Raw genomic sequence first — 72089 nt, 5'->3', positions numbered from 1 at the left:
CCATAGGTATCAGCTCATTACAAAACTACTGGAACAACAAAGAGCACAAACACAAGAGAAGAAGACACAAGAAACATGGCAACAAACCAAGCAAGACACAAGAAACATGGCAACAAGTCATGCAAGACATAAGAAATATAAGAAAGTAAAAAGGCCACAGAACAAGCAAAAGGGGCAAAAAGCACCACACAACAGACAAAAGAGAACCACAGAAACAGGGCAAAAAGGCAAAAAACAGCCACAGAAACAGGGCAAAAAGGCAAAAAAAAAACCCCACAAAAAGCAAGGCAAAAAACAGCCATAAAAAAGCAAGGCAAAAAAAGGCCACAAGAAACCAAAAGAGCGAAAAGGCAAGCCACACAAGAAGCAAAAAAGGGCAAAAAGGAAAGCCACACAAGAAAAACACTGGAAAAAGCAAAAAGCCAAAAGAGCACAAAGAGGCAACAAGAGGCAACAAACAAGAAACACAGAGAACGCTGGAACATCAGAGAGTGCTGGAAACATCAGAGAGCGCTCCAAAGACCTGGGAGGGAATCCAAGGGTGGGATCAGCTTGCATCAGAAAAGATGGAACATAATAGAGTCAGGGTTGGGCGCAGGCACCTTCTGCAGGTCGTGTGTTGGGTTCCACGGTCGTGGCACCCCACGACCGCGGCCCCCTACCTTAGCCGCGGTGTTCCTGCTCCGCGGGAGCCCCGGGGGAGGGCTCCGATCCTGGCCGTTGCCACCACACGGCCTCCCGAGCTACCCGCTGCAGGGGGAGCCATCCTGCTCCCCCCTCGCAGCATCCAGCAGAGTCTCTTCTCCGCGGGACAAAATCAAAGATGGCCACCGCCATCTTTAGGCTCGAGGCCGCGCCTCCTCATTAGCCTTAAAGGGACATGATCCCTTTAACCAGGCTCAGCTGTTCCCTATGAGCTGGAATAGAGGAAGTATAAAGGGAGACTTCCTCTGCTCATTCCTCGACTTGGCAACGTCCCCTAGCGCTGTCTAGTCTGCTTGCTTCGGTGAGTCTTCAAGCTTTGGATCTCGTTCCTGTTCTGTCTTGGTGTTCCTGGTTCCTGACTTCGGATTGGCTTACGGTGATTCTCTGGTTCCTGACTTCAGATTGGCAAGCGGTCATTCCCTGGTACATGACTGGACTGGTGAGCGATGACCCTCTGGCACTCGACCTAGGACTCCAAGGGCCCACCTAAGTCCCAGCGGCCCGGGTCCCTACGGGCTCCTCCTGGGGGGACCGTGGGCTTCCAGGGCGAAGCTCCAGTTGGCCTTTGCACCGTTACCTTGACCTCCCTAGGTCCACCTAAGTCCCAGCGGTCGGGTCCCTACGGTCTCCTCCCGGGGGGACCGCAGACCACCAGTGGTGAAGACACAGCGCCTCATCTCATCTCTTTATCGCCTCCGTGTTTGCCTCAGTCTCCAGTGCCAAGGGTCAGCTGGTCCTGCCTCCTGTTCTGCCTCGCCACCCGACAAGAGAGCCTATTGACCCTCCGAAAGGTATACCATCCTCTCATCGGCCAAGGGTCCACAAGCCTGAGCATAACAGATTGCCAAGTCCATGGACCCGGCAGAGGCATCCGCCCGCCAGGTTATTCCGGGAATGGCCGAGCACCTGCTGGATCAGCAGAAAACCCTGGACGCCCTGGTTTCCTCAGTGCAGAGCCTGAACCAGCGTTTTGACACGTTGGCTCCTATGTACCCTATGCTGCCTTCACCGATGGGTTCTGGGGGTCGGCCGATAGTTCGCATACCGGCACGCCACGGTTCTCCGGGGAACCTCGGGCCTGCAGGGGTTTTATGAACCAATGCAATATGCACTTCCGCCTGTAGGCCGCTCTCTTCCCAGATGACGCCACCAGGACGACCTTTATCCTGGCTCTTCTGGAAGGCCCTAGAATGGGCTTCCCCCCTATGGGAACAGGACGATCCCGTTCTAAGGAACCTCAGAGAGTTTTGAGAGTTGTTCCGAATAAACTTCGGGGATCCGGCTCAAGAAGTTTCCACAGGGCCGAGACTACTGCAGTTACGTCAAGGCTCCAGGACATTGGCGGAATACGCCATCAACTTTTGGCCCCTCTCCTCGGAGCTTGGCTGGGACTCCGACTGCCTCCACACCATTTTCTATCAGGGACTGAGCCCCCGAATTAAAGATGAGCTCGCAGGACGTGAGATACCGAGCTCCTTAAATGCCTTGATCGATTTGGCCGGTCGCATAGATCGACGCCACCAGGAGCGCCGCCAAGAGGCCCAGACAACATCTAAAGCTGCAACTCCGTCCAGACGTCCGCGACATTCGCCCTCAACCAAGGGGTAGGTCAGAAACCCCCAGGTCGCTACCCGACGAACCCATGGATGTGGGACGGGGGAAGCTGTCCTCCCGCGAACATCATCGGCGAATAAGGAAGGACCTCTGTTTTTATTGCGGTGCAGCGGGCCACCAGATAGCCACCTGCCCTGCACGTTCAGAAAACTCCCGTGCCTAGGACCAGGAGGAGGCCTCGTCCTAGGCTCAACTTCGTCTACACCTCCACTAACTGTTCCAGTGGCGCTAACGTCACCCGCGGGTGAGTTTCATACGTTAGCCCTGGTCGACTCAGGCGCTGGCGGCAATTTCATAATGCGGAAATTGGTGGAGCACCTAAAAATTCCACTGGCTCGCATCCCTGCTCCTCTGGTCATCTTCTCCATCCAAGGGAGACCCCTCCCAGGTCGCATGACCCACATGACAGTTCCTATCAAGTTAAGGGTAGGGCTCCTTCATCGGGAAGAGATGTCATTCCACGTCCTGGAGCACTCAATGCACCTGGTAGTCTTGGGCTTCCCGTGGCTCCAAGAACACGGTCCCCAGTTCGAGTGGAAGAGTTTACAGATGACCCGTTGGGGCCCGAGCTGTCATGGTAGATGCCTCCAACCTATAATCCCAGTCTCCTACTCTGTGGCCTCCACCAGGCTTCCAGGATTGCCAGAGCCTTATGCTTCATATGCGGATGTGTTTTCGAAGCAAAAGGCCGAGATTCTGCCCCTCATCGATCCTTTGACTGCACCATCAATCTACTTCCTGGCACTGAGCCTCCTCGTGGGCGCACTTATGCCCTCTCACCTGCGGAAACACAGGCCATGAATGAATATATCCAGGAAAACCTGGAGAAGGGCTTTATCCGGAAGTCAAAGTCCCCCGCAGGGGCTGGATTCTTCTTCGTCGAGAAGAAGGATGGAACACTGTGCCCCTGCATAGACTACCGGGGCCTGAATGCTATAACGGTAAAGGATCACTACCCCTTGCCTCTTATCTCAGAACTCTTTGACCGCCTGCAAGAGGCAAGAATCTTTTCCAAATTGGATCTTCGAGGGGCTTACAACCTCATTCGAATTAAGGAGGGTGATAAGTGGAAGACCGCCTTCAATACCCGGGACGGCCACTATGAGTATTTGGTGATGCCATTCGGGCTTTGCAATGCCCCCGCAGTTTTCCAGAATACCATGAATGAAATATTCCGCGACCTTCTGTACCAATGTGTGGTAATATATTTGGACGACATCCTGATTTTCTCCGATTCCTTGACTGCCCACCGCCGGCACGTCGTCCAAGTCTTGCAATGTCTCAGGGAACATAAGCTGTATGTGAAGCTTGAAAAGTGCCTGTTTGAGCAGGAGTCTCTCCCCTTCCTGGGATACATAGTCTCCAGTCAGGGATTCCGTATGGATCCGCAGAAGCTAAGTGCCATTCGGGGATGGCCACAGCCATCCAGGCTCAAGGCACTCCAAAGGTTCCTGGGTTTCGCAAACTATTATCGGTCTTTTATTCCCCACTATGCATCCATTGTGGCACCGATGACAGCCCTGACACGTAAAGGAGCGGACCCCAAAAAGTGGCCTCCAGCAGCGGAGGCCGCCTTCCGTCGCCTCAAGGAGGCGTTCATGCTGCAACCCTGCCTTCAACATCCCGATCCGCAACGCCCGTTCTTTGTCGAAGTGGATGCATCTTCAGAAGGAGTAGGGGCCATCCTGAGTCAGGCCTCTGAGGGCCACAAGCTACGTCCGTGTGCCTTCCTCTCCCACCAGTTCACGCCAGCGGAGCGGAACTACGCCATTGGCGACAAGGAGCTCTTGGCCATCAAAGTGGCCTTAGAAGAGTGGCGCCCATGGCTGGAGGGGGCACAGCACCAGTTCACGGTCTTCACATACAAAAACTTAGAGTACTTACACCGGGCACAACGGCTCAATACCCGACAAGCTCGGTGGGCCCTGTTCTTCACCCGTTTTAACTTCATTCTGCGATACAGACCGACAGAAAAGAATACTAAGGCTGACGCCCTATCACGGGTATTTGATTCCACGGAGGGTTCTGAGGAACCACAGTACATCATTGAGCCATCTCGGATCCACCTGGCAGCTACCACTACCATCCCGCCTGGAAAAAACCCTAGTTCCTGCCGCACTTGTGGAGACAAGTGCTGATGTGGGCCCACGATTCTCGATGTTCCGGCCACCCAGGGCAATCCCGCACGTTGCAGCACCTGCGCCGGTACTACTGGTGGCCCAAGGTGAATAAGGATGTCCGGGCATACGTGGAGTCCTGCCAGACCTGCGCTCGCCACAAGAAGATCTCCGGTTCAACCCCTGAGTTACTCCAACCATTACCTGCCCCTGCGGAACTGTGGACTCATGTGGCTACGGACTTTTTGGTGGATCTGCCACCCTCCAATGGCAACACAGTAATATGGGTGGTTGTCGACCGTTTTAGCAAGATGGCGCATTTCGTGCCTTTACCAGGGATGCCATCTGCACCACAGCTGGCTCAGTTATTCATCTAGCACATCTTCCGGCTTCATGGTCTGGCTAAAGGCATCCTGTCCGATCGAGGGCCTCAGTTTACTGCTAAATTCTGGAAGGCCCTCTGCCAGAAGTTCGACATCACCCTAGATTACACGTCCGCTTATCATCCACAATCCAACGGTCTTGCAGAGAGGACGAACCAGACCCTAAAGCAATTTCTCCGTCTCTATGTTAATGAAAAACAGGACGACTGGGCCAGCCTGCTGCCCTGGGCTGAATTTGCACTGAATTCCCATATCTCAGCCGTTTCAGATAGTGTATGGGAAGCAGCCACGCCCGCCACTGCCTGTTCCCATCACGGTTGCATCTCCGACAGCTCAACTCTCCGCCGATGAGTTGCATCGCCTGTGGATTTCCACGCAACACGCCCTGATCAGGGCTGGTCAGGCAGCTAAGAGATACGCAGACCAGCACAGAAGGCCGTACCCGCCTCTCAAGCCAAGCCAAAAGGTTTGGTTGAGCACACAGTTCATCCGGTTGAAACTGCCCTCATCACGACTGGCCCCGTGGTTCATTGGACTGTTTCCCATCATCCGGCAAGTAAGTGCTGTCTCGTATCAACTTCGTCTCCCTCCGTCCCTCAAGATTCACAACACGTTCCACGTCTCCCTACTGAAGCCTCTAGTTTTGTCTTGGCCTTCCAGCACACCTCCAACCCCGCAACCTGTGGCCTCTGAAGATGACCTCACCTATCAAGTCTGAGAGGTTCTAGATGTAAGGAAACACAGGAAGAAATGGGAGTACCTGATAGCGTGGGAAGGCTTCGGTCCCGAGGAGAACTCCTAGGAACCACTGGCTAATATCCTGGACTGGAATTTGCTGGAATTTGCTGGAGCAGTTCCACAAGGACCATCCAGCTAAACCCAGGCCTCCGGGGAGACGCCCTAAAGAGGGGGGTACTGTTGTGTTCCGCGGTTGTGGCACCCCACGACCACAGCCCCCTATCTTAGCTGCGGCGTTCCTACGCCGCGGGAACCCTGGGGGAGGGCTCCGATCCTGGCCGTCACCCCTGCCTGGCCTCCCGAGCTGCCCGTTGCAGGGGGAGCCGTCCTGCTCCCCCCTCGCAGTGTCCAGCGGCGTCTCTCCTCCGCGGGACAAAATCAAATATGGCCGTCGCCATCTTTAGGCTCGAGGCCGCGCCTCCTCATTAGCCTTAAAGGGACATGATCCCTTTAACCAGGTTCAGCTGTTCCCTATGAGCTGGAGTAGAGGAAGTATAAAGGGAGACTTCCTCTGCTCATTCCTTGACTTGGCAATGTCCCCTAGCGCTGTCTAGTCTGCTTGCTTCACTGAGTCTTCAAGCTTTGGATCTCGTTCCTGTTCTGTCTTGGTGTTCCTGGTTCCTGACTTCGGATTGGCAAGCGGTGATTCCCTGGTACACAACTTCGGACTGGTGAGCGATGACCCTCTGGCACTCGACCTAGGACTCCTTCAAGACTCCGTCTCCAAGGGCCCACCTAAGTCCCAGCGGCCCGGTTACCTACGGGCTCCTCCTGGGGGGATTGCGGGCTTCCAGGGCGAAGCTCCAGTTGGCCTTTGCACCGTTACTCTGACCTCCCTAGGTCCACCTAAGTCCCAGCAGTCGGGTCCCTACGGGCTCCTCCAGGGGGGACCGCAGACCACCAGTGGTGAAGACACAGCACCTCATCTCGTCTCTTTATCGCCTCCGTGTTTGCCTCAGTCTCCGTGCCAAGGGTCAGCTGGTCCTGCCTCCTGTTCTGCCTCGCCACCCGACAGGAGAGCCTACGGACCCTCCGAAAGGTATACCATCCTCTCGTCGGCCAAGGATCCACAAGCCTGAACATAACATCGTGGAACCCAACCAGGCAACTTGATAAGATGAAAGTCCAGATGCAAGCACCTTCTACGGGTTATAGAGTCCAGACAGCTGGTCAAGAAGATTCTCCGAGAATTCTGGTGCCTCCAGCAGGTCATAGGCAAAACAAGAAGTTCCCAAAAAAAAATGTTTTTTTTTGGTACAGGAAACAGCCCAGAAAGAAAAACCCACGACAGGGACAGGTCCACCGGACACATGGCCTTCACAATCTGTTGGGGAAGATGGAGACCTTGAGCATGGGAAGCTCAGAGGCCTTCGCAATCTGTTGGGGAAAATGGAGACCTTGAGCATGGGAAAGCTCAAAGGCCTTCGCAATCTGTTAGGGAGCACTAGGAGAGTGGTCCCATTTCCGAGGAGATTGTGTGCCCTTGGACCTCGGCACAACCCCAGAAAACTCCAAGGCAGAACCGAAGCTCTTGAGACATGTCTGAGCCTGGGCTGAGACCAGGAAGCCAAGCCCCTGCCGACCTGCACAGACTAAGTGAGACCAACCACGCAAGGTTGGTCTCTGAGTGGTCCTCCAACTTCTCCAAGCCCTTTTGGACCTGCTGCTGGGAATGGCAAAGGCAGCAGACCAGACAGGAGATGAGGGCAGATGAAGGCTCTGGAACATGAAGACTCGAGACGAGGAACTTGGAATCGTGAAGACACAGACGTGAAGTTTGAGTCGTGAAGACTCAGACGAGAGGCTTGAACTCGAAGACTCAGGATCCAGGTTCAGGAACAAAGTCTAGTACTGGGTTGAGACTGCAATGCAGCGTGCCCTGCATAGCCCACCACAGGGCGGACCCACGGGACTGGTCACGGACCACGCTTGAGTGCGAGGCAGACTCCAGATGAATATGTAGAAGATGAAGCCGAAACATTTATTGTAACTGCAATGTTTTTGTTCCGCACCTGTTAATGTTCTTATTCTATCTTACACCCCTTTGTTATTTGTAAACTGGCATGATGTGATACCTATCACGAATGCCGGTATAGAAAAACACAAAATAAATAAATAAATAAATAAATAAATAAATAAATGGCAAAGATTCAGTAGAAGCCTGCACCGAGAAGCGCCCTATACAGCCGCTCATGGCTGGTCATGGACTATGCTGGAATGGAGCAGGTTCAGTCAGAGTCTTAGGCATGGAAGGAGCAGCCACAAGAACATCCGAGGGCCGAGACGAGATTCAGGGTAAGGGACCAAGACGAGACTTGGCTTCAGGCATGAGACAGGGGACCAAGACGAGACTTGGCTTCAGGCATGAGACAAGGGACCAAGACAAGACTTGGCTTCAGGAGAGGATTACCCTCCGGAGGCTTGCGCTGCAGACCAGAAGAGAGGCTCATGCCACGAGGTGATGAGACATGACATGGCATGCCAGAAGAGATAGCAATGTGGAACCACGGGTCCAGGATGCAGAAGCGGAGACGAGGCATCAGGAAAGAACATCAGGAAGACCACAAAACATCAGGAAGACGAGGGATATCCAGAAGAGACCAGGAACATGAAGAACGATGAGGGATCCCACAAAGAACAGGAAATAACAGCAGGAGCGAAGACGAGAAGCCCTTGAGAGGAACTAACTCCTTGCGAGGGTAACTAAGGACTGGAAGCTGGGCCCTATATAGGGATGAAGATCAGGTAACACCCAGGGAGGAGTCCAGGTGGGGCCCGGGGCATATCCGACCGCGGGCTCTTTAAATCTGTGAAGGAGGCACGGCCCGCGCCTTAGGAAACAGGAAGCAGGAAGTTCAGCACCGTGGAGAGCGGCCATGCTGCTGCTGTTTGTGCAAGAGCCGGAGCAGGCCACGACCAGGCCCGACTTTAGAGCAGCGGCATCTAGGCTGCAAGGCACAGCTGGGAGTGGCTCCTGGCCGCAAGTGAGGTCGGGGACTGCGGCCTCTGGGCCGCAAGGCTGAAGAGGGCGTCGGTGGCACTCCCTGCCACAAGAGGGTCCCGATGAGAACGGCTCCGTGCTGCGCTGAGAAGTGAAAGAAGTTGGAGGCCTCCGGGCCGCATCAGAAGCAGCAAGAGAGAAGAGAGATCTCCCGTGGCTCCGACCGCGAAGGTAAATGCCTGCTCGTGGCTGGCCCGCGAGCAGAAATGTAACAATAACAGTTCTTTGTCTTTGCAAGTTACTTCTTGGTTATCATAATTAGATAAAAATGATAATTATAACAGTTAAGGAAGTATGAAACTGAAAGGCCTACATATTGCCCAGTTTTAACATGTGTCAGTTACTGCGATATTCAGTAACTGAAGAAATTGAGTACCACAGTTTAGTCAATACTGTAGTATGCGGGGGGCGCTCTTGCGCAGAGTCTAAGATGGCTGCCTGAACTCTTAGCTCCTCCAGACTGTGAATATCTGGTCGATTAAACTCACTTATTTTCGGACTGATCTCGCTCCGGAGCCGCGGACTCTTCATATAACGATGGCCACCGCTAAATCGAACAAGATTGAAGCGGCGTTTGCGGCTGCTGCTGGCTCTAAACGGGCAAAGCAGGATCCACCGACACCAGAAAAGGCCGCGGCTGCAAAAAATATGGCGTTGGCGGACCTTGTATTAATAGAATTAAAACAGCTAAAGCATCTTATACAGCATAATATTGACGCTACGACGGCGATCCGAACTGAGCTACAATCCATCGCACAACAAAATGTGGTCTTTCAACGGCGGTTAGAAGATGTGGAATCTCAGACGTCATCACTTTTACTTACCACAATGGCCATTCCTAAATTACATGAAGATATGGCGCAGTTACACAAGGAAATCGAAGATCTTTGAAATCGGAATAGAAGAAATAATATATGCATCCTAGGAGTCCCAGAGGGGGCTGAAGGTGCTGATATGATTTCCTTCCTAACGAAGATGATTCCGAGTTGTCTCCAGGTGAAATTTGCTTCTCTCTTCGAAACCGAGAGGGCGCATCGAATGCCTGCTAGGCCTCCACAGAACTCTAAATACCCGAGACCCATCATCCTTAAAATATTAAGATACGCCCAGGTTGTGGAGATTCTCACGTTGGCGAAATCCCGTGCACATATTCAATATCAGGGGCAAAATGTCATCTTTGTCCCAGATTTTGCCAAGGCTACGGCGGACAAACGCAAAGCTTTTTTGGCACACCGCCCTAAATTGCGCTCGCTTGGCGCACAGTTTGGCCTAATGTATCCGGCACAAATGAAGGTTACCTATAATAACCGCACGCAGCTCTTTCAACAACCGGAGCGTTTGGCAGAATTTCTTCTTACTTTGGAAACCTCGGAAGGTATGACTACCTGATTTTTAGCGCCGTTGTCCTTCAATACCATAGTTATGGGCTCTCTGCTTATCGTTTTATGAAGTTGGTGGACTTTGGCGTTTATCTCTCTTTTCCTCTCACTTGTTAAGTGGGGTCACAAGTGCTATGTTACATAGCCTACCTCGTGTCTGGAGTGACTTTTGGTGATGGCACCTTAGTCCTGACAGGAGGCTCAATTTGATATCTCATTGCCTTGGATGCCATTTATTGTTGTTTCCGCTCGACCCATTCTCATGGAAAATGGGTATTTTTTCTCTTCTACCTTTCTCATGGCTCTACTATTAAGCTATCTATTATACCACTATCTCCACGAATCCGTCCTTCTGGAGACACAACATACTCAGCTTTACTCAATGCTTGACTTTAACCATTCATTCAGTCCTTTTTATAGGATCTCATGGCATCTACCGACAAGTTTTTTCAGGTTACCTCCCTAAATGTCGGGGGGTTTTCACACCCAATAAAAAGGAAGAAGATATTAACTTATCTACACTCTTTGAATACTGACATTGCCTATTTACAGGAGACGCATCTTAACTCAGCGGAGTCTGTAAAACTGAAGCAGCAGTGGGTGGGACAGGTTCTTTTTGCGCCGGCGATTCAGAAGAAACGTGGGGTTGCGATACTGCTTCACAAGAATTTAAATGCCCAAATTATTCATCACTCATTTGATCCTGACGGTAGATGGGTATTACTACAGGTTATGATCGCCCAGGCTACATATACTCTACTCAACTTATATGCTCCAAATTTGGATGATCCCACCTTCTTTCAATCGGCTTTTTCAGCTTGTCTAGCTTTACACTCGTCATACCTACTGATTGGTGGAGATTTTAATCAGCCTTTAGATCCCTTTCTAGATAGGAAAACTACACACCATCCAACGATCTCCAAATCCAGCAAACAGCTGCAATGCCTAATGGATTCCTATGGTCTAGCGGATCCGTGGAGATTGCTCCACCCTACCACCAAAGACTATACCTTTTTTTCATTTCCGCATTCTTCATACTCTCGGATCGATTTTTTTTTTGTGTCTAAATCTCTTTTGCCTCAGATTCACTCTGCCACTATTTGCCCGATCATAGTATCCGATCATGCAGCCATTCAACTTCAAGTTGAGCTGAATCAACCTCAGGTAATTGACCGTCAATGGCGCTTTAAGTCCGCTTTGTTAGCAGAAGCGTCTTTTCATGCTTCTCTTAAAGAGAAAATTCACAAATTTTTTAAATTCAATACGCCCTCTGAAGTCTCACCGTCAACTCTCTGGGAAGCTTTCAAGGCTATGATACGTGGGGAGATAATCAGCTACTCCATACGTGCTAAAAAAGTCAAGGCAGCCATTCTCCAACAGCTGCAAAAGGATGTTGCCCATTTGGAACGGCTACATATTGTTTCTCCATCGTCTTCTTCACTTACTGCTCTTCTGAAAACTCGGTATAAATATAATTTACAACTAAGTGATCAGGTGAAACTAGGAATGTTCCGCTCCAAAGCTACCTACTATGCTGACAACAATAAATGTGGAAAATTACTTGCTACTTATTTGAAAAAGCGGGAAGATAAAAAGCGTATCGCTAATATTATGTCTCCTACTAAGTCAGTGCTTACAAAGGATGAGGACATTCTGCGCTCCTTTAGCGATTTTTACGACCAACTCTATCAATCGGAAACAGCGGCCTCTACGGTGGACACTGATAGCTTTCTCTCTGCAATATCGCATCCATCCTTATCCACGGATCAAGCGGCTATCCTGGATGCTCCCTTTACGGTTACTGAAGTTGAACTGGCTATCGGATCCCTGTCTTGTGGCAAGGCCTCCGGCCCTGACGGGTTCACCACGGATTTCTTCCAAGCTTTCAAGAAAGACATCTCCCCGTACCTTCACAGTTATTTCTCTTCTCTGCTTGATAACTTCCATATGTCCCACAATTTTTCTGATGCATGCATAGTGGTGCTTCCAAAGCCAGGGAGGGATGAGAGAGAAGTAGCAAATTATAGACCAATATCATTATTGAATACCGATTATAAGATCTTCACCAAAATCCTGGCCACTAGAGTATCTCGAGTGTTAACTTGTCTTATCCATCCTGGACAAACTGGTTTCATTAAAAACCGTTTGATTGCTAACAATACCCGGCTCTTTTTAAATTTGCTATCCCATGCCTCCTCGTTATCTACCCCTGTCGTGGCTGTCGCTCTAGACGCCGAAAAAGCTTTTGACCGGGTAGAATGGTCTTTTCTTTTTTCAGTTTTAGCATGGTTTGGCTTCGGTCCAACTTTCATTTCTTGGATTCGCTTTTTATATCACTCCCCATCCGCTTATCTGTATATTAACAACAGAAAATCCCCTCGGTTTCATCTCCATAGGGGTACCAGGCAAGGCTGCCCACTCTCGCCTCTCTTATTCAACCTGGCTTTGGAACCGCTACTCTTAGCGATTAGACAATCCTCCAAAATTGAGGGTATCCATATCGGGGATGAGCAATATAAATTGTCTGCTTATGCTGATGACATCCTATTGTTCCTTGCTAATCCGGATTTTTCTATTCCCTCCCTTTTTCATGTAATATCTGAATACTCCTTGGTATCTGGTTATAAGGTGAATTGGCACAAAACGGAAATGTTACCTCTTAATATGATGGGGTCCACTATTGATTACTACTCCCTTCCTATTACCAAGTTATCCCGGGAACTCAAATATTTGGGAGTTTATTTTTCTACTGATTTGCACACCACTATCAGTAATTGTGAATCCCGTATCTTAACTCAAATCAAAGAGATAACATTCCGTTGGTCTCCATTGCATCTTTCATGGTGGGGGCGCTTAGATACTATAAAGATGGTATTGGTTCCAAAAATAACATACTTGCTTGCTATGCTGCCCATCTTTTTTTCATCTGATTTTTATGTTCAGGTTGATCGCCTGCTGTCTCGTTTTTTATGGAAGAATAAGGTTCCTAGAATAGCCTTGGTTAAACTTAAAAAACCAGTGAAAGACGGTGGTGTTAATTTTCCAGATATCCGTCGCTATCATCAGGCCTATATGCTCCAACAAGGATATCATTTCTTTGCGAATCACACCTCACCCTTGGATAAACCCAGTTGGCTCTCATTAGAGTCCTCCTTCATGCACCCATATCCAGCGGAGTTTTATTTTGCGGTTCCGTCTTTGGCCAGATCCCAGCCAAATCCCATCATACGGGCCCTACATCAAGCGTTCCAAGTTTTAGACAAAATACCATATCCGGAATCCAGTCCTTGGATTAGCTCCTGCTATGCACCAATCTGGCATAACCCCAACCTTACAATCGCAAATCATCCCATTAGATGGGCCTCATGGCAAGCATTACAGATCTGGTTTCTTAGTTCCATCCTCCAAGATGCGCTTCCTCTTCCTTTCCCTGTCATGCAACGTAGATTTCATTTACCACGCACACAATATTATGCCTGGTTCCAACTTAGGCATGCTATCTGTGATTTGCCATCCGCTGCATTGCCCACTACGTTTCTTCCCCCAGCCCAGGTTATCTATTCAGCGTTTGGTATGAAAGGTCACTTAGCTTCTCGGATGTATAAGATCTTGCAAGAATACAGTTCCTCTGCGGGGACTAGTCAAAGTTTGTATGATGTTTGGAAAGGGGATTTTCAATGTGATGATGCTCAGGTTGACTGGTCATATGTCTGGAAGACAGCAAACCGCATTTCCTTATCCTCTAGTTTAACACAAACAGCGTTTTTTGTCACCCACCGCGCTGTCTGGACTCCCTGGAAATTGCATCGTGCAGGCCTATTATCATCTCATTGCTGCTGGTCATGTCTTGCGGCCAACAGTACTTTGTCGCACATGCTTTTTTATTGTCCCCTGGTTAACACCTTCTGGTTACAGGTCTGGCACACTATCTCCCAAATTTTGACCCTGTCTCAGCCTATAACTTACCCGATCTTAATACTCCGGGGTGCAGAACCTACTCTTGATCTATCAACCCCGTCCCGTAAACTTCTTGATTTCCTTATCACCGTGGCCCTTCATAATGTTTTATCTAATTGGAAGCACAGTGAAAGGCTCTCAGAACATCTCTGGTGGAATACGGTTTGCCTGTACAGTAAATATGAGCAGTCAGCTGCAGTTAAATTTAACCGGTTGGCATCCTGGTGCAGGGTGTGGAAACCTCTCAATGATTATATTGCATCCATTGAATGAATGGTTCTAAGCTCTTTTGCTTTGTTGTGTCCTTCAGTGCATACTTTCTTATGTTATTCTGCTGGTATGAGCCGACTCTCTTTTCCTTTCTTTTCTTTTCTCTTTTATCTGGTTATTCCTGGCTTTCTTTTTTCTTTCCCCCTACTCCTATTCTCCTTTGTCTTTTCTCTTTCTGTACTCTCTTCCTCTTTGCTTCTTCTTCTTTTATCTCTTCTTCTGTTTTCTTTCCTCTTCTCTTCATATAAGAAACCAAGGAAGTTATGATGCTTGACTATAACGTGCCAGATTTCTGTTTCCTTTCAATTTTTTTTGTTATCTTTTATCAATGATGGTTTGATGGCTATGTATATTGCTCATTTTATAGTCCTGTCATCAATGTGATTTTTGTATGGATTCATGTTGGTTTAATAAAGAAAATTTAAACACAAAAAAAAAATACTGTAGTATGCATTCCAGTGCCACTTCCAGTAGTGACATCTGTGCATTCCCAGTCCATGTGGGCTGCGATCCTTAAGGGGGCCTATAGCACCTAGTTACAAAATCTCCCACCCCAACAGACAATATTGTGATTGCCCTGGTCCCTACACAAACTCTGATTCCACCCATCTTCTAAAAACAGAGCCCCACTGCAGCATCTCCTAATTGCTCCTGCCCAGCCAAATTTCAAAATGGCAGCAGCCAAGTCTTGCCTCACTAATCTGCTTCACTTTTTTGAAGGAGTTAATAAAAAAGTGGATAATTTGAACCGGTAGATGTAGTCTATTTGGATTTTCAGAAGGCGCTTGACAAAGTCCCTCAGGAGAGGCTTCTAAGAAAACTAAAACATAATGGGATAGGAGGCGATGTCCTTTTCTGGATTACAAACTGGTTAAAAGACAGGAAACAGAGAGTAGGATTAAATGGTCAATTTTCCCAGTGGAAATTTCCAGAGTGAAGTGCCTCAGGGATCTGTACTTGGACCGGTGCTTTTCAATATATATATATAAATGATCTGGAAAGGAAAAAGACGAGTGAGGTTATCAAATTTGCGGATAGAAACAGAAACCTAGAAATGACGGCAGAAGAAGACCAAACGGCCCATACAGTCTGCCCAGCAAGCTTTTACACTTTTTTTTTCTTTTTTTCTCATACTTATCTGTTACTCTTGGCCCTTATTAGTAATGTCTTGGTTCTAGTTGCCTTCCACCCCTGCCATTGATGTAGAGAGCAGTGCTGGAGCTGCATCTAAGTGAAGTATCTAGCGTAATTGGTTAGGGGTAGTACTGCTGCAATAATCAAGCTACTCCCACGCTTATTTGTTTACCCAGCTTGTGCCATTCAGTCCTTGTTGGTTGTTTTCTGAATATAATTCCTCTTTTCTTTATTCCCCCTGCCTTTGAAGCAGTGAGTGGCGCTGGATATGTATTCCAAGTGAAGTATCAGGCTTAATTGATTCGGGGTAGTAACCACCGTAACAAGCAAGCTACACCCATAATTATTTGTTTACCCAGACTATGTAATTCAGTCCTTGTTGGTTGTTGTCTGAATATAAATCCTCATTTCCTCTTTCGGGGGGAAAGAGGAAATGAGGATTTATATTCAGGCAGGGGGTGCTGTTGAAGCAGAGAGCTATGCTGGATGTGCATTGAAAGTGAAGTATCAGGCTTATTTGGTTTGGAGTAGTAACCGCCGCAACAAGCAAGCTACTCCCCGGATTGTTTTGTGAATGCAAATCCTTTTTACCACATTTCCTCTTGCCGTTGAAGCATAGAGCAATGCTGGAGTCACATTGACAGTGAGTATGATTATTGAATAAGGGTATTAATCTCCAGGTAGTAGCTGTCATTCCCGCAAGCTACACCCTTGCCTCTTTTTTTCATTCACATCCTCTAGACTTTATTGATCCACAGTATTTATCCCACACCCCTTTGAAGTCCTTCACAGTTTTGGTCTTCACCACTTCCTCTGGAAGGGCGTTCCAGGCATCCACCACCCTCTCCGTGAAGAAATACTTCCTGACATTGGTTCTGAGTCTTCCTCCCTGGAGCTTCAAATCATGACCCCTGGTTCTGCTGATTTTTTTTTCCCAACGGAAAAGATTTGTCATTGTCTTTACATCATTAAAACCTTTCAAGTATCTGAAAGTCTGTATCATATCACCCCTGCTCCTCCTTTCCTCCAGGGTGCACATATTTAGATTCTTCAATCTCTCCTCATAAGTCATTAGATGAAGACCATCCACCTTTTTGGTCGCCCTTCTCTGGACTGCCTCCATCCTGTCTCTGTCCCTTCGGAGATACAGTCGCCAGAACTGAGCACAATACTCCAGGTGAGGCCTCACCAAGGACCTGTACAAGGGGATAATCACTTCCCTTTTCTTACTTGATATTCCTCTCTCTATGCAGCCCAGCATTCTTCTGGCTTTAGCTATCGCCTTGTCACATTGTTTCACAGACTTCAGATCGTTAGACACTATCACCCCAAGGTCTCTCTCCTGCTCCGTGCACACCAGCCCATCACCCCCCATCGAATGCAATTCTTTTGGATTTCCACACCCCATATGCATGACTCTGCACTTCTTGGCATTGAATCTCAGCTGCCAAATCTTCGACCATTCTTCCAGCTTCCTTAAATTCCTTCTCATTCTCTCCACTCCTTCTGGCATGTCCACTCTGTGGCAGATCTTAGTGTCATCCGCAAAAAGACAAACCTTACCTTCTATCCCGTCCGCAATGTTGCTCACAAAGATATTGAACAGAACCGATCCCAACACCGATCCTTGCGGCACTCCGCTTAACACCGCTCTCTCTTCAGAGTAAGTTCCATTTACTATCACACATTGTCTTCTGTCCGTCAACCAGATTGCAATCCAGTTTGCAATCCAGGCCACCACCTTGACACTCACTCCTAAGCTAGTCATTTTATTCACCAGCCTTCTGTGCGGGACCGTATCAAAAGCTTTGCTAAAATCCAAGTAGATGACATTGAGGGCTCTTCCTCAATCCAATTCCTAAATCACCCAATCAAAAAAGTTGATCAGATTTGTCTGACAGGACCTTCCCTTGGTGAAACCATGCTGCCTCTGGTCATTCAATTCTGCTGCTTGTAGATAGTTCACAATTCTTTCCTTCAGCAGCGACTCCAATACCTTTCCCATCACCAAGGTGAAGCTAACCGGCCTGTAGTTTCCAGCCTCCTGTCTGCTTCTGCTCTTGTGAAGTGGGACCACTGTCGCTCTTCTCCAATCACTTGTCACCACTCCCGTTTCCAGGGAGTTATTGAACAGGTCACACAGCGAAGCCGCTAGCACATCTCTGAGCTTCCTCAGTATCCTAGGATGAACCTCATCAGGCCCCATGGCTTTGTCCACTTTCAGTTTTCCTAGCTCTTCCCATACATTCTCTTCCGTAAACAGAGTTTCATCCATTCTGCTTCCCTCCAGTTTCTTGTTAACTAGTAGGGATGTGAATCGTGTGATCAATCGTCTTAACGATCAATTTTGGCTGAGGGGGGGGGGGGAAATCTGATCGTCATGGTTTTTTTGGTTAAAAAATTGTTTTATTGGGGGAGGGGGGACGGCGGGAAAACCGGCACACCAAAACAACCCTAAAACCCACCCCGACCTTTTAAAACAAATCCCCCACCCTCCCGAACCCCCCAAAAATGTTTTAAATTACCTGGGGTCCAGTGAGGGGGTCCCGGCGCGATCTCCTGCTCTCGGGCCACGGCTGCGTTAATAGAAATGGCGCCGGTGGCCCTTTGCCCTTACCATGTGACAGGGCAAAGGTAGCGCCGGTGCCATTTTGGTTCCTGGCACCCGACGTCATGAGTGCAGGAGATCGCTCCCGGACCCCCGCTGGACCCCCAGGGACTTTTGGCCAGCTTGGGGGGTCCTCCTGACCCCCACAAGACTTGCCAAAAGTCCAGCGGGGGTCCGGGAGCAACCTCCTGCACACGGGCCGTATTGCCAATATTCAAAATGGCACCGGTGCTACCTTTGCCCTCACTATGTCATACGGGCCAACGTCGCCATTTCTATTAACGCAGCCGTGGCCAGAGAGCGGTAGATCGTGCCGGGACACCCCCCCCCCCCCCCCACTGGACCCCAGGTAATTTAAAACATTTTGGGGGGATTCGGGAGGGTGGAAGATTTGTTTTAAAGGATCGGGGTAGGTTTTAGGGTTGTTTTGGTGTGCCAGTTTTCCCGCCCTCCCCCCTCCCCCGATTTACGATTTTTTGATGATAAATCGGGGGAATTGCTATTGTATCGCGGCTCTAACGATTTTTGACGATTTAAAATATATCTGACGATTGTTTTAAATCGTCAAAAAACGATTCACATCCCTATTAACTAGTGTCGGTCCTTCTCCGGGGTCTTCTTTAGTGAATACCGAACTGAAGTATTCATTTAATATTTCTGCCATTTCTTCATCTGTCTCCACCCATTGATCCTTTTCACCTTTCAGTTTCAGTATACCACTTTGGACTTTTCTCCTTTCACTGATGTATCTGAAAAATGCTTTGTAGACACCTTTATCCACATGTTTATTAACTCCTTCAAAAAGGTGAAGCAGATTTGTGAGGCAAGACTTGCCTTGGGTAAAGCCATGCTAACTTGGTTCCATTAAACCATGTCTTTCTATATGTTCTGTGATTTTGATATTTAGAACACTTTACACTATTTTTCCTGGCACTGAAGTCAGGCTAACTGGTCTATAGTTTCCCGGATCGCCCCTGGAGCCCTTTTTAAATATTGGGGTTACATTAGCCACCCTCCAGGTACAATGGATGATTTTAATGATAGGTTACAAATTTTTACTAATAGATCTGAAATTTCATTTTTTAGTTCCTTCAGAACCCTGGGGTGTATACCATCTGGTCCAGGTGATTTTCTACTCTTCAGTTTGTCAATCAGGCCTACCACATCTTCTTGGTTCACCGTGATTTGGTTCAGTCCATCTGAATCATTACCATGAAAACTTCTCAGGTACGGGTATCTCCCCAACATCCTCTTCAGTAAACACCGAAGCAAAGAAATTTTTAATCTTTCGGCAATGGACTTATCTTCCCTAAGAGCCCCTTTAACCTCTCGATCATCGGTCCAACTGACTCCTCACAGGCATGCAGGCTATCTGCTTCAGATATATTTTTTAAAGTTTTTACTGTGAGTTTGTGCCTCTATGGCCAAATTCTTTTCAAATTCTCTCTTAGCCTGTCTTATTAATGTCTTACATTTAACTTGCCAACGCTTATGCATTATCCTGTTTTCTTCTGTTGGATCCTTCTTCCAATTTTTGAATGAAGACCTTTTGGCTAAAATAGCTTCTTTCACCTCACCTTCTAACCATGCTGGTAATCGTTTTGCCTTCCTTCCACCTTTCTTAATGTGAGGAAAACATCTGGACTGTGCTTCTAGAATGGTATTTTTTAACAATGACCACACCTCTTGCACACTTTTTATCTTTGTAGCTTCTCCTTTCAGTTTTTTTCCTATTTTTCTCATTTTATTATGTTCTCTTCATAATAACGTTATTATGTTCTCTTCATAATAACAGTTTTCTTTCGTTAACCTGATATTTTTTCGAATGTAAACCTTGTTTTAGTTATCTGTTGATTTTTAATGTATACTGTTATCACAGATGTCTTCTGATTTGAATGTAAAATGTTACAAATGTAAACTGGAGTGAAGGCCAACACCAATACTTCGGTATATAAAAAACTTACAAATAAAAATAAATAAATAAATAAATAAATAAAATTTTATCCATGTTTCCCTTTTGAAAGTTTAGCACGAGAGCCGTGGATTTGTTTACTGTCCCCCTTCCAGTCATTAATTCAAATATTGATCATATCATGATCAGTATTTGCAAGCGGACCCACCACTGTTACCTCTCTCACCAAATCCTGTGCTCCACTGAGAATTAGATCTAAAATTGCTCCCTCTCTCGTTTGTTCCTGAACCAATTGCACCATAAAACTATTATTTATTCCATCCAAGAACTTTATCTCTCTAGCATGTCCCGATGATACATTTACCTAGTCAATATTGGAGTAATTGAAATCTCCCATTATTACCGCACTACCAATTTGGTTAGCTTCTCTAATTTCTCTTAGCATTTAACTGTCCATCTCACCATCTTGACCAGGTGGATGGTGGTATACTCCTATCACTATAGTCTTCCCCAACACACAAGGGATTTCTACCAATAAAGATTCGATTGTGCATTTAGTCTCTTGCAGGATATTTATCCTGTTGGACTCTGTGCCATCCCGGACATAAAGGGCTACACCACCTCCCGGGTGTTCCTCTCTGTCATTGTGATATAATTTGTACCCCGGTATAGCACTGTCCCATTGGTTATCCTCCTTCCACCATGCTCTGAGATGCCAATTAAGTCTATGTCACCATTCACTGCTGTACATTCTATTTCTCCCATCTTACTTCTTAGACTTCTTTCATTAGCATACAAACATTTCAAAGTTTGTTTTTTGTTTGTATTTTCATTCTGCTTTTTAATTGATAGGGATAAGTTAGAACTTTTTATCTCAGATGAGTTTTTAGTTACAGGCATTTGGACTACTTTTCTTATTATTGAAACCTCACTGTCAGGATGCCCTAATTCTAATGCATCATTAGTATCCTTTGAAGATACCTCTCTCTGAACCATGCACTGCTGAGCGACTGTCGGCTTTCCCCTTTGTTCTAGTTTAAAAGCTGCTCTATCTCCTTTTTAAAGGTTAGCACCAGCAGTCTGGTTCCACCCTGGTTAAGGTGAAGCCCATCCCTTCATAAGAGACTCCCCTTTCCCCAAAGGTATCCCCAGTTCCTTACAAAACTGAATCCCTCTTCTTTGCACCATCGTCTCATCTACACATTGAGACTCCGTAGCTCTGAAGGTGGAACAGGGAGCATTTCAGAGAAAGCTACCCTGGAGGTTCTGGATTTAAGCTTTCTTCCTAAAAGCCTAAATATGGCTTCCAGAACCAGAAAGTTGACTACACAAATGTCATCAGGTGGTGCTAAAATTGTCGAATCCAGCTAAATTTAGCAAGCCTACCCTGGAAACATGTCAACCCAACCCCTTTCTTAGCAGGGAAATTTGTCTAGGTAGAAATTGTATCTGCACAAATTTAGCTGGGGGAAATTTTGAATAGATAAAATTTATCTGACTAAAATCCAGATTTAGCCAGCTAAATCATTTTGCTATAAACCATTAAATGATTTTCTTCTCTCACTTTAGTCCTTTTCAAACAAATTGAGGTAATTTATTTCACCAATGGCAAATTAACCAGTACTAGCAATTAGGATCCTGTAAGCCATCACTCCATATTCACAATATTATGCCACAGTGTTGTACTGTGAAGAAATGACCAGGGAGAAATGACCACGGAGAAAATTAGATTTCCATGTGAATAAGTCTAGTAAACTTTATTCAGAAACATAGCTGCCACTTTGCCTTGCTTTAATGTTTTGCTGGAACTGTTCAGGAGGTTAATTCACAGATGAGTGTGAAGAAAGTAAAATTAATTGATATTATTTTTGGGTTTATTCATTAGGTTTCATGCAGTTCACTGCAATCAATTAGTTGAATTGTGTTATAAATTAAAGTGCACATCTTGATTTTGGAATGGATATGGCCCACATTAGTTAAAAGAATAAGTAAAGATTAATGAGGCCTAGTAATTATGCTAATCATATTCCTTTAATGGGAATGCCAGGCGATGCAGGCATCATGAAAATATTTATGTGCTTTCTGGACTGCCAACAATATGTTCAGATCACTTATTCATTCTCTTAGTCTTCTACAGCATGTGTTTTACAAATTTTAAATAGGAAAACCTTCAGCTTTGTAGCAATCCATTTTATTGCATGGCTGCATAATAAACAGCATTTTAACTGTGTTGCTAGAACAAAAGGAAAACACTTCATTAGCATCTAGTTCTAAATTTGAAAAGAAAGTCACATGAATCAGAAATATATTCATTAAAACATCTTCCATACTTCCTGAAAAGAAGTCATAGAATCATGCAGCAGGAACACTTGAATTCACATTGAAGAAATATCATGTGTTGCCAGAGTATAGTATGTGCACAGAGTATCGCTCCACAATACTCTAATGTGGGATGTATCCTCATCCTGTTTGCTGTGTTTCTGCAGTATTTAAGACATGGTGAGGCCAATATTCAAAGGGATATATGACGTGATGAATATATTCACTAACGCATATATATACATATATACATATATTCACATAACATATACATATATGTATATATGACTTTGCAAGTTTATCAGTGTTATTATTCGAATCTGTTTTCCATGTTTTCCAAGTTCTATAACCTTGTTATATGTACCGCCTCTTGGCATAATTTTTATGTTTCAATGTAAACCGATGTGATCTGTATTTTAATACAGGAACACCGGTATATAAAAATCTAAAAATAAATAAATAAATATATACATATATTCACATAACACATATATATACATGTGTATATATACACTAATGCATATATATACACACTAATGCACCATTCGGAGTCCCCCAGGGTTCCTCCTTATCGCCCACCCTGTTTAACATTTACATTCTCCCTCTCTGCCACCTACTCTCAATCCTAAAACTTAAATTCTATATATACGCAGACGATGTTCAAATTTTAATCCCTATATCCAACTCACTGGACTCAACACTCAGGTTATGGAACTCTCACCTGCAAACGATCAACCATCACCTTTCTAGCCTCAACCTGGTGCTCAACACTTCGAAGACAGAACTTTTGCTAATCACTCCAGAAGGCAGTCCCTTCCACCTCCAATCGCAAGCACAAATATCCCAGGCTAGAGATCTTGGAGTCATAATTGACAGTCACTTGAACCTAAAGCATTTTATAAAACACACTACAAAGGAGTGCTTCTACAAGTTACAAGTACTCAAAAAACTCAAACCGCTCCTATTCCATTACAATTTCAGATCCGTCCTCCAAGCCATTCTGTTCTCCAAGATCGACTACTGCAATTCCATCTTGCAAGGTCTCCTGGCTTCTACGATAAAACCTCTCCAGTTGCTCCAAAATGCAGCTGCGAGTATTTTGATGAATACCAATCGGAGAGAGCATATCTCTCCCATTCTAAAAGATCTTCACTGGCTCCCAGTAAACTTCAGGATTCTCCATAAATCACTCACAATTATCCATAAAAATATTCACCATCAGACCCCTCTTGATCTACTACACCCTCTCAAATTGCTCTCGACGGCCAGACCCTTAAGGGATGTCTACAAGGGATCCTTACATGTTCCTCAATGAAAGTTGTACACCACTCAAACATCAGAGACCGGTCATTCTCTATTGCAGGCCCCTCCATCTGGAACGCCATGCCTTCGGACCTTAGGCAGGAAACTTGTCTACAAACTTTTAAAAAGAAATTAAAGACATGGCTGTTCTGCCGAGCCTTCTCCACTACAAGCCCCACAGCCTGACTTAGAACTGTTCCATCACTTATGTAAATAAACAAATGCTAAATCACGCTTACAAGCTATCATGAGGTCGGCTCCTTGCCTCCCTCCCATGAATATAGTACTTTATCTTCGTTCTCCCTTTCTTTATTTCCTACTCCCAGTTAAGGCATCCTTGTTATAATGTAACTTTATGCTCCTTTAAATTGTCTCTTGTTGATTGGTTAGTTATAGTTACAGCTGAAATTATAAGCTCTGACTTAACGAATGGCGGGTTGCTATCAGAATTTGAGCTGAAGCCATTACCAGCAACTTGCAAGCAGAAAGACAGCGATTCAAAGTAACTTTCTAGATGAACCCTTGAGACGGTTGATGTCCCTCTTTAAAAGATAAGTTTTATTAAATTTAAATTATTTGTTTATTATTTCAGACACCTTGTTGCCTTCCCACCCCTGAAGAAGCCATCGAAACACGAATCGTGTCGGGTTGGGCTGGTGTTATTTCATAGTATCAAACTGTCAAGATAAGTTTCAATTCATTCTGCCTTCTACATAACTTTGATTGCTTTAAAATAAGTGGTTACCGATGATTATAAATTATGGTGTAGCATAGTCGTAAAAAGCTTTTTCAAAGACATGCCAAGCAGTATATAATACACTGCACACCTTACTTTGAGGCATTTCAAATGAAGCCCGAGTATATTATATGAGGTATCCACAACAAAATAACAATTTATTGTTATTATTATCCAGCTCCTTCTAGTGGGTGTTTTCTTTATAGTATTTAATGCATTATACACCACTGTACTACAGTTTTTTCAGTCAAGTCCATGGACCCAGCAGAGACATCCGCCCGCCAGGCCATTCCGGGAATGGCCCAGCGCCTGAAGGAGCAACAATAGACCCTTGATGCCCTGGTCTCTGCGGTACAGGGCCTGACCCAGCGCCTCGAGGCATTAGGGCCCATGAACCCCACACTGCCGTCTCCGCCTGGGGCTCAAGTAGGCCGCCCTACTCAGCCGCACACCGTCCAGGTTTCTGGGGGCGACCTGGGACAAGGAATTCCCACTCAACTCCCAACACCCTCTCGATACGCCGGAAATGCAAAGCTGTGTCAAGGTTTCCTCAGCCAGTGCCAGGTTCGTTTTTCCTTGCTCCCTGCGCAGTTTCCCAACGACCTGGTTAAAACCAGCTACATTATGTCTCTGCTTGACGGTAGGCCTCTGATCTGGGCCTCGCATCTGTGGGAGAGAAGGGACCCTATCTTCGAAAACTTGAGCCAGTTCTTGTCTGCCTTCCGGCAGCTGTTTGATGAACCTGTCCGCAAATCCACTGTAGTCTCTGAATTACTCTGACTGCGACAAGGCACTCGGACTGTGGCTGAATACGCAATGGAGTTCCGTAACCTGGCTGCAGAGCTGAATTGGAGAGATGACTGCCTCCACGGGATTTTTCTGGAAGAACTAGCCTCACGCCTTCAGAACGAGCTAGCGGCGAAAGAACTTCCGGAAGACCTTGACAGCCTGGTAGAATTGGCCAACCGAGTAGATCGCCGGATGAGGCTTCGCCTTCCAGTAGTCAAGGCGGCGAGGAGGTCCTCACCGCCTTCCAAGAATGCTGCTGAAGTTCCTGGAACGTCCGCCGAGGAACCCATGGAGTTGAGTCGCGGAAGAGTCTCCCCACAGTAACGCCGCAGGCGGATAAGGGAAGGACTCTGTTTTTACTGCGGAGCAGCGGGTCATCAGATAGCGGTATGCCCGACTCGGCCGGGAAATGCCTGGGCCTAGGACCGAAAGGAGGTCTCATCCTGGGCCGTGCTTCTCCAGTACCTCCACTAACGCTACCAGTTGCGTTAACCTTCGCTGGCGGCGAGTTCCACACTTTGGCCTTGGTGGACTCCAGCGCCGGGGGTAACTTCATCATGAAAAGTCTGGCGGAGCATTTGGAGTTACCACAAGCTCGCCTTCCAGCGCCCTTGGTCATCTCCTCCATTCAAGGGAAACCTCTCCCAGAGCGCCTGACACACACCACGGTTCCGGTCCCACTGAGGGTTGGAATCCTCCACCAGGAGCACATGCCATTGTATGTTTTGGAGTAATCCATACACCCAATCATCTTGGGCCTTCCCTGGCTGCAGGAGCACGAGCCTCAGTTCAACTGGAAAACTCTGCAGTTGTCTCGCTGGGGGCCGAAGTGCCATGGCCACTGCCTCCAAACCGTGGTTCCCGTTCCCTGTCCCGTGGCTTCCACCAGCCTTCCTGGCCTGCCGGCCCCTTATGCCTTGTTTGCAGATGTATTCTTGAAAAAGAAGGCCGAGGTGCTTCGACCTCATCGTCCCTTCGATTGCGCCATCAATCTCCTCCCTGGTACTGAGCCTCCTTGGGGCCGCACCTACGCCCTCTTGCCTGCTGAGACGCAAGCCATGAATGAGTACATCAAAGAGAACCTGGAAAAGGGCTTCATTCGGAAGTCGAAGTCACCCGCAGGGGCGGGGTTCTTCTTCGTCGGGAAGAAGGACGGGACACGTCGCCCGTGTATTGACTACCGGGGCTTGAATGCCATAACGGTCAAGGACCGTTACCCTCTGCCTCTCATCTCTGAGCTCTTTGACTGATTACAGGGGGCGAGGATCTTTTCTAAGTTAGACCTCAGAGGGGCGTACAACCTCATTCGAATCAAGGAGGGGGACGAATGGAAGACGGCCTTCAACACCCGAGACGGCCACTATGAGTATTTGGTGATGCCGTTCGGGCTCTGTAACGCCCCTGCCGTATTTCAGAATACCATGAACGAGATCCTCCGCGACCTCTTGTACCAGTGCGTGGTCATATACTTAGACGACATATTGATATTCTCCAAGGACTTAGAGGCCCACTGCCAACACATTGTCCAAGTATTACAACGCCTCAGAGAGAATCAATTATATGCGAAGCTTGAAAAGTGCCAGTTCGAGAAAGAGTCTCTACCCTTCGTGGGATATATAGTATCCAGTCAGGAATTCCGTATGGACCCACAAAAGCTAAAAGCCATTCGGGAATGGCCACAGCCGTCTGGACTAAAGGCACTCCAGAGATTTCTGGGCTTCGCCAATTATTACTGCTCTTTCATTCCCCACTACACCTCCATTGTTTCTCCTATGACGGCCCTGACCCGAAAGGGCGCAGACCCCAAAAATTGGCCTCCAGAAGCGGAAATCGCCTTTTGTCGCCTCAAGGAGGCATTCATGCAACAACCTTGCCTCAGGCACCCAGACCCGCAGCGGCCATTTTTTGTCGAGGTGGATGCATCCTCAGAGGGAGTGGGGGCCGTGCTGAGTCAGGCCTCCGACGGCCATAAGCTACGTCCGTGTGCCTTTCTCTCCCACCAGTTCTCGCCGGCAGAACGGAATTATGCTATTGGCGATAAGGAGCTCCTGGCCATCAAGGTGGCCTTAGAAGAGTGGCGCCCATAGCTGGAAGGGGCTCAACAACAGTTCACAGTCTTCACAGACCACAAGAATCTGGAATACTTGCATCGGGCTCAGCGACTCAACCCACGACAAGCCTGTTGGGCCCTGTTCTTTACCTGCTTCAATTTCATCCTTAGGTACAGACCGGCTGGGAAGAACGTTAAGGCCGATGCCCTGTCATGGGTGTTTGAGTCTACGGAGGAGTCCGAGGAGCCGCAGTTTAAAATTGAGCCATCCCGTATCCAGTTGTCGGCCACCAAAACCATCCCACCCGGGAAGACACTAGTTCCGCCATGTTGGCGGAAACAAGCCTTGGCATGGGCTCATGACTCACGTTGTTCCGGTCACCCTGGACAATCCCGGACATTACAGATCTTGCGACGGTACTACTGGTGGCCGCGGATGAATAAAGACATCCGGGCGTACGTGGAGTCCTGCCAGTCGTGTGCCCGCCACAAGAGGATCCCCGGTGCAGTTCCAGGCTTACTTCAACCCTTACCAGCGCCCTCAGAACCCTGGACCCATGTGGCAACCGATTTCGTGGTGGACCTGCCGCGATCCAGCAGCAACACCGTGATCTGGGTGGTCGTCGACCGTTTTAGTAAAATGGCGCATTTTGTGCCATTGCCAGGATTGCCATCTGCACCACAGCTGGCCCAGCTGTTCTTCCAGCATATCTTTCGTCTACACGGCCTGCCTCAAAGTATTCTGTTGGATCGAGGCCCTCAATTCACGGCCAAGTTCTGGAGGGCTCTCTTTCAAACGTTCGACGTCACCCTGGATTATACGTCAGGCTATCACCCTCAGACCAATGGTCTCGTGGAGCGAACCAACCAGAAGTTGAAGCAGTTCCTCCGCATCTACGTTAATGAAAAGCAAGATGACTGGGCCAGTTTGTTACCATGGGCTGAATTCGCACTTAACTCCCATCTCTCCGCAGCTACGGGGTCTTCCCCGTTCCAAATTGTGATTGGAAAACATCCACGCCCGCCTCTGCCCGTGCCTATCACAGTGCCATCTCCGGTGGCCCAGCTCTCTGCGGAAGAGCTACATCACCTGTGGGTATCCACACAACGCGCCCTGATCAAGGCCGGTCAGGCAGCAAAGAGGTATGCGGACCAACAGAGAAGACCTTATCCACCTTTTAAACCGGGCCAAAAGGTTTGGCTAAGTTCACAATTCATCTGGTTGAAGCTGCCTTCATTGCGACTGGCCCCGCAATTCATCGGGCTGTTTCCCATCATCCAACAGTTGGGTGCAGCCTCTAACCAACTGCGTCTTCCCCCATCCCTCAAGATACATAGCACCTTTCACGTATCCCTCCTGAAGCCTTTAGTACTGTCATGGCCTTCCAGCATGCCGCCGACTCCTCAACCAGTTGCCTCTGAGGATGATCTCACCTACCAGGTCTGGGAGGTTTTAGATGTGAGGAAGCATCGAAAGAAGTGGGAGTACCTGCTAGCGTGGGAAGGCTTCGGCCCAGAGGAGAACTCCTGGGAACCATTGGCCAATATCCTGGATCGGGGATTGCTGGAGCAGTTCCACCGCGATCATCCGGATAAACCCAGGCCTCCGGGAAGGCGCCCTAAAGGGAAGGGTACTGTTGTGTTCTGCACCCGTGGCCGTCCACGGGCGCGGCCCCCTACCTCCACCACGGTGGCCACCCACCGTGGCAACTCCTGACATGCTCCCCGGGGCCGGTGCCCATCACCCCGGGGACGATCCGCGGTCTGGCCGCCCGCTGGGGAGCCGTCCCCGCGCCTCCCTCGCGGAGCTCTGCTGGCTTTCCTCCTCGGAGGAAATCCAAGATGGCCGCCACCATCTTTAGGCGTGAGGCCACGCCCCCCTGCAGGATTTAAAGGGACCTGATCCCTTTAATGATACTCACCTGCTTCCAATGATCCAAGCAGAGGAAGTATTTAAGGAGGCTTCCTCTGCTCATTCCTCGACTTGGCAACGTCCTCCAACGCTGTCTAGTCTGCTTGCTTCAGTGGGTTCCCTGTGCTCGGACTCTGGTTCCTGTTTCGTCTTGGTGTTCCTGGTTCCTGACTTCGGATTGGCTTACGGTGACTCTCTGGTTCCTGACTTCGGATTGGCAAGCGGTGATTCTCTGGCATACGACTTCAGACTGGTGAGCGTCGACCCTCTGGCACTTGACCTAGGACTCCTTCAAGACCACCGTCTCCAAGGGCCCACCTAAGTCCCAGCGGCCCGGGTCCCTACGGACTCCTCCTGGGGGGACCGCGGGCTTCCAGGGCAAAGCTCCAGTTGGCCTTTGCACCGATACCCTGACCTCTCTAGGTCCACCTAAGTCCCAGCGGTCGGGTCCCTACGGGCTCCTCCCGGGGGGACCGCAGACCACCAGTGGTGAAGACCGTCCGTCTGCTCACCTCCTCGTCCGACTCCACAGTAACTCCTGTCTTCAGTACCAAGGGTCAGCTACTCTCCTCCTCTGTCCTGCCTCGCCACCCGACGAGAGAACCTACATATCCTCCGCAAGGTGTAACATCCCCTCGTCGGCCCAAGGGTCTACAAGCCTGAGCATAACACGCACTTGATGTCAATTCCCTGGTGCTTAAGATAAGACATGTAAAACAAATCTAGCACCACTGGTGTGACACATGCAGGGATGTTTAATAGGCCGCCAAAACTGAGGCATCATGTTGCACGATTGGAGGTGGTTCTGCATGCAGTCTTGTTTTGACCCCCTTAGAGGAGCTCATCATGTGCATTCTGTTCCCATAGGTAATGGATGGGGTAGATATACCCAACGGGTGCGACACAGGCCAGAGAGAAGGTATGTTTTTTGAATAGGATACTGTGTTTGCATTTGATGTTTCTCTTTTGGTGGCTTGGGTGGTTAACTAAATAATGACCTGCAACTTGTGTTTCTCTATCCTTTTCTACAGATCAAGTAGTCAAAGTGTAGACTTGTACAATGTGGAAGATGACGTGGAAGGAGAGTCACAGTCTCCTCCCACACTGGAATTCACTTTTCTGATGGCAACTTAAGCATTCCCCAGCTCAGAAAACTTGCTTGTTGTGGTGAGCCATCCCAAATACCCGTTCACGCTTACAGTGGCGGAGGTAATACCAGAAACGCAGATATCGGAGACAACAGCAACCTCATTAGAACTGGAAGAGGAGATGGCTGGCATGCCGCCCATCATTAGCCTTAATGGGCAGAGCACAGACTTTGTGGTTGACCTGCTGATGTGTCAAAAGCGGTATAATGAGTGACGTCCAGGCTTGGTGTTCAGTACACTCAGTACTACTAGAAATGCGTTGAGAGAACGCAGAGACAGTGTCTACTATGGCCAGCCTGATGGGCAAACTTATCGGCGCTGTCTGAAATGTAGCCAGTGACTTGAGCTCAGGAGACCACCCATGAGTTTCATTTGTTTGCCTAATAAAAGATTTTTGTTGTGTGTAATTAATAAGTTATGTCTCTCATTTAAGGGCTCTGGTTTAGACCAAGGTCAAGACGTCTGCCTTGCACAGGCTGAGGCCGAGGTCGTGGTGACATACCACATCCTAGGCCTCCGCAAGGTCAAGTATTCAGCCTGGATCTAGGCCTCACCAATGGATACCCAGTGTACTGGGTAAGTGGGGTCCAGGGGATCCTTCTTCGGCATTTTTCCAGCTGGGAGGATTGGATGGTAGGCAAGGGAAGGCTTCAGAGGGCTTCTGAAGCTCCGGTTTCTTTTTTTTTTTGGGTTCATTTTTGGTCTTTATTTTTTATTTATTTGCTTTCTTGCGCAATTGAAAAGGAGTCAAACATTCCACAAACCAACATTACTAGGAAAAAAAATCTTCCAAAAATGAATCAAAAAAAGAAAAACACCCTTTTAGTCCCTAAATACATAAGACATATCTCTATCAGCATACCTTCTTATAATGCTGACCTGTACTTCCTTTAGTTTATGTTTTCTTGCTGGTTCATTTTTTTTTATATTTAGTAATATGAATAGGAATACGAAACGATTGTAAATCACCTTGAGCCTGGCAGCACTGTAAAGCATAAGAATATAAGAACATGCCATACTGAGTCAGACCAAGGGTCCATTAAGCCCAGCATCCTGTTTCCAACAGTGGCCAATCCAGGCCATAAGAACCTGGCAAGTACCCAAAAACTAAGTCTATTCCATGTTACCGTTGCTAGTAATAGCAGTGGCTATTTTCTAAGTCAACTTAATTAATAGCAGGTAATGGACTTCTCCTCCAAGAACTTATCCAATCCCTTTTTAACCACAGCTATACTAACTGCACTAACCACATCTTCTGGCAACAAATTCCAGAGTTTAATTGTGCGTTGAGTAAAAAAGAACTTTCTCCGATTAGTTTTAAATGTGCCACATGCTAACTTCATGGCGTGCCCCCTAGTCTTTCTATTATCCGAAAGAGTAAATAACTGATTCACATCTACCCGTTCTAGACCTCTCATGATTTTAAACACCTCTATCATATCCCCCCTCAGCCGTCTCTTCTCCACGCTGAAAAGTCCTAACCTCTTTAGTCTTTCCTCATAGGGGAGCTGGTCCATTCCCCTTATCATTTTGGCAGCCCTTCTCTGTACCTTCTCCATCGCAATTATATCTTTTTTGAGATGTGTTGACCAGAATTGTACACAGTATTCAAGGTGCGGTCTCACCATGGAGCGATACAGAGGCATTATGACATTTTCCATTTTATTCACCATTCCCTTTCCAATAATTCCCAACATTCTGTTTGGTTTTTTGACTGCCACAGCACACTGAACCGACGATTTCAATGTGTTATCCACTATGACGCCTAGATCTCTTTGTTGGGTTGTAGCACCTAATATGGAACCTAACATTGTGTAACTATAGCATGGGTTATTTTTCCCTATATGCATCACCTTGCACTTATCCACATTAAATTTCAGCTGCCATTTTGATGCCCAATTTTCCAGTCTCACAAGGTCTTCCTGCAATTTATTACAATCTGCTTGTGATTTAATTACTCTGAAATATTTTGTATCATCTGCAAATTTGATTATCTCACTCGTATTTCTTTCCAGATCATTTATAAATATATTGAAAAGTAAGGGTCCCAATACAGATCCCTGAGGCACTCCACTGCCCACTCCCTTCCACTGAGAAAACTGTCCATTTAATCCTACTCTCTGTTTCCTGTCTTATAGCCAGTTTGCAATCCACGAAAGGACATCGCCACCTATCCCATGACTTTTTACTTTTCCTAGAAGCCTCTCATGAGGAACTTTGTCAAATGCCTTCTGAAAATCCAAGTACACTACATCTACCAGTTCACCTTTATCCACATGTTTATTAACTCCTTCAAAAAAGTGAAGCAGATTTGTGAGGCAAGACTTGCCTTGGGTAAAGCCATGCTGACTTTGTTCCATTAAACCATGTCTTTTTATGTGTTCTGTGATTTTGATGTTTAGAACACTTTCCACTATTTTTCCTGGCACTGAAGTCAGGCCCCTGGAGCCCTTTTTAAATATTGGGGTTATATTAGCTGTCCTCCAGTCTTCAAGTACAATGGATGATTTTAATGATAGGTTACAAATTTTTACTAATAGGTCTGAAATTTCATTTTTTAGTTCCTTCAGAACTCTGGAGTGTATACCATCCAATCCAGATGATTTACTACTCTTTAGTTTGTCAATCAGGTCTACCACATCTTCTAGATTCACCGTGATTTGATTTAGTCCATCTAAATCATTACCCATGAAAACCTTCTCCAGTACGGGTACCTCCCCAGCATCCTCTTCAGTAAACACCAAAGCAAAGAAATCATTTAATCTTTCCCCGATGGCCTTATCTTCTCTAAGTGCCCCTTTAACCCCTCGATCATCTAACAGTCCAACTGATTCCCTCACAGGCTTTCTACTTCGGATATATTTTTTAAAGTTTTTACTGTGAGTTTTTGCCTCTACGGCCAACTTCTTTTCAAATTCTCTCTTAGGCTGTCTTATCAATGTCTTACATTTAACTTGTCAACGTTTATGCATTATCCTATTTTCTTCTGTTGGATCCTTCTTCCAATTTTTGAATGAAGATCTTTTGGCTAAAATAGCTTCTTTCACCTCCCCTTTTAACCATGCCGGTAATCGTTTTGCCTTCTTTCCACCTTTCTTAATATGTGAAATATATCTGGACTGTGCTTCTAGAATGGTATTTTTTTAACAATGACCACGCCTCTTGTACATTTTTACTTTTGTAGCTGCTCCTTTCAGTTTTTTTCTAACAATTTTTCTCATTTTATCAAAGTTTCCCTTTTGAAATTTTAGCACGAGAGCCGTGGATTTGCATACTGTTCCTCTTCCAGTCATTAATTCAAATTTGATCATATTATGATTACTATTGCCAAGCGGCCCCACCACCATTACCTCTCTCACCAAGTTCTGTGCTCCACTGAGAATTAGATCTAAAATTGCTCCCTCTCTCATTGGTTCCTGAACCAATTGTTCCATAAAGCTATCATTTATTCCATCCAGGAACGTTATCTCTCTAGCGTATCCCGATGATACATTTACCCAGTCACTATTGGGATAATTGAAGTCTCCCATTATTACCACACTACCAATTTGGTTAGCTTCCCTAATTTCTCTTAGCATTTCACTGTCCATCTCACCATCTTGACCTGGTGGACGGTAGTATACTCCTATCACTATAGTCTTCCCCGACACACAAGGGATTTCTACCCATAAAGATTCAATTGTGCATTTAGTCTCATGCAGGATGTTTATCCTGTTGGACTCTATGCCATCCCAGACATAAAGCGCCTCCTCTCTGTCATTGCGATATAATTTGTACCCCGGTATAGCACTGTCCCATTGGTTATCCTCTTTCCACCATGTCTCTGAGATGCCAATTAAGTCTATGTCATCATTCACTGCTATACATTCTAATTCTCCCATCTTACTTCTTAGACTTCTGGCATTAGCATACAAACATTTCAAAGTTTGTTTTTTGTTTGTATTTTCATTCTGCTTTTTAATTGATAGGGATAGGGAAAAGAAGGGAGGAGAAAATGATAGAATTTTTTAGGTCAGGTGAGTTTTTAGTTATAGGCACTTGGGCTACTTTTCTTATTATTGGAACCTCACTGTCGGGATGCCCTAATTCTAATGCATCATTAGTATCCTTTGAAGATACCTCTCTCCGAACCATGTGCTGCTGAGCGATTGTCGGATTTTCCCTTTGTTCTAGTTTAAAAGCTGCTCTATCTCCTTTTTAATGGGTAGCGCCAACAGTCTGGTTCCACCCTGGTTAAGGTGAATCCCATCCCTTCGTAAGAGACTCCCCCTTCCCCAAAAGTTTCCTCAGTTCCTAACCAAACTGTATCCCTCTTCCTTGCATCATCGTCTCATCCATGCATTGAGACTCCGGAGCTCTGCCTGCCTCTGGTGACCTGCGCGTAGAACAGGGAGCATTTCAGAGAATGCTACCCTAGAGGTTCTGGATTTAAGCTTTCTACCTAAGAGCTTAAATTTGGCTTCCAGAACCTCCCTCCCACATTTTCATATGTCATTGGTGCCCATATGTACCATGACAGCACTGATTCACCAATCTTTTTTGTATCGTGGCACTCCTGGAACAGGGTGGCTCACCACCCCCACTTCACCATCATCATTTTATCCTCCCTTCTTTTCCCTATCCCCACCTACCCCTGGCATCACCACCTTCCCACTATATCTTCCCTCTCCCTCATATTATTGTCCCTGCACAAAATATCTCAAGTAATGGGATGGCATAGAAGGGCAGTGTTCTCCATCAGAGATGAGGATTCAACATGATAAACAAAAATAAAAATATTTAAAAATTTGAATTCTTTTAGAAATAGGTGGGCCTGTGCCTCCTTGGCCAGAGCCCACTAATAACCAAAGCACCGCAGGTTCTCAAAGGCATTGCTATGAGGGAGGGGCAGGGTGTGACGTGGTAGCCAGGAGCCACATCGTGGCCTCCTCTCACTGTCCGCCTGCCTTTGATGTAATAATTGGGGCTGGGTAGGTAGGAGGAGAAGGCACAGAGTGTTGATGTCGATGGCCCTTAAAAGGGCCATAACAGAGGCCATGCGGCCTCTTTTTCCTGATTGCCTGCATCGCAGAGGTGGAGAGTGAGCCCAGGCCTGATTCCAACAGCATGGTAGGGGGTGCAGGGCCACGGGCCCGCATGGCGGCTACCCTGACTTAAGTCAGGAAGAGTTCAGGAACCTTCCCAGGACATATTCTTGCGACAGCTGGAACTAGTGCAGCAAAACAGACTTGCGAGACAGCCAGGACTGGGGCAGCATGCGTGCAGCCACCCTGATTTGCGCCCAGAGGAGTGTATTGCAGTGCGAGCTAGCTCGCAATTGCCAGAGGTCTGGGTGGCCATGGGGCACAGGGGCCTGGAGCCGTATAAGAGCCGACCAAGAGAGAAGGAGGGAGCTGGATCGCTATAAGCAGGAACTGAGCCTTCAGTGAACATATGGTAGCACTATAGGCTGCAGGTTCAAGTCCCACTGCTTCCTTAAAAAAAATAAAATACAATTTTTTTATATAAACATCCCTCTGAGAGAAAGAGGGAGAGGGGAGAAAGTAGGTATCAATTAGAAGGGAATTCGCTACAAAAAAAAAAAAAAAATATATATATATATCTATATATATATATATATCTATATAAAAGAGGAAGCATGAAGCTCCCAGACCAGAGCGAGGGCAGCCCCTTGAGAGGCAAGTCACTGGTACAAGGGCAGGAAGGGTTCGGAACAAGGGAGGCCTGTGGGCTCTAAACCATTCGAGACAGCAATGGCCTCTGATACAGCACATGCTACCTCCCTATTCCCACAAGCTGCGATGGAGGAGCCAGGACAGAGGTTGCGTTCAGGAGCATCAATAGACGCAGACAATGCAGTGACCACGGCCCCCAGGATGCAAGCGACATCGCAGCAAGGAACGCGTGCAAGAGCGGCGAACAGACAGAAAAGAGGCCGAGGTGGACGAGGAACACGTGGAGAGCCCATACTCGTGCAGGCACCAATGGGCATCCGGACCTCACCGCATCGGACAACCCGTAACAGAATGACATGATTTCAGCCACCAGCTGTTCTGCATCAGAGAGGATTGTAGGGTCCACAGAGACAAACCGCAGCAGCGCACCCCGGGAGGGTGATGGTTCCATCCATATCACACTAGACCCCCCATGGCAGTCCACAGCTGCCAGATAGCCATAACAAGTTCCAACAAAGACATCCAGGTGGAGGGGGTATCAGTATTCACCGAATGTCGAGACCCCCTGCCCCCCCCCCCTTCGGATAGATACAAGGCCAGCCTGGATATGGAAGCCAGGGATTCGCCGGTTCCCACTCGTCATACGCGAACTTCGACAGTGCAGGCTTGGCATCAGAGACCAGCATGGAGTGCCAACGCACCTGGCCCAGTCCCAGGATGGGGCCAAACAGGACACCCATGGTATTATACTCTATGTGGCAGGATGAGCAGTCCGAGCCCTTATCCTTAGCCATGGTGGCAGTGGCTGGCAAATACGCAAATAACCTTCTCTCCGCAGGAAGGAGGGCAGGCACAGCAACCTTTTCCACATCTTAGCACAGATGGTGAGAGAGCAGCGGACGGTGACAACGCACAACAATGACCGGGCAGGCCGAAGTGGTGGCACAAATGAACGCGGGAGTGCAGCCGGACACATGGAACCCGAAAGAAAGGGCAACAACCAGCCACATGGAGCAATCGGCGCAGACGGGAGATGGCACAGAGGGTTAGTCTCGAGACGAGAAGGGGGGTAAGGGGTGGAAGACTGGGGGCACATGCGCAGAAGCCAGTATTCCAACTGCCGGAAAAAAGCACAAGGCTAAGCGCAAGCGTAGAGCAAGTTCCAGCTCGGGCAGTTATGCTTCATTGGATTCGGACTCCACAGTGACATGCGCCCTGCGTGAATGGCAACTGACAAGGAATCCAGAGGCCCCCCAGTGCTCCCTACCTTCTCCGAACTGTGGGAAAGTGTGCCTAGAGCATTACAAAGGAAGATAAGAAAGTGGGTGTATAACGATATATTTACCATTTTTCAAGGACGGCGAAGGATGGCCAATAAAAGGAAGTCGAAGGACGGGGCGGCACCTCAGGAGAAAGAAAAGAAAGTGCCCAGAAATATCATAAATTGGATTCGAGCTTTCCTATACATGACGAACGAGGTGGGACATCGGGACCCTTCACAATACGGCCCCATGTTAAGCTATGCAGAGAATATTCTCGAAGCTTATCAAGAACATGAAGGCTGGGCCTGTCTAAATTATGATGAGAAATTCCATGACAAGATGGAAGAAAATTATTTCATGTCATGGGGAACTTAAGAGGTCAGCCTGTAGGTAAAACAGATGATGCGAAAAGCCAGCAATGCAGGAGCATGTTCAAGGACTGCAAGGAACTCGTCTCCCACCAGGCAGTCAACCAGGACAGCACAAGCCCAGGACAGCACATGCTGGCATTTCAACTAGGCAACGTGCACATTCCAGGACTGCAAGTTCAAACACGTCTGTCAGCATGCGCAACCCCGCATCTGGTAATGAAGTGTTCCAAGAAACTAGCGACCGGGAGTAATGGTAAAGCACGATAAAATGCAGCAATTCGACAAGGCACCATCATCCATCACATTAGAGGCTATGATCCCGTGGCTAGAACGTTACCCAATCACAAGAATGCACAAAGGATCTTATAAGGTTTTCGTGACGGATTTATCATCCCATTCCAAGGCTAGCTAGAGGGAACAAATAACCGCAATGCAACATCAGCAGTACGACATGCCAACACTGTGCAAGCAAAGCTAGATATCGAGTTGGCACTTGGACGGACGGCAGGGCCGTTCACGCAGCAACCTTTTCCAAAAGTGTAACTCTCACCACTGGCAGTGATCCCCAAGAAGGAGAAGGGCAAATTCCACCTCATCCAGAATCTCTCATACCTTCCAGGAGCATCCGTCAGTGACCAGCTACCCCTGGAGGAGTGTTGCGTTCAATATGCTTCATTCGACTTGGCAGTTGCACTACTCAGGACATGTGGCATGGATGCCCTAATGGCAATATTGGACATAAAATCAGCCTTCAGACTACTTCCTGTCCATCCAAAGAGCTTTCCATTATTGGCTTCTACCTTCAGGAATCAAGATTACTTTGATAAATGCATGCCAATGGGATGCTCAGTCTCATGCACATATTTTGAGTTATTTAGCTCCTTCCTACATTGTGTGATGGCACAGAAGGCAAACTTAAGTAACATCGTTCATTATTTGGATGACTTTCTGTTCATTCATCCAAGAGACTCGGACGCCCGCTCACATTTGCTGCGCAATTTCCAATCGGTGGCTGAAGAATTTGGCGTTCCTTTGGCTCACATCAAAACAGAGGGACTGACAGTGATCATCTCCTTCCTTGGCATTGAGCTGGATTCAATCAAAATGGTCTCTAGGCTCCCAAGAGAAAAAGTAGAAAAACTTTGCACAGTGATCCAGCAGGCAGCGGTGGTGAAGAAGATAACATTACAAGCAGCACTGTCCATTTTGGGAACATTGAAATTTGCATGCTGTGTAATCCCCATGGGAAGAGCTTTTATAAGAAGACTGGCAGCAGCCACCGATGGTATACATCGACCACATCACTTCCTAAGGGTGTCAAGGGTGATACGTGCAGATTTCACCATCTGGGAATCATTCCTGAAGAAATTCAATGGCGTTCCATTCTACAGAGACCCCAGCTATCTAGCAAAGAGCTGGACATCCACACAAATGCGTCAGGGGGTTGGGGTTTCAGTGTATTTTGCCAAGGTGCATGGTGCACCAAGCCATGGCCGGTGGAGTGGGTCAATATCGGACTGACAAAGAACATAACATTCCTGGAACTCTTCCCTATATGGGTAGCCCTAGTATTATGGAGCGATAGTCTCAAAAACAAGCACATAATATTTTTGTGTGACAACCAAGCGGTCGGCCAGGTATTGAACTCGCAATCGGCAAAGTGCCCAAAGGTTGTTGATCTCCTTAGAGAAGTGGTATTAGTGGCTTTATGTAGCAATATGACGGTAAGAGCCAGGCTTTTTCCGGGAGGTATTTAACGGTGTTGCTGATGCCCTATGTCGTAGAGATGTGAATTGGAACCGGAATCGGTTCTGATTCCGGTTCCGATTCACATCGTGTTTTTTTTTTCGTCCGGCCCGATCGCGGTTTTGTTTATCGGCTGAGCCCGAGCCGATAAACAAAAAACCCACCCCAACCCTTTAAAACTAATCCCTTAGCTTCCCCCACCCTCCCGACCCCCCCAAAAACATTTTACAGGTACCTGGTGGTCCAGTGGGGGTCCCGGGAGTGATCTCCCACTCTCGGGCCGTCGGCTGCCACTAATAAAAATGGCGCCGATGGCCTTTGCTCTTACCATGTGACAGGGTATCCGTGCCATTGGCCGGCCCCTGTCATATGGTAGGAGCACTGGATGGCCCGCGCCATTTTTAAAGATGGTGCCGGCCATCCAGTGCTCCCTCCATGTGACAGGGGCCGGCCAATGGCACAGATACCCTGTCACATGGTAAGGGCAAAGGGCCATCGGCACCATTTTGATTAGTGGCAGCCGACGGCCCGGGAGCGGGAGATCACTCCCGGGCCCCCTACTGGACCACCAGGTACCTGTAAAATGTTTTTTGGGGGGTCGGGAGGGTAGGGGAAGCTAAGAGATTAGTTTTATAGGGTCAGGGTGGGTTTAGGGGTTATTTTTATGTGCCGTTTTTCCCGCCCTCCCCCAAAACGATAAGAGAACACCCACGAACAATTTTGTGGGGTTTTCCTATCGTTTTGGGGGAGCCCCCGATTTCTGACGATTTTGAAAATATCGTATGATATTTTCAATCGTCCGAAGCCCGATTCACATCCCTACTATGTCGTGCTAAGTGGGATTTGTTTCACAAGCAGGTACCCACAGCGGACAAAGTGGGGACACCCTTGTCAACATGCTTATGGAGGATTGGCCTGCAACCACCTTCGAATTAATCTGGCGATCCATTACACCAACCACATGGTTGGCATACTGTCAAAGCTATGACCACATGACCGAATTCCTAAAGAAACACAGGTGGAGTCAAGGCCCAGGCACAGATGACCTGATCGTGAAGTTTGTCTCTAGGGCGAAAGAGAATGGGGCATCACGAAGCTCCGTTGTTAAGCACCTGGCAGACCTCACATTCTTTCTGAAAGTGCGTGGATGGGGAGACCCCACTAAGTCCTTTCTACTGAAGAGGATGTTGGCCGGATGGTCAAGGAAGGTGGGGCCAATTATCGATAAATGACATCCCATCACTCACTACGTATTGAGGACCATGTGGGTGCTCTTAGCATCCATTTGTTCATCTTTATTCGAAACAGACTTATTTCTGCTTGCAGTTTCGCTCGCATTCTTCGGAGCGTTATGGGTGAGAGAGTTGGTCGCCGCCAATAAGAGCAACCCAGGCACCAGTGGCATACTTCTACGGAATGTCTCGTGGACCCCCTGAAACCCTCAGCATCATCATAAACAAGTCAAAAACAGATCAGACTGGAAAAGGGGCCACACTGTCGCTGAAGCGGATCGAGGAATGCAACACCTGCCCTATCCACAATATGGAAAAATATCTAACAGTTCGGCCTAGCAGGGGGTGCACCTATTGCTGCTCACCGACAGAGCCCCGCTAACCAAATATCAATTTGCTGCAGTGCTGAGAGCAGCAGTGGCGAAAATGGGACTGGACACAAAAAAATTCACCATGCATTCCTTCAGAATTGGTGCGGCTACAAGTGTCGTGCAAGCAGGCATTCAAACTGCCACTATACAGAGAATAGGTCAATGCAATCAGAGGCAGTAAATTTGTACATCCGATTGGATAGAGCAAGCACCACTAACCACGTCTTTATTCTATTTTACAGATTTGCCTCAGGTACAACGGGCAGCTTGGATTGTTGGTCACTCTTCTGTACATTGGGCGGCTAAGAGAGTGCAGAAACAACCTTACAGACCACATTTGGGATTGGTGTCTCGCTGGTAGGTCATCATATGGATGGGAAAACCAAGCATGTGCTAGGACCAGTTATTGCCCCTTATACGGCGCCTAAGGGATTCGAGGGCTGCTCCAGATGTCATTATAATACATTTGGTGGGCAATGACCTGGCCTAATCGTCATCCAAGCAACTGATAAAGAGGGCAAAAAAGGACTTGGCCGAGCTATCTACCTAGTTTCCAGATGCCACCCTGGTTTCCAGATGCCACCCCTCGAATATTATCCCTCGGCCAAAGTGGAAAAACTCCAATATATGGAGAAGGAGCCATAAGAAAGTCAACCGTCAGATCGGCGTGTGGACCCAAAAACTCGGCGGTTGTCAGATAATGCACCAATAGGCAGAGGATCTATGCCCGGGTCTGTTTAGACCGGACAGAGTGCACCTGTCGGATATTGTTAACAATGCTATCCAAGATACCCTAGAAGGCTGGATATCTAAGGATGGTCAGGGGCCGCAGCGGGCTCTTAGTGGGGGGACATGAGGTACGGGTCCGTCCTACCACATGCCTATGGCAGTTACCCAGGCCGGGAAGGGGGGGGGGGGGCATGTTGCATGTGGTGCTGGGGACATCACCCCACAGAGTGGCAGTTGATCAGTGCCTTGGGCGGCGCAAGGAGGAGGCATGACATACGTCAATGGTTGGGACCACCCTGCTTGGGGACAAGGTGGGGGCCCATGGTTCAATGCTGCCTTGCTTGGTCCTCACGGCAGGCAGCAGTGGTGACTGTGGGTTTTTAGTGAGCAACATACCGGTTCGGGTACCAATGGTTTAAGGTTTTTTGAACATGTGTTGAATAAAGCTGTGACCTTGTTATTCCAATAACTGAGGTTTCTCTGTTAAGGAATGTTGTATTTACATATAAATGTTGATGGAGTGATTGAATGAGGACTGGGTGAGAGGGCCGCTGGCGAGACAATGTTACAGTAGTGGCTGCTAGCGTTAATAAAAATATAAAATACATTGTTTTTTTCAAAACAAAAGGAAACATAAATAAACTGACATGGATGGAGGGTGGGATGGGGGTTGGGTTCCTGTGGGAGAAGGAGGAGCATTATCACCATGGGGATGATGGCTGGCTTGGTTGTTGCTGGAACAAAAATCAAGAGCGAGCTCTATCGCTGGTGAAATATGATAATTTGAAATATCAATTCTATATATCTTTTATCGGTATAGGAAATTTTCAAGCACCTACACTAAGTGGAACTGATGATTTTCTATTAAATTAATCACTGAATTTAAAAAATATATATATATTTCTGGAGTTGGAGGGAGGTTTCATATACTGTGTAGGTGTCCCCGCACCAATGCATGATTGGTTATAATCATCAACCAGCCTCCTCCTCCATGATATTTTTTTTAAACTTAATTTTTTTTGTTATAAAAGTCCCAATGGAACTCTTCCGTGGCCCACTGATCGATAAATTTATGTACGGAATAAACACTGTTCAAGCTGTCAAGCTTTGAAATAAACAATTTACTTCACAGACTTCAAAATCATACATCACATTTTTGGATGTAGCAATTAGTGTTGACATTGGGAGATTCCAAACTACTATCCATCGGAAACCTACAGACCGGAATAACCTGTTAAGGTTTTCCAGTCACCATGCTCACAGTTTTAAAATGGGTCTCCCAGTAAGTCAATACTTTAGAGCTATACACATATGTTCTACTGAGAAGGATTTCGAAACCCAAGCAAACATCTTGGCAGGCAGATTTCTTGAACGAGGCTATCCCCAGAAAGCCATAATAAGAGCATACAAAAGAGCCAAATTCAGTGATCATCCGGCTCTTTTACAGTATAAACCTAAGAAGGAAGAAACTCGTTTAACATGCGTTATAAGACAATCCACAGCAGTAGGCATAATTAAAGCATCCATTCAGCGCCATTGGCATGTACTTTCATTGCACAATATCTTCACAGAACCACCTATGTTTGCCATGACCCGGGGTAGAAATATCCGAGACCAGACGGTTCATGCACAGATTGACAATCCCAGTAATGAAGAGACAGTAGTGGGCCATCAATCATGTGGCCACTGTAATTGGTGTGCACAAACCCTTACTAGGGATACTTTGGGAGGACCCAGTTTCTAGATATAAAGTTTGGCGGAGGAGCACTACAAATTGCCACTCTAACAACGTGGTTTATGTTATCATCTGTCCGTGTCCAAAGCTTTACATCGGCCGTACCATGAGACCCATTAAGGTCAGATTGGGAGAGCACAAATCAAGATTTACCACAGCAAAGATGACGGCTCCGATGCTGCAACATTTGACAGATTTTGGTCACACCATTGCTGAATTACAGTGAACGGTGATAGAACACATAGAACCCCCGTCTAGGGGGGGGTGATATACGGACATTGCTTAACCTCCGCGAAGCATTTTGGATCTTCACGTTAACATCTTCTTCCCCCTGGGGTATGAACGATGAGCTCAACTTTAACACCTTGCTGTAAATTTTGTACAACTCACAGCCTGTGCAATAAAAATAATACGGACACTTAAAGACCTATTCAAGAACTTTGTGCTACCGCTGGATCCCGATAAATTTATCGGGTCCTGTCCTGTAAGATAGTGCCATCACAGTATAAATAATGCCAGTGAGCCGTGGTGGACAAAGTAACTTCTGTATGCTTTGCTCTTATCGTACCGTGTTAGTAGTTTTCTTTCACGTCAGTTTTTGACGTCAGCAGGAACGCCACCATTTTAAATACATGAGAATGAGTCCGGAGGACGTCTAAACTTTGCATTTCTCTTTTAGGTCCGTATATGCAAGAGAGCTAACAGCAGTGTAGTTCTCCATTAGGTCAGGATACAGAAGTCATTGCTGGCCCGCAGCATTTTAATTACTTCAACACGTTCATTGGCCAGGACATTTACGTACATGCATTTAAAAGGGGTCAGGGTGAACCACAGATTATTCTTCCGGAGGCTCATGACCGAGTAAGATCATTATGAGGTGGATTACCCGAGTCAATACACAAGAGGAACCATTGTGCAGAGAGGTTGGGACCTCTCTGGGTTTATACATCACCATCACATTCCCCTGAGGAAAGACTAACGTCTGAAACATGGACGGTTCGTGTCGGGATCATCATTAGAGGTTTGACACTATCAACCAACATTCTTGGGAAGTCGGATGTGTACCCTCTTTAAAAATGTATTTCAAAGCTTGACAGCTTGAACAGTGTTTATTCCGTACATAAATTTATTGATCAGTGGGCCACGGAAGAGTCTGAGGTTCCATTGGGAGTTTTATAACAAAAAAAATTTTAGGTTTAAAAAAAATATCACGGAGGAGGAGGCTGGTTGATGATTATAACCAATCAAGCATTGGTGTGAGGACACCTACACAGTATATGAAACCTTCCTCCAACTCCAGAAATATATATATATATTTTTTTAATTCAGTGATGAGTTTAATAGAAAATCATCAGTTCCACTTAGTGTAGGTGCTTGAAAATTTCCTATAATACCGATAAAAGATATAGAATTGATATTTCAAATTATCATATTTCACCAGCGATAGAGCTCGCTCTTGATTTTTGTTCAATTATTGAGGATCGTTGTAATTTGTGGTGATTTTTTGATACACTTGGTTGTTGCTGGGCCATGGCCATGAGTGATTGAGCTCCAGACATAGCTGACAGCAGCTCAGTCATCTGCCCCTGGCCATGCACCACCTCTGCCAAGTTGTCCACCATATTCTCCAGTAGCCCTTCCACTGATTCCATACTGTGGTTCAACCAGACCAGCAGAGCAAGCACAGTATCCAAGCACGTCCTGATGAAAGCAAGCATTCCTTCCTCCTAGGGCCCTTCCTCAGATGCTGTGGCTTGCTCCCGTAACTGGTGAGCCGCTGATGGCATGTCAATGAAGGGCACTTTGTCGTTGTTGATGACGATGACCTCCTTGGCCTTCAGGGACCCGGGCGGGGGGATGGGGGGAAAAGGCGGTGCTTCTGGCAGCAGAGGTAGTGGTAGCAGTGGTCCATCTCCATCCACCACCTGAGATTCCCCTGCAGGTGTAGGTAGCAAGTCGGTGGTGGGGGTGCTTGCCCATTCCCCTCTTCCTCCTCCTCCTCATTAGTGCTGGAGGTGTCTGAAAATAATAAATAGCAAAGCATTAACATTCCCTGGAGCGGAAGGGGTGGTGGAGTGAAGGCTGGAGGGGAGGCATTTTTCAAGATTTAGCAATTGTACACATCAGATAGACACAAACCAAATTCCTAGTCATCGCTGCACTGTGATGATCCCACCCTAACCCACCCACACAGTCCAATTTTTCATCCAAAATCTGTGATGAACAGTCTGGTCATTTCTTGCATTCCTGCCCTCATGATCATCTCCTTTGGGTCAGCATTCCTGCAACAATCAAGTTTTTTTGAACACAGCTGCACTCACCCTCCAACTGCCCATGCCAGATGCAAAAAGCCTGGTACCACTCTTTCTCCTCAGCTTTCAGGCCCTCTTTTTCAATGCCTTCACCTGATGGTGCAATAAAGCAGCCAAATGATGCTTGGCCTGCAGCTTCCACCACCCTGCCCCTAGAAACAGAAAAGTCCTTGCACATTTTCAAATCCAGAGACAATTGCATATTATTAGCTATTTGTATCTGGAGTGAAAGGAATTGTACTAACAAGTGTCAATGCTAACAATTTTGCTTTTATGCCCTAGTTTAATGATCCAACCAACTTACCTCCCGCGGAAAGGAGGCCTGGGCATTGACAGTCATCCTGAGTGCCTGCCAAGCAGCATCTGTCCATTCTTGGTTCCACTGGAACCCAAAATGAAAAAAAGATGTATCATCTTCGATGAGCAGGGTGACCAGCAGACGGACATCACCGTCTGTAAAATGTGTCAGGTGCCTTCTCAGCATTTTCAAAGCTGCAAAAGGCCCTGCATTAAATGGATGTGTGGGCATGGCGAGCAGGACTGGCATGCAAGATCATGTGCACAAAGGAACACCCAATTCTCGGTTACTTGGACGTCCATCTGATGTGTGTCATGGGACTAAATGGACACCCAAGATTTGTGCATCTGTCATAAGGGTCTTGACTAGATGCGGGGCCTGTCTTGGAGGTCTTTGAAAGGCACCGGACTTGGGCAACCGTTATATGAATTTGTAGTGCTCCTTGTGGCTTTCTCTGCATCCCACCCAACGCACGCAAATGATGGGAGTTGGTGAGAGGACGTGGGGGCACACGCCAGCAATGGGAGTTGGTGAGAGGACAAGGGGATGCATGCCAGCGATGGGAGTTGGTTAGAGGGTGAAGGGGGACATATAAGTGATGGGAGTTGGTGAGAGGGCGAGGGGGTGCACGCTAGTGATGGGAGTTGGTGAGAAGGCGAGGGGATGCATGGCAGTGATGGGAGTTGGTGAGAGGGCAAGGGGATGCATGTCAGTGATGGGAGTTGATGAGAGGGCGAGGGGGTGCAAGCCAGTGATGGGAGTTGGTGAGAGGGCAAGGAAGTGAACACCAGTGAAGGGAGTTGGTGAGAGGGCAAGGCTACACATGCCATCAATGGGAGCTGGTGGGAGCTTGCACGAGGGTTGCTCATGCCTACAAGGATGTTAAGGAAATAGGGATCACAGATATATTAATCCACAGGACAGACTTTGTTAAAGAAATAAAAGTAATTTATTAGTAAAATAAAAAAATGCAAGAAAACAAAACAAATTTTGGGTGCCAGATCCATCCCTTCATCCGCCGCCAATTGCAACTCCTGAAATTAAATAGATAATTAGATTTTTACACAATAGCAGTTTGTTTATGCCAGACAACATCAATATCTGTGAGAAAAGGATTATTGGTATTATTGGTAAGAACTTACATGAGAAATAATTAGCAATGACCCTTTGGCAATCCTTGGAGCCTCGCACTGTGGTGACCACCTCTGCTGCTACCAACTCCCATCTTATGTAGCATGTAGCAGGCCATAGCAATGCATGCGATCTTTACAGCAATGTACAGCAAGGCACCACCAGACCAATCCAAACATCTAAATTAGCTTTTCAGCACATCGAATGTTCTCTCGATGACAGACCTCATGCTGGTATGTTCCTTGTTGTACTGTCTTTCGGCGGCAGTGCGTGGGGCCAGGAGCAGAGCAAGCAACCATGGCTTACAGCCATAGCCTCTGTCACCTATAAAAAGAGTAACCAATATTGCATCAAAAGCAGTGGCGTGAAACAACCCCCATACCAATAGTGTACTACCGAAATACTTTCATAAATAAACAGTATGCAATGACATAGATCATTTTTTAGGTGAGACAATGATCTTGTACTGGGGTCCACATCCATCGATCCCACCTGGGAAGACTATAATCCCTCCTCATATCCACATTACTGGCCCATAGCAACTGTTACTTACTGAGCAGCCAGACATCACTATATTTCTCCTCGGGGAAATCGGTTCCAAGCGCCGAATGAAGGAATCATGGCAGCTCCCAAGAAATCTTGACACTACATTCAGGATTTGAAGATGGTCATCACACACAACCTTCATGTTCATGGAATAGAAGTGCTTGTGGTTGCTAAATGCACTCTCCTGTTCTGACTTTGGGATCAATTCGATATGGGTGCAGTCTATTGCGCCCAACACATTGTGCATCCCAGCTATTTCGTAAAACCCATGCTGGATCTCCTAGATTTGCACAGGGTACTGTGGATAGTAGATATACTGCCTCATGCATTTTATCATTGCCCTCAAGACTTGTCCCAAGTGCCATGAGAATGAGGACTGATCCATCCCGCCAATGAGTTCAACCATATTCTGGATACTAACTGTTGCGAAAAAATGCAAAGCGCACAGATGTTTCACCAACATAGGGATAGCATGGTTGCGAGAGGCAAGGGAGTCAATGTAATTTCAAAGGTCCTCATAAAGGGTTAAAATTGCCTGAGAGCTGAGATGGTATGTTTGCACCACTTCTGTCTTGGGCAATCCAAGGAGGGTTGTCCGTGGCCAACTGATACACTGCCTGCAGGGTCTACGGACAGCTCTGGGCTGTACCTAGGACATAAGAACATAAATCATAAGACATGCCACACTGGATTAGACTAGGAATCCATCACATCCACCATCCTGTGTCCAATAGTGGCCAATCCAAGACACAAGTACCCGACAAGTATCCAAACATTTAATAGATCCCAAGCTACTGTTCCATATTAATTAATATCAGTTTATGGACTTCTTCTCTAGGAACTTATCCAAACCTTTTGAAAACAGTCTTATATTAAACATATCCTTTGGGAATGAATTCCAGAACTTAATAATACACTATGGGGTACATTTTAAAACACAGCGCGCGTGCGTACTTTTGTTCGGGCACCAGGCACGAACAAAAGTACGCCGGATTTTATAAGATACGCGCGTATCCCCTACCTAACCCCTACCTAACCCACCCCCCCGGCCCTATCTAAACCCTCCTACCTCTGTCGCACGTTATGCCTGCTCGAGGCAGGAGTAAGGGTAAGTGGCAAACTTTCCCCCAGCCCCCGCTCACCTGCCCTGGCCGCATCCATGGGTGCCAGTCTCCGGGGTAGCCCCAGTCCTCTCCCTCCTCCCGAAGCAAAAAAAAAAAAAAAGCGAAAAAAAAAATCCAATGCGGCCCCACTTCGGCAGCCCCCCTTCAGCGGAGACGGCAGTGTAAAGCGAGACGGCACTGTAAAGCAAGACAGACCGCGGCGCAAGGAGAGGAGGAGAGAGAAGACGCAACTTACTCCAGCCAGCCCTCCTCCGGACAGCGGCTCCTCTGCCTCCCAGCTGCCGGCGAAGATAGACGCCCGAATGGGTAGGCCCCTCGTGCAATTTGACCTCAAGGCGTGACGTCACGACGTTTGGCGTCACGGCATGCGACGTCACGCCTTGAGGTCAAATTGCACGAGGGGCCTACCCGTTCGGGCGTCTATCTTCGCCGGCAGCTGGGAGGCAGAGGAGCCGCTGTCCGGAGGAGGGCTGGCTGGAGTAAGTTGCGTCTTCTCTCTCCTCCTCTCCTTGCACCGCGGTCTGTCTCGCTTTACAGTGCCGTCTCCGCCGAAGGTCCGTCTCGCTGTACACTGCCGTCTCCGCCGTAGGGGGGCTGCCGAAGGGGAGCTGCCGAAGTGGGGGCTGGCTGGAGTAAGTTGCGTCTTCTCTCCTCCTCTCCTTGCGCCGCAGCACCCCCCCCCCCCCCTGGACATCGGCGACGACCGTGGCTCCTGCTCCAGCTGTCAGACAGACGCATCGCACGTGGGAAAGCGGCTCCTATGCGTGCAATTGGCTGCTCAAGACGTGACATCACATGCCGTGACGCCAAACGTCGTGACGTCACGTCTTGAGCAGCCAATTGCACGCATAGGGGCCGCTTTCCCACGTGCGATGCGTCTGTCTGACAGCTGGAGGCTGGAGCCGCGGTCGTCGCCGATGTCCGGAGGGGGGGGGCTGCAAAAGTAAGTCGCTTCGTCGCTTTAAACTGCCCCCCCCCTCCTCCCGGAGCAAGGCTGCTTTTCGCGCCCTGCTTCGGGAGGAGAGGAGAAGGGACTAGCAGGCCCGAGCCTAGGATTGCCCGTCTCTCCCCTCGCTCTCTTGCTACTTTTTCGGTTTTGGTTTTTTTGCTTCGGGAGGAGGGGACAAGACTGGGGCTGCACCGGAGACCGGACGCGGCCAGGGCAGGTGAGCGGGGGCTGGGGGAAAGTTTGCCGAGCATCGGAGAACATAACTGTCCACTTCCTGGTACCTGTCATTTCAAATGTCATTTGAAATGACAGGTACCAGTGTGGCCGTGAAGCGTTAGGCCCGCGCACCCAGGATACTGTATAGGCCTCTATACAGTAAAATGGGTTGCGCGGGCCTAACCTTCGCCTAACGCGTCGCAGACGCGGCATGCATTTGCATGCAATTTGAAGAGAGTATCGAGCGGTAGGTGAAGAGAACTGTGCGTGCGGGGAACGAGGGTGCGCCTGGCACTGCCGCACTCTTTCTAACGCGGCATAACTGTATCGACCTGTTAGTTGGATAACTTGTGAGTTATCCGTCTGGCTTTCAAATACTGACCTTGGTGTTGTGTCGATATCAAGGTAGAAAATTCTGGCATTTCAAAACCATAATTTAAAAATCAGATATATTATGCACAAATGGTCCAGGCTGCTCAAAGTTCAAGAGGTATGGTAAAAACAGAGCTCTGATGAAAATCCCTTGGAGGGACTAAAACATTAGGGGTAGATTTTTAAAGAAGCGCGCGCAGGGTACATTTGTGCGTGCTACCCGGTGCTCACAAATGTACACCCAATTTTATAGCATGCGCGCGCTGCCGTGCGCATGTTATAAAATCCAGGGTCGGCGCACTCAAGGTGCACACTTGTGCACCTTGAGTGCGCCGAGCCTTAGGGGAGCCCCAATGGTTTTCCCCATTCCCTCCGAGGCCGCCCTGAAATCGGAGTGGCCTCGGAGGGAACTTTCCTTACGCTCCCCCCCCCCACCTTCCACTCCCTTTCCCTATCTAACCCATCCCCCAGCCCTACCTAAATCCCCTCCCACCTTTGTTTCAGGAGTTACGCGTGCTGGCCGGCTGCCGACACACCATTCCCCAGCACGGCCTCTGTGCCGGAGGCCTCGGTCCTGCTCCTGGACCGCCCCGGACCAGCACCATGCCCATTGCCCCGCCCCCTCCTGCCCCTTTTTCAAAACCCCAGGACATACTTGCGTCCCGGGGCGTGCGCAGGATGGTTTTAAAGGGTTACATGTGTAACCCTTTGAAAATCTACCCCTTAGCACTTAGGGCCAAAAATATTATACATTTTTTCTAAGGAAAAATGCTTAGTACAGTGCCCTAAATTTTCTTCTCCTAAACTTTTTGGGTGATCCAGTTACTTTTTCTTGACTACTGTATTATCTATTAGTTTCAGAACATTGCAGATATGTTAAGAATTCTTTTAGAAGACTATTTCTTGACTAACTTCCGAAAACTAGACAAGAAATATATTATTAGACCAATAAAAAGGAATCAAAAAGGGACTTTTCGCATGTGATAGGCTTAGAAAATGATTCCCTAACTGCTCCTTTAGAGAACAAGTAAATTCCGGTTTGCGCTTCCCCAGGACAGCATCTAATATCAGGAGATATGTGTGTGGCCAGGACATTTCTAAAATACGCTCGGTGCGCGTACGGCTCAGCTACGTGCATATCTCCCGGTATTTGCGCACGCTGGGCTTTTAAAATTTGGCCCATAATGCATAAAAATTAAAATACGAATACATAATATAACTCATAAAAATAAGTAAAATAGTGATGCCATTATCTTATTTGCAAGCTGAGATATATAAAGTAATTAATGGTGTTAATCTTTATTTTTAAACAAATTTAATTGGATAGTAATAAATGGAAGGCAAACTAAAGATTGACAAAACAGGAGCACCTTGTCTTGTTCTTTGTAGAATAATCTGGATATTGTTGGAGGTGATCTTACAGAACAATTTTTAGAGCACAAAGCACAGTTTAGGCCACAGACTATCTAAATAGTAGTAATGTATTAATAGGAGGGATATTAAAAAAAAGCACTCCAGCATTCAGAAATGGAATTAAAACCTTTTGTAATCTTCACTGAGGAATTTCTACCACAGGAAAGAAAGAAACAAATAATGATTTACAAAATGAAAACAGCTTACCTCTGTCGCTGAACCTACAGTAGATGTCTCACCCCAATTCATTTCTTGTGTCATAAAATCTTAATAGGATAAAACTTGTATCACAAGACAGCAACAGAATATCCCAAACGTGGGCATCAATTGTGAAACTGGTCTTGCTGCCTGGGAAAATGCTATTATTCTTTCATGTAATCAGGGCTTGCCGTGTCTTCCCCGACCATAAAAAGGATTTATACCATGAACCATAATAAATCTAGCATTACATACAACTGACAGTGACATTCTACATCTCATATTCAACAGATATTTACCTGCAGCTTCAAAGATACTTTAACCCTTTAAATGCTATGAGCATGCATGAAGAGTTTTTTTGCTTTTAAAACTTCTATCTCCTCCAAGACTTTTTGTGCAATGTTTCTAAAAGCAATTTCTAGTTATGATCCAAAAGGTACTGCTGAAAAGTCACATGTTCTTACGGATGGACTACTGTCTCCAGTCTGGCAGTGATAATACTTATAGATAATGCATACAGATTAACGATCATGTAATGTGAAATGCTTCTGTGGGCTTCATTCAGAGTAAGTTTACGTTAGGGGAGATGAAGCAATTTTCCCAGGTTCAGGTAGAACATCAAGGAAAGTGCACAATTTGATTCCGTCCCCATGATCATTGACCTTATGGTCTACTGCCTTAATCACTATAGCAAGCCTTTCAAACATGCCATTATATATGTGATGGATCATTCGCTGCAATAACACTTTTTTGTATTTCTATATTAATACATACTGCATTCAGTCACAGAAGTAAGACCAAGGGCCTAATGATGAATTATCAAACATATAGCACTAGAAGCTGATGGCATTCAACTTTCAAAGACTTCAGATGAAAAGCTCTTTCCTTGGAAGGCGGCACCTTCCAATAGATTTATTGACATCCATTTTGTGTGAAGGAGAGTATACTGGCTAAATTGATTTTAGATTCATTTTAGTTTTGATCTATCCTTGCTCTTAATTATCAAAGTTGAAGTTAATAATCTCATCTGTATTGACAATTGCTTGTTGTTTTTATGCAGTTGGTATAATTTTGACAATATTCTGAATGCTGAGCTAGGGCCATAAATTACTAGAGCTTTCAGTGTTCATTTCCTTTTACATCCTTACACTGTCTTGGGAATAATGAAACATAGCTTGGAATAACCTTTATTCTGTGTGTGATTTTACCAGTGCATAATTCTCAAGAAGGTCACCTATGTCCCACTTTTACTTATAAGGATCATTTATATTTATCGCCGCACGTCTGATTTCCTGAGTCCCATAAATAGTCAAAAATCTGCAGAGAGTCAAACAATGGCAGTTTTTTTCAAACAGGGTTGGGAGGTACGTGGCACTTTGGCACAGAGATTTATGCCTGTGTGTAGTGAATGTCATAGGATAGGAACCTAGGTGACTGCTTGGCCACAACATAAATAATAACAGAGCTTAAAAACAATTCTGGAGTTCCTGCAGAGGGAATTGCAAAGAGAAAACTGTTAGCGGCCCCTGATTCAGAACTAAAGGGGAAGCAAGTCAGTACTGGCTCAGGCCCCTCCCTAGGATCCTTATAATAATCGTCTCTCTGTGCTTTCTCTGGCAGCCCCGCCACCTGCTACAATCAGGGACATGTAATGCAACTATATGAGAGCTGAGAGGGTCAAAACCCAAATGTTTCTGTTTACAAGGTTTCTCCTCTTCTGTAGTAATGGAAAAATGCTTTTCAAATTAGGGGCATAATGGCTTGGTTTAGCAAGTGCCTTATTTCGGTAACAAAATAGTTGTTCTCTGGGATCAGGCTACCGATGAAGGAAGTGGTGCACTATTCCCATCCTTACCAGGCCTTCCATGCCTGATAATCTGTACCCCACCAATAGAAGAGCTGACTATGGAGTCACAGCTTCTATTTAATAAATCCCATTAATGGCATGACAACTAATAATTATACAATTATATATATATGTAAGAAGCATGATTTTTAAAGGGTTTGTTACCATTTTGTGCTTGCAGGCAAAAGCTTTTATAAATCAGGAGCATGGCGCTAGTGACTCATCAGTGTGACTTATCAAAATCCACAGGAGGGTATTTATTATTTATTGCCTGCTATCAAGCCATTCTTTTCTTCTCTCCAAACTTTGTTTCTTTACACCAGTAAGATGGGATTGATTCATTTTAGCAGGTTGTAGGATGATGGATTAAAATAACTTGAGGCAACTTTTTATCCACATATAAAATAGGCCACAGGACAGGAACAATATAAGCCTCTTCCTTTGCTCTATCAATCTTAACATAAACCTAGAGGGACAAATCTTACAATTGGATGGGAGCCCTCTTGACGCTAAGCCAAATCTACAGAATTTTTTACTGAGACATTTTAAGTCGGTAGAAATTGAAGGCCTTTCACTCTTTCCCAGTAATGATATCTTCTACCCCAGTTTCTGCAGTAGTATACACACACTTCTTTCTCCCAGGAGCCAGCACTGAAGTTTAATTCTCGTATCCTATTTGTCAGACTGCTAGTGACACATTTTGATTATTACTATTCAGCATCCTGTATCTCTGAGTCATACATTTTAAACTTAATGGCAAGAAGCATTACAGGTTTCAGGATTTCAGTTCATGCATTTTCTGCTGGTTTGTTGCCAAACTAATAGAGAACAGGTCCTGAATAATATTTTTACACTTTGACACGAATTACCAGTCAAATGACTTGTCAGGGTTCATTTGTGTTTCCAAATGTCTGGCAAAGACTGACAGCTGCATAGAGCTTATAATCTGGCCATGCGTGATCTTGATGGAATGAGGAAGCCTTCGCAGCACAACACCTGCAAAGTTAAACCCTGTAGGTTCAGATAAGGTTACACTGATTCGGAAGGAGCCTCTGTGGCAAGCAGAAGGATTAATCTATGAGATGAGATATTAACTTCAAAGGTCATGCATTGGCTTGTCTCTGGTGAGCAGAAGCATGTTTGTATATTTGGATATAAAACACTTTTCTAACTTAACTATCTTGGACAAAATTTACATTTTGGTCCAAAGTAGGGAAAAAAAGTACAAATAGCCTGTGAGTCAGTTTCCAATTATAATTAGAAATAGAGCATGTGTTGGCCAAGGATTACACTTCCTGAAATTTCTAAGAAGAAAAATAATCCCCTGAAAGAAGTACTGTGCACTTAAAAAATGTCTGTAATAGGAGTTAAGAGACTTTACCTTGATTCTTAAATGCAAAACGTTTCAGGCAAAAGTCCCTCTGAAGATGTTTACACCCTGGATTGGAATATTTGCCCTCTGGCAACCAGAAGTAATGGTTCATTGGGAGGTTTTTGCTGAATTGTGCAACATCTGGAATAAAAGTGTAAGCCTGAAAGGGACAAAACAGTTTGTAACAGGTAGATTCTAGAGATTTGGATGGTAACTATAAAACGGGCGCGAGCAAGTGCCCATATATATGTGTATATGTGTGCGTGGCCAGGTGCACTGAAAGTTTATATCATCTGTGCGTGTATACACGCATGTTATAAAGAAGGCCAGGTGCTTGTATATGTGCTCCTAATTTTAAAAGAGTGTGTGCGCACAGAAGGGAAATGTCGACTCTGAGACGCGCGAGTGAAGGAATTTTATAACAAGAACACATCCAGGCTGTGACCAGTTTCACCAATTTGTCCACCAGTTTGTCTAATCTATAGCTAGGTCCTCAAGGCTCCCATAGTTCTTTCGCCTGCACTCCCTCCAGTTAACCCAGACCTCTCAATCAGTTCATAGGTGGCTACAAATTGATTTATTCTGACTTATACCTCATCTATAGCAGAAGTAAATTTGCACTGAAATGGACCTGGACGCACACCCAGGGTCATAGCTACATTCATGCATATCTCTTGGCCCCGCCCATGCCCCACCCACATTCTACTTCTCTTTTCCTGATGCAAGACATTCACTTATCGGTATTTGTGCACGCATGTGGGTGGCTTATAAAATCAGGTGAATATGTGCATGAGCTGGATGCACGCCCACTCTCAGTTTTGGCACATGTAGGGCTTTATGTTATTAACTTCTCTAACCAGCAATCAACTTTCCTATAGCAGAATCTCAGGAAATCTCACCCGAAGAGATTTGCACTACACTTGGTATGGGAAGGAAACTTCTGAACAGGTTTTACGCACATAAATGGGCTTTAACATAAGAACATAAAATATGCCATACTGGGTCAGACTAATGGTCCATCAAGCCCAGCATCCTGTTTCCAACAGTGGCCAATCCAAGTCACAAGTACCTGGCAAGTACCCAAACATTAAATAGATCCCAAGCTACTATTGCTTATTAATTAATAGCAGTTTATGGATTTTTCCTCTAGGAACTTATCCAAATGTTTTTAAACCCAGTTACACTAACTGCCTTAATCACATCCTCTGGCAATGAATTCCAGAACTTAATTATGTGCTGAATGAAAAAGAGTTTTCTTTGATTTGTTTTATATAAAACTGTTTATTAAAGTAAACATCACAAACATTTGACATACAGAACTCCGAAGCATGTCAAACAATGATCTGTGTAAGTTATGTGTTCAATTGTACAATTTTATACAGAAGCCCCCATGTCCCCCCATCCCCTCTGCGGATTAGAAGAAAAGACAGCAAAGATGAAGGATAAGCTTCTTTTCAGGCAAAACCAACATGTTCAGGGGTATTGAACTCACTTCTAGCCCTAGGAGATAATCTTTGTAGATAACCGCAACCTTGGAATCATAATTGACAACAAACTTTCCTTCAAGAACCACATCACTACTAAAATCAAAGACGGATATCACAAACTCCTAACCCTACGTCGTCTAAAACCTTTCCTTTCCCCCCAATGACTTCAGAACAATCCCTCAACTACTCATCTTCTCCAACCTCATCTTCTCCAACTGCAACTCCCTGCTATTCAACTTACCTCTCAACACAATCAGACCACTCCAAATCCTCCAAAATACAGCCACCAAAATACTCACTGGAACTAAAAAAACTTGATCACATTACCCCTATGTTATGGCCGCCGGCCGCGGCAAGCCGTGACCGGGGCCGACTGTCATGGCCGCCAGCCACAGCAGTCCGCGGCCAGGACCAAATACTCACCCATGGCGTCAGGTTGCTTTGGAGGCTCCTGCAGGAGCAGGGGGCCTCCTCCGGCATTCTCTTCACGGCCATGGCAGCTGCTGGCCGGCCGCAGGGCCCTACTGGCTGCTATGACTCCTCCCCCTTCCTGGCTGCCTTAGAGCCGAGCACGCATGGCTAAAGACAGGATTTAAAGGGGCCACGACAGGAAGTGTCGTGGCTCCCTCTTGAAACTCCTGCTTCATGTTTGGGTATTTAAGGCAAGGTCTGCTCCTCAGACCTTGCCTTGGTATTGAGGCTCGTGCCTGGTTTCTGGTTCCCATGTTCCTGGTCTCGCTTGGTTCTTCGCCCCACTTCTGCTCCTCCTTCCTGGTTGGATTGACTCTATGGCTCCTGACCTTCGGACCGGCTGTGGTGAGTTCCTGGCGTTGACTTCGGATTGGCTTTTGGACCCTTCTCCTCTTTTGCTCCTGGACTGGCTTTGGACCACTCTCTGAACTTCAACCCCTGGACCGGCTTTGGATTCTCCTTTGACTTCTACTCCCGTACTACCTACGACCAGCTGGAGGTGCCAGCTGTCTGGAATCCACAACCTGCGGGAGGCACCTGCGTCCAGACCTTCATTAGTCTTCAGGGAGTTCCTTAAGTCCCAGCGGCTGGATCCCTACGGACTCCTCCTGGGGGGATCACGAGCTTCCAGGGTGAAGCCTTCTTTCAACACTCATCTCATTGAGCCTTGCCCTCCGACGGTAGAGAGACCTAACGGGTTCTCTGTCCGTTTGGGTAGCACCAACTCTACTTCGGAACAGGGGTCCACCTTCTGAATTCGTAACAGAATACCAAGGCCATGGGCCCGGCAGAGGCTTCCACTCGCCAGGCCATTCCTGGACTAACCCAAAAAGTCATGGAGCAGCAACGTATCCTTGAATCTATGGCGTCTTCCCTGGAACGACTCAACGCCCGGCTAGACTCTATGGCTGTGGCTCAGGCTGTTTCTGCACCTGTACCCGTATTACCAGGGATTCAAAGCAACACTCGGGCCATGATTCTGTTACCTATTCCTCCATGTTATGCGGGTGAGCCCAGATTGTGCCAAGGATTCCTTGATCAATGCAGTATGCATTTCCACCTTCAAGCTTCGTTGTTTCCAGACGACCTTACAAAACCACCTATATCCTGTCTCTTTTAGAAGGCAAAGCCCTGGCTTGGGCTTCTCCTTTCTGGCGACGGTCCGACCCAGTCTTACAAGACCTTCCTAAGTTTTTGGAATTATTTCAAGCAGTATTTGATGATCCAGGGAGACAAGTGGTCGCTGGCTCCAAGCTTCTACAACTTCGACAAGGCAATCGGCCGCTGGCTGACTACACTATTGAATTTAGAACTCTTGCATCCGAACTCCACTGGGAGGAGAATTGTCTTCGGTCCATATATTTGGAGGGTCTGTCATCTCGAATAAAAGATGAGATGGCAGCCCGGGAATTACAACCCTCATTGGACTCTGTCGTGGACTTAGTGACTCGTATTGATCGCCGGCTACAGGAAAGAGCACGAGAAGGATCAAGCACGAGAAGGCATTTGGCGGTAACAATCTCTTCTTGCTCATCTACGCCGGTCTCTCGAACTGCATCTTCCACAGAAGGGACTATGGAGGAACACATGCAATTGGGCTGAGGACCCCTCTCTCCAGAAGAGAGGCAAAGACGGTGCAAGGCAGGCCTCTGCTTATATTGTGGAGGAGCGGGCCATCTAATCGCTCAATGCCCTACTTGTCCGGGAAACTCCCAAGCCTAGGCTCCATCGGGGGAGTAACCATAGGCATCACTTCCCCAGCTCCCCCACTAACTCTGTATGTCACCCTGTGTTTTGGAGATCACCCATTCTCTACGTTGGCTTTAGTTGATTCTGGAGCCGGAGGAAACTTCATCCTGCAAGATGTAGTGGAACAACTGCACATTCCCATTCGCCTGTGTCCCAAGCCGTTAGTCATATCTTCCATTCACGGAGATCCCCTGCCGGGGAGAATAACCCATCATAAAGTCCCTATGGAATGCCACATAGCACCAGACCATACCAAAAATATCTCCTTTTATGTTATCCAAAGAGCCATTCATCCTATCATTCTTGGTATTCCATGGTTGCAACAGCATAATCCCCAGTTTGACTGGACATCTTTAAAACTTCTCCACTGGGGCCCAACATGCTTTGAGACCTGCATTAAAGGATCTAATTCTTCCAGTAGTTTCCTTTGCACCTCTCGCCTTGAGGGACTGCCATCACAGTACAGTCAGTTTGCGGATGTGTTTTCAAAAAAAGCTGCTGACACTTTACCTCCACACTGAGAATTTGACTGTAGCATCAATCTAACCCCCAAAGCTATTCCACCTTGTGGTAGGATCTATCCTCTATCAGCTTTGGAGACTTGTGCCATGTCTGAATATGTCCAAGATAGTTTACAGAAGGGATTCATTAGACACTCGACTTCTCCAGCTGGAGCTGGCTTCTTCTTTGTTGGAAAGAAAGACGGGGCCCTGCGCCCGTGTATTGACTTCCGCAGACTGAATGCCATTACTAATAAGGACCGATACCCATTACCATTAATAGCTGAACTTTTTGATCGTTTACAAGGGGCTAAGGTGTTTTCAAAGTTGGATCTGCGGGGAGCCTATAATCTCATCAGAATTCGAGAGGGGGACAAGTGGAAGATGGCTTTCAACACCAGAGATGGACATTACGAGTACCTTGTTATGCCTTTTGGCTTGACTAATGCTCCAGCAGTGTTTCAGCACTTAATTAATGAGATATTCTGAGACTTGCTTTATGTTTGCCTGATAGTCTACCTGAATGACATTCTGATTTTTTCTGCTAACCTACAAGAACATCGACAACATGTTATTCTAGTTTTACAACGTCTAAGAGAGAATCATCTTTATACAAAAATTGAGAAATGTATCTTCAAACAAGAGTCTCTTCCATTTCTGGGATATATCATATCCAAACAGGGTTTTCAAATGGATCCCTCCAAATTAAAATGCATTCAAGAATGGCCTCAACCTAATGGATTACGTGCTCTTCAGCAATTCCTGGGTTTCGCCAACTACTATCGTAGTTTTATCCAGAATTTCTCAAAGTTAGCAGCACCACTCACGGCTCTTACTCAAAAAGGGGCAAACATCAAGTCTTGGCGTGTAGAAGCTGAAGAGGCATTCCGATCGCTTAAGGACTCGTTCCTTAAAAAGCCATGCCTTCGGCATCCGGATCCCAGACGCCCGTTTGTAGTTGAGGTGGACACATCAGCTGAAGGAGTAGGAGCTGTCTTAAGCCAGAATGACACCACAGGAAGTGCCCATCCTTGTTCTTATTTTTCCAGGACATTTTCATCGGCAGAACGTAATTATGCTATCGGCGACAAAGAGCTACTTGCTATAAAATTAGCATTTGAAGAATGGCGTCAATGGCTGGAGGGCGCTCAACATCGTATTACAGTCTGCACGGACCATAAAAATCTTGTGTACCTCCAGCAAGCCCAACGCTTGAACCCACAGCAAGCTCGGTGGGCGATGTTTTTTACGCACTTCAATTTTGAATTGTGATATCGACCAGCCAAAAAGAATATTAAGGCAGATGCTTTATCCAGGTCCTTTGCTACAGAGGATATTGAGGAACCTATTCAACACATTATAGACCCAACATGTATCACCCTGTCTGCAACATTTACTATTCCATCTGGTAAAACTGTGGTTCCTAAAAGACTGCTTAATAAGGTACTGGCTTGGAGGCACGACTCACAGTTTCCCGGACACCCAGGAAGAGCTCAGACACAAACACTCTTCAACAATACTATTGGTGGCCTGAAATGTGCAAGGATATTCGAGCTTATGTGGACTCTTGCCCAACTTGTGTGCAACACAAGATCCCAGTTGGAAAAACCTGGGGACTTTTACAGCCATTACCCATACCCCAGAAACCATGGACACACATTTCCACTGATTTTATTGTGGATCTTCCACCTTCAGAGGGTAACACCGTGATATGGGTAGTAGTGGATCGTTTTTTGAAAATGGCCCACTTTGTCCCGCTACCCTCTCTCCCGTCTGCTCCTCGCTTAGTTCAGCTATTCATGCTCCATATTTTTCGTCTCCATGGTCTTCCCCTACACAATGCATCAGATCGAGGACCTCAGTTTACAGCTCATTAAGAACATAAGAAAATGCCATACTGGGTCAGACCAAGGGTCCATCAAGCCCAGCATCCTGTTTCCAACAGTGGCCAATCCAGGCCATAAGAACCTGGCAAGTACCCAAAAACTAAGTCTATTCCATGTTACCATTGCTAAGGGCAGTGGCTATTCTCTAAGTGAACTTAATAGCAGGTAATGGACTTCTCCTCCAAGAACTTATCCAATCCTTTTTTCAACACAGCTATACTAACTGCACTAACCACATCCTCTGGCAACAAATTCCAGAGATTAATTGTGCATTGAGTAAAAAAGAACTTTCTCCGATTAGTTTTAAATGTGCCCCATGCTAACTTCATGGAGTGCCCCCTAGTCTTTCTATTATCCGAAAGAGTAAATAACCAATTCACATCTACCCGTTCTAGACCTCTCATAATTTTAAACATCTCTATCATATCCCCCCTCAGCCGTCTCTTCTCCAAGCTGAAAAGTCCTAACCTCTTTAGTCTTTCCTCATAGGGGAGCTGTTCCATTCCCCTTATCATTTTGGTAGCCCTTCTCTGTACCTTCTCCATCGCAATTATATCTTTTTTGAGATGCGGCGACCAGAATTGTACACGGTATTCAAGGTGCGGTCTCACCATGGAGTGATACAGAGGCATTATGACATTTTCCGTTTTATTCACCATTCCCTTTCTAATAATTCCCAACATTCTGTTTGCCTTTTTTGAATGCCGCAGCACACTGAACTGACGATTTCAATGTGTTATCCACTATGACGCCTAGATCTCTTTCTTGGGTTGTAGCACCTATTATGGAACCCAACATTGTGTAATTATAGCATGGGTTATTTTTCCCTATATGCATCACCTTGCACTTATCCACATTAAATTTCATCTGCCATTTGGATGCCCAATTTTCCAGTCTCACAAGGTCTTCCTTCAATTTATCACAATCTGCTTGTGATTTAACTCGTTATTGGCTTAATCTTTGTAAAAAGTTTAGCATTTCTCTGGACTACACGACTGTGTTTCATCCACAAGCAAACGGTCAGGCAGAACGTACTAATCGCACCTTGAAACAATTTCTTCGTCTATTCGTCAATTCCCTTCAAGATGATTGGGCGACACTCCTATCATGGGCTGAATTCTCCCATAATTCTCATGCTTGTACCTCCACGGGGGCATCCCTGTTCCAGATTGTGTTTGGACGGCAACCCAGGCCTCCATTGCCGTTGCCTTTGGTGGTACTTTCACCTGCAGCAACTCACAGCGGTACAGTTGCAGCAGCTCTGGATTCAGACCCAACACATGCTCCGAAAAGCAGCCAATGCTGCCAAGACGTTTATCGACAAGCATCGGTGACCTGCCCCACGATTCCATCCAGAAGAGAGAGTGTGGCTTAGTACCAGACATATCCGGTTGAGAGTTCCTTCAATGCGCCTGGCACCACGTTATATTGGACCATTTCCGGTGCTGCGACAACTTGGTCCTGTGACCTACCAACTGCGGTTGCCGGCCACATTGCGTATCCATAACTCCTTCCACACGTCCCTTTTAAGGCCTCATTGGAAGGTCCCCGATGTGCCTCAACCCAGTGCAGAAGAGGAAACTATATATCAAGTACATGAAGTATTAGATGTCTGAAAACGAGGCAACCTATGGGAATACCTCCTAGCGTGGGAAGGATTGGGACCAGAGGAAAATTCTTGGGAGCCTGCTAAGAACATCCTGGATAAAACACTTCTCCAGAACTTTCACAATGAACATCCAAGTAAACCCAAGCCTTCTAGAGGGATGCCTAAAGGAGGGGGTACTGTTATGGCCGCCAGCTGCGGCAAGCCGTGACCGGGGCCGACTGTCATGGCCGCCGGTCGTGGCGGTCCGCAGCCGGGACCAAATACTCACCCGCGGCGTCAGGTTGCTTTGGAGGCTCCTGCAGGAGCACGGGGCCTCCTCCAGCGTTCTCCTCGCAGCCATGGCCACTGCTAGGCCGGCCGCAGGGCCCTACTGGCTGCTATGACTCCTCCCCCTTCCTGGCTGCCTTAGAGCCACACGCGCGGCTGAAGACTGGATTTAAAGGGGCCACAACAGGAAGAGTCATGGCTCCCTCTTGAAACTCCTTCCTCATGTTTGGGTATTTAAGGCAAGGTCTGCTCCTCAGACCTTGCCTTGGTATTGAGGCTTGTGCCTGTTTCTGGTTCCCGTGTTCCTGGTCTCGCTTGGTTCTTCGTCCCACTTCTGCTCCTCCTTCCTTGTTGGATTGACTCTGTGGCTCCTGACCTTCGGACCGGCTGTTGTGAGTTCCTGGCGTTGACTTCAGATTAGCTTTTGGACCCTTCTGTGTTGCTCCTGGACTGGCTCCGGACCTCTCTCCCGTCTGTTCCAGGACTGGCTTTGGACTGCTCTCTGGACTTTGACCCCTGGACCGGCTTTGGCTTCTCCTTTGACTTCTACTCCCGGACTACCTACGACCAGCTGGAGGCCGCAGCCATCTGGAATCCATGACCTGCAGGAGGGACCTGCGTCCAGACCTTCATTAGTCTTCGGGGAGTTCCTTAAGTCCCAGTGGCCGGATCCCTATGGGCTCCTCCTGGGGTTTCACGAGCTTCCAGGGTGAAGTCTTCTTTCAACACTCATCTCATCGAGGCTTGCCCTCCATCAGTAGAGACCTAATGGGTTTTCTGTCCGTTTGGGTAGCACCAACTCTACCTCGGAACAGGGGTCCACCTTCTGAATTCGTAACACCCTACACTTTTACCACTACACTGGCTCCCAATAAAATTTAGGATAGAATACAAAACACTATCCATATTACACAAAATAATATATGAAAATCAAACAAACTGGCTAAGTACATCCATAAAACTACACTCTCCAAACAGAAACCTCCACTCAGCTAATAAAGGTTTATTAAAGAATCCATCTGCTCGTTCCAAACAACTTACTTCAACCTGGAAGAGAGCCATTTCCCTAGGAAGCCCCAAACTATGGAACACTCTCCCTATCGAACTTAGAACACAACAAAATTTAAAAACCTTCAAAAAAGAACAAAAAACCTGGATGTTTACCAAAGCCTACCAACTCACCCAATGACTCTTAAACATCACCTCTCTCCTACCGACCCTATGCAAACATTAGGAACCAATGCAAGCACGTAATATAACACATAACTGAATCTGTATAGTCTGATATACGAACTATGTTTATAAAGCCTACAATATATATGTTAACAATCACAGGAACCTTTTGGAAACTCTGTTAAACATTGATACTTTGTAAACCGTTGTGATGGCGAAACCGAACGACGGTATATAAAACTCGATAAATAAATAAAAAATAAAAAAAGATAAGGAAGGCAAATACTGATAAATGCACATTTACATTTAAAAGAACATATGGTAGTTTGATTTTCCATTTGCATTAGTACATGTAATTTATTCCGCCAAAACCAAAAACTGGGAGGATCTGGCTCCTGCCAGTGCAACAGAATGGCCTTCTTTGCAATCAAACATGCCTTCCGAATCAAGAGACACTTTTCCCTACCCATACCTGAAAAGACAAGGCTACTTGAAAAAGAATGCCCTCAGGAGCAAAAACCACTGATTGACTCAGCAAAAGAGACAGATACCTCTGGACCTTACCCCAAAAAGATTGAATAATAGTATAGGCCAAAAACAATGTTCCAAGGTGCCCTTGTCCGTCTGACACTTACTACATAGCTTGGAGTTTAAGTAGCCTACCCTATGCAGTCAGGAGGGGGATAAATATGCCCATCTCAAAAATTTGTATTGCATCTCCCGTAAACTTGCACCCTCCGTCAACTTGGGTATGCACTTTATGGCATGAAGGAGGGGGAAATTGGTTAAGGAAGGTATTTCTTTTTCCATTTGGCATGCAACTCTACACTTGAGACCTCAGGTTTTAAACTAAGAAAGGATTTACAAATACGAGAAATCCCCAGCCACCCCCGTCGGTCTGTATGAGCTACTTGCTAACTATATGAAGTGCTCCCTAGTCCTTCCATTATCTGAGAGAGTAAATAACCAGTTTACATTAACCTGTTCAAGTCCTTTCATGATTTTGTAGACCTCATTCATATAACCTCCTCAGTCATCTCTTCTCCAAACTGAACAGCCCTAACTTCTTTAGCCTTTCCTCATAGGGGAGCCATTCTATGCCCCTTATCATTTTGGTCATCCTTCTCTGCACTTTCTCCAGTGCAACTATATCTTTTTTGAGATGTGGTGACCAGAATTGCACACAGTATTCAAGGTGCGGTCTCACCATGGAGTAATACAGAGGCATTATAACATCCACCATTTTATTTGCCATTTTCTTCCTAATAATTCCTAACATTCTGTTTGCTTTTTTGACCACCACAGCACACTGAGCTGACAATTTCAATGTATTATCCGCTATGACGCCTAGATCACTTTCCTGGGTAGTAACTCCTAAGATAGAACCTAACATTGTGTAACTACAGCAAGGTTATTTTTCTCTATATGCATCACCTTGCACTTGTCCACATTAATTTTCATCCACAATTTTGAAGCTGATCTTCCACTTTCACAAGGTCCTCCTGCAGTTTATCACAATCCACTTGAGATATAACTGCTCTGCATAATTTTGTGTCATCCGCAAATTTGATCATTTCACTCATCGTACCCTTTTCCAGATCATTTATAAATATATTGAAAAGCACCAGTCCAAGAACAGATCCCTGAGGCACTCCACTGTTTACCTTTTTCCACTCTAAAAACATACCATTTATTCCTACTCTCTGTTTCCCATCTTTCAACCAATTTGCAATCCACAAAAGGACTTTGTCAAACACCTTCTGAAAATCCAAATACACTACATCTACTGGTTCACCTTTGTCCACATGTTATTAACCCTTTAAAAAAATGTAAGAGATTTGTGAGGCAAGACTTCCCTTTGGTAAATCCATGCTGGCTGTGTCCCATTAAACCATGTCTATCTAAATGTTTTGTGATGTTATTCTTTTAACAGTTTGCACAATTTCTCCCAGCACTGAAGTCAGGCTCACCAGTCTATAGTTTCCTGGATCACCCCTGGAGCCCTTTTTAAATAAGAACATAAGAAATTGCCATGCTGGGTCAGACCAAGGGTCCATCAAGCCCAGCATCCTGTTTCCAACAGAGGCCAAAACCAGGCCACAAGAACCTGGCAATTACCCAAACACTAAGAAGAACCCATGCTACTGATGCAGTTAATAGCAGTGGCTATTCCCTAAGTATAATTGATTAATAGCCATTAATGGACTTCTCCTCCAAGAACTTATCCAAACCTTTTTTGAACCCAGCTACACTAAGGGGGTAATTTTCAAAAGGAGTTACATGTGTAAATGTAGCTACTATTGTAGCAATTTTCAAAAGCCATTTACTCAAGTAAAGTGCACTTATGTGAGTAAATCCTATAGACAAGTCAATGGCATATATAGTAGCAATTTTCAAAAACCCACTTACTCAAGTAAAGTGAATTTACTCCAGTAAACCTGGTTTTTACTCGAGTAAATGCTTTTTAAAATCAGGTCCTAACTGCACTAACCACCTCCTCTGGCCACTTTCCAGTCTTCAGGTACAATGGATGATTTTAATGAAAATTGTTATAACATATTTTATTGAATTGTCAGTTTTCCTCATATGAGTGCACTTTAAACGCATAAATAGGCTTTTGAAAATTGCTACGTGTGATGAGTTGAGCAAGAGCGGAGTCTCTGTGCTATAAAACTTTGAGGTGTTTTCCTCAATGGGATGGTTACTTTGCAGGAAGGAAACTACATTTCCCAGGTGCCCTGGTAGTCAGCCTCAGGAAGGGTTGGGGGCAGGGAAACACAGAGGCGGTGTCTTCCTAGGGAGGGGCACTCTATCTGACATAAAGAGAGTAGCCCTCCAAAGAGAAAAGAGGAGAGGAGAGCTGGAGGGAAGGCAAGTAAGATCCAAAGCCTGAGGCTTGGTGCCCAGGCAGACCTTTTCCACTACAAGCTAAGTCAGCTCTAACAGGGTTCATTCACTTTTAATGTCTGTGTAACAAGGGGTATGCATAAGTATCCTCAGCAGTGCCTTGAGGGTTAATTAGAGGGATTAGCTCCAGTGGCGTTGAAGAAGCTGAGGTAGGAAGGCTTATGTAAATGTGGGGAATGCTTATTGTGGGGTTTGGAACCAAGTATGAGTTAAAAAGGAAGAATATAAAATGGTTTTTAGAACTGCACAGCAAGGGGAGCTTGTGGCAGTGAAAAGAGTTGTTTTACTTCATTAAGGCAGCTGGGGGAAAAGAGGTAATTAGGACCTGGCAGCTGGCCTAAGGAGACGTTCCTGCAGTGGGGGAGGTTTCAGTACTATGTTATACTTGGGGGAAGTAGAATGTACTGGGGGAAAAACCTACTTTGCCCACATGTTGTGCAGGGGAAAGTATGCTAGAAACTCAGAGTGAGAAGCTTGGTAGGTAATGCTTGTTAAGTTGAGGGTTTTTCCTTTCTGTGGAGTTTGGTTTAATTAATAAACTTCAGTACATAAGAAGCTTCTGCCTGGTTGTAATATGTTATTTTAAAGGGCTGCCAGGGAGGTGACCCTTACTCTGGTGGAGAATGAGGGAAGTTTGGTCTCAGGGGCCTAGTTGTAAGAGGGCCTTCCCTTACAAGTGGTGCTGACCCATAGCCTCCTTGCCTTATGGTTATCCTCTACTCCTGTCTGGCGGGAGAAACTTCAGGAAGGGATCTGCTATAAAGGACTTTGTGGAAGCAGTCCTTGATAATTAGCCCTGAGCCCGAAGTCACCGCTGAGGACCTGCCACCAGGGGCACCATCATCGCCACATACGATATATGCTATTTTTCGTGCATAAATCCTTTTGAAAATTACTCCCAAAATGTAGTAAAGCCAGGGAGATTAAACTTCTGTTGCTCAAAGGCTAAACAGTGTTTCTCAACCCAATCCTTGGGATACTTCCAGCCAGTCTGGTTTTTCAAGATATCCACAACGAATATGCATGAGATTTGCATGCACTGGATTCACTGTATGAAAATACTGTCTTATGCATATTCATTCTGGATAACCTGAAAACTAACAAGGCTGGGTGTAACTTGGGGACTGGATTGAGAACTACAGGATTAGAGGAACAGGGGTACCATTTGTTCTCAACCCAGTAAAAGGGGACACTATATTGTTTTGTATCTTCTACAAAGTATGAGGACCATGTAGTATTGTTTCTCAACAAAAAGATGATTCCAGAGTTTCCTAGCTCACTTGGGTGTATCACAGAGATCTATGAGGACTTGACAACTCCTATATAAAAACATTTTTTTTATTTAATAAACTTATGTACTGCATAATCAGTAAAAATGATAAAAGTGGTGTACAAATTAACATCCACAGGTATGAAACAAAACAGACAAGTATCATAAAACATAAAAATAACATAAAATGCTGCTGAAAGTTCAGAAATTAAAAAGGTTGTTGCCTCCCCCCCCCCCCCCCAAAAAAAAACACAAAACAAAAAACATTTTTGGATGATTCTTAATTCTTTCCAATAAAAGGTGGTAAAAACTGCATAGAATCCAGTTTTACTCCAGGATCAATACAGCTACTAGAAGACATTCTACTGAGCAAACTGTGAAAGTTCATTAGTCCAGGGAAATCTTGATCTGGAAGATTGTCATCCTTTACTCTCATGTATATATTTATAGTTACAGTTCTATTGCATTGCATCTACCCATTGATGTTTGTTATATGTAAGGGCTCCTCCCAAAAGTTAATTGTATTTTTCCTAGTTCACTAAGTTATCTGTTACATGTAAGGGCCCCGCCCAAAAGTTTTTGTTTATTGTGAACCGATGCGATGTGCGAACGGATATCGGTATAAAAGAGATGTTAAATAAATAAATATTACATAAATGTATCTATAGCACAAAACAAGAGGGAATCATAATCCACCACGGTATAACAAAAAAAGAAAATTTAAAAATTCTGAAAAAAGAAACTTTCATATAAAAAATGCATATAAAATTGCATATAAAAATGTCTAATTCATATAAAATAACCAAAAAGGTGTTCTTTTAGCCCATCTAATGAAAAAGCCCAACAATGTAACCAAACAAAACATGAACAATGTTTCACCTAAACTGCTTCTTCAGGGGCAATTGCCATCCTTTATACTCAACCAGTTTTAAAAAAAGCATGAAAGATTGGTTTATCAATAGTTAATTGTTACTTATTTGAAGAATGTAGAGGCATTTCAATATGGACGAACACAGCATCTCACAACTGCAAAATGGAGAACACCAGGAGGAAATTGTCATCTTTTAAAAGCTGATTTACGAACACAGACCAGCTGATAATGTCTATGACGTTTTGACAGCAATGAATGCCAAAAGATCTTGGTGATTAATGTTCTTTCTATGCTTGCACTTCTGGATCTTCTCTTCTCCATAGACAGTGCCAGTAAAAATCAGAAAACTATTATAAAGAACAAAATCACTGAACATATAGAAAGACACTGGTGGGACACAGTCAGCATGGATTTTCCCAAGGTTAAGTCTTGCCTCACAAATCTTCTACATGTTTTTGAAGGAGTTAACATGTGGATAAAATGAACCAGTAGATTTAGTGTATTTGGATTTTCAGAAGGTGTTTGACAAAGTCACTCATGAGAGATTCCTAATAAAATTAAAAAGCCATGAGATAAGAGGCAATGTCCTTTTGTGGATTGCAAACTAGCTAAAAAATTGGAAACAGGAACTAGAATTAAATAGTTTTCTCAGTGAAGAAAGGAGTGCTTCAGGGATCTGTACTTGGACCGGTGCTTTTTAATATATGTATAAATGCTCTGGAAAGAGGAACAACAAGTGAGGTGATCAAATTTGTAGATGACACAAAATTATTCAGAGTAGTTAAATCACAAGCGCTTTGTGATACATTGCAGGAGGACCTTGCAAGACCGGAAAACTGGGCATCCACATGGCAGATGAAATTTAAAGTGGACAAATAAAATGATACACATAGGGAAAAGTAAACCATGTTGTAGTTGCATGATGTTAGGTTCCATTCGGCGTTACCACCCAGGAAAAAGATCTAGGTGTTATAGTGGACAATAGATCATCAGCTCAGTGTGCTGCAGCAGTCAAAAATGAAAATACAATGTTAGTAATTATTAGGAAAGGAATGGTGAATAAAATGTCATAATACCTCTGTATCACTCCAAGGTGAGCCCGAACCTTGAGTATTGTGTGTATTTCTGGTTGCTGCATCTCAAAAAAGATATAGTTGCAATAGAAAAGTTCAAAGAAGGGTAACCAAAATGGTAAAGGGCTTGGAACAGTTCCCCCTATGAGGAAAGGCTAAAGAGGTTAGGGCTCTTCAGCTTGGAAAAGAGATGACTGAGGTGGCATATAATAAAGGTCTATAAAATCATGATAGGACTTAGAACAGTTAAATGTGGTTATTTACTTTTTCAGATAATACAAGGACTAGAAGGCATTCCATGAAGTCAGCAAGTAGCACAATTAAACTAAATTGGAGAAAAATATTTTTCACTCAAAGCACGATTAAGTTCTGGAATTCAATGCCAGAGGATGTGATTAAGCAGTTAGTGTAGCTGAGTTTAAAACAGATTTGTGTTGTGCTGGAAGTGGACCCTTGGGCTGAGGTGGGGTTGATGCAACCCATTGGAGGGATCCTACGAGTCCCCACTGTCGGCAGGAAGAGAGGGCTGATGGACGGAGGCCGGCTGGCGCTTCACCAATACCAGCCCTTGTTCCCCGCGGGTTAAGCCTTTGGGTACTGGGGCAGGCTGGACTTAGGTCAGCCTCTGTCAGTCGTCGTTGATGGAAGGATCGAGGTCAGCCTGGTAACTGTACTGAATGAGGCAAAGTCCCGGAAACCCAGGCACCAATAGAACTAATGTCAGACAGGGGGCGCCCGAGCAAGAACAGGCTGAAGCCTGAATAGGCCAGGTCCAAGATGAAGACTGAAGAAGCGTCGTAGGGTAAGTTGGAGTCAGGGCTGGCAGCACACTGAAGTGGTGGCAAGCAAGGCTGAGATCTAGATGAGGAGAGAGTGTTGAAATCATTGGGAGGGAGCACTAGGGAGCGCTCCCGATTCTAGGGAGATGTGTGCCCTTGGACCATGACGTGACTGCAGAGAGGAGCTCCGTGAAAATGCTGCGGCAGGAAAGACGTGTCCCAGCATGGGATGAGCAGGCTGACCACCACTTTAACCTCCGCTGAACCTCCTCGCACCGGTAGAGACCCAGCAACGCAATGCTGGTCTCTGGGGTAGCCCTCCGGCCACTCGATAGCCCTTTTGGACCTGCCACTGTGTAGTGGCAGGTCCAAAAAAACATAAAGTTCATGTTTTACTGTGAACCGATGCGATGTGCGAATGGACATCAGTATATAAGAGACATTAAATAAATAAAGTGTCAGATGCAGCAGGATGGACAGAGGTAGAGGACAGGCGATGGTTCTGGAGCTTGGAACAAGATGAGACCTAAGCCTTGGATTAGACTGAAGACTTAAACAAGACGAGGAAGCTCGGAGGCTCAGATGAGTCGAAGACATGTGGAGCTTGGGACTCAGACAAGACTAGGACACTTGGAGATTCAGGGGAGATGAGGGCACTTGGTACTTGGAGACTCAGATGAGACACTTGGAGAATCAGATGACGAGGGCAGTTGGTACTTGGAGACTCAGATGAGACGAAGACATGAGGAAACTTGGAACTCAGAACTTGGAACTCAGATGCGACGAGGACAAAAGTAGCTTGGAACAGATGAGATGAAGACATGAGGTGGATTGAAACTCAGATGTAAGACGCTCAGATGAAGATGAAGATCAGGAGAAGATTCCGGATACTTCGATGAGGACTTGGAACTTAGGAAGACTCAGGCGAGGATGAGGACAGGATACTTGGAGACTTAGACAGGAGCTGCCCCTCAAGGCACCCTACACAGCCGACGTGGGCTGGTCACGGACCACCCTGTCCCATGGTACACCCTACACAACCTGAAGAGGCTGGATGCAGACCATGCGGAGCGTG

This window comes from Rhinatrema bivittatum, chromosome 15 (genome assembly GCF_901001135.1).
Source record: "Rhinatrema bivittatum chromosome 15, aRhiBiv1.1, whole genome shotgun sequence".
Lineage (NCBI taxonomy): Eukaryota > Metazoa > Chordata > Amphibia > Gymnophiona > Rhinatrematidae > Rhinatrema > Rhinatrema bivittatum.
Note: the sequence above shows the minus strand (reverse complement) of the source record.